The following is a 68,504-nucleotide window of genomic DNA, read 5'->3' on the forward strand; positions in this document are numbered from 1 at the left end:
CATAGGCTACAAGGAGCCAGTGGCAATGTCCCAAGAGCCATCACTTCCATCCAGCAGTATGGACTAAGTAAAAAACTCAATGTGGCATTGCACGGAGGCTGCAGTGTGGCTCTCCTGCACAAGGCCAGGGACCTTCCCTTGCGAGGCATGAAGGCATGAAGCATGAAGGCATGAAGGCATGAAGCCCACCCTCGGGCTTTCCCAGTTGTGCTACAGAAGAAGAGGTACTGTATGGTCACTACTTCCTGGCACTCCCAGGAGTGGAATGTTACGTTGCCATCTCCCACAGCCTGAAATTAGACTAACCCCCACCTATTTTTCAGACACCACATCTACAATGGGTCCTTTTAACAAAGGGCATATGCAGGAGGCTCTTGGGACCAGACTGTTTCTTCTACACCTATGAGTCTGCAAGCACAGCCACAGAACGTCCTCCAAGACCTAAGTGTCCGAGGGGCTCAGGCACATTCATACATGGCTTAGAGCACTCACAGGTTGTCCTCAGGAGTGGGTAATGATGTTAGCTGAGCTCAAGGTGGGAAACAATTGCATTTCTTCATTTGTTTGCAGTAAAGACTTAGGCAAAGAGAAAAACTTCTCACAGCATGCTTAGAATAAACATAGTAATTCTTTATCATACAAAATCACACCTTACACATAAATAATTTGAATGTCTTGTTCTTTCATGGAAAGTAACAGAGAAAAACCTTCAAGGTTGATACATGGGATCTGGCATTACAAATCACATAGGGTCAAACCTAAATCCTGCATCCAAACATGCAGACATTTGGTTCCAAAGCTGACTTATACACCACCTTCCTCCCCTGCCCTGGAAGGAATGGAATCAGGACCCTCCTTGGAAGACCACCCCCATCATCAACCTCTGGTTATGGATCTCAACCCTGCAAACTTGGCCCCATCGCTCAAATCCAGTCCTTTACATTTGCACTGGTATGAAATCCTGCTCGGCAGTTGCAGAAGGAGCCATTATCTTCTCCAAGGTGCGTTATCCATAGGTTTTCAGAGGTGACTGAACTAACTAAGCATACTCAAGCTGGAGCCTGTGCAGCTATTTCTATTTCTTGGCTGACAAGCTGGTTACCAAAGCAGCAAGGTGAAGGATTGCACAGTCTAGCGACATTTGACTACAACTGGGACTGCGGAACAGCAGTGTGGGAACAAATATGGAAGCTAGCAGGGCTGCAATGAGAAATCTGAGCTTTGATCAAGGAGGCAGCAGCATCTGACTCCATCTATCTGAGCTGGCAGGGCGATCCCATCCCAAAGCAAAAGAAAGTAAGCCATTCCTTTCAGCAGATGAAATTCTCCCCAGTGGTTTGTTCCTCCCAGGATCATTTTATGTGATCTCATTGTCTCTAAAGTCTTTTCCCTGAGGAAGCCGATCGTTTAACATAGACTACAGTATGAGCATCCGGTATTAAATCAGTCAGGCTACTCTGAAACGAGGCGAGTGGGCGTCCTGGGAAGGAAATAAAAACCCAAGTTTAATAGAGGACATAGGTTCACCTTGACCCACGCTATTTACTACAAAAGACACAGCAACACACTGCTTGCTCAACAGAGAGCCACTCCACCCTGCAAAGATGAATTTCACACTCCCAGCAAACTCCAGATGCTCACTGAGTGTGCACAGGCAACACACAATCGGGCCCCAGAGGCTTTTCCATCTTGATTTGCTTTACCAAGCTGCCCTAAGAGGGACTAACACGTTCCCACAACTCTCGTTAGTCCAACTGGCAAAGTCAGGCACTCAGCATTTCAGCCCCACACTTTTGGCATCTTTGGCTGCAAAGATGAGCTGTAAAAATGTGGAAGAAAACTGTCAGGAAGGGAAATATGAAGAGACCGCAGGCATGGTGCAGGATGGCAGCGATCAGCATCCGAGCCAGGCGCAGCAGGAAGGGTCTTCTGCTGCTGTTTCTGCATCCCCACTGCTGTTTTAAGGGGGTTCCTTGCAACCAGGCACTGAACACAGCAATTAACAGCTGCCTTGTGAGAAACCAGATGCGATGTGTTGGGCTCAACTCACACAATCCCTTCTTGGTGTGAAACGGGCTCAAAGAGCATTGCATCAATGTAAGTGCCATTATGTCAATAGTTAGCCACATGCCAATTGCACACGAATCCACGGAGAAGCTGTGGTTTTGGTAGTTTTGGGGTTTGGGGTTTTTTTAAAATGTCATGTAAGCCAACAAGACATGATTCTTTGGCACCATTGTGAGTGAAAACACTCATTTACCTCACTTAGTATTTCACTTTATAAGTAACAATTTTGCCAGTGATTGAAGTGTCAGTTAAATGAGGTAATTTATAATAATTCTGAAAACCTGCTAACCATAAGAAGCTATAATCAGAGCTAATAACAGGGACAATTTGGAAATACATTGGTTTCGGGCTTTAGTTTTGATAAAGGGGATAACAACGTGTAAGCTATGATTCTTTTAATTATAACAATAGTAACCACCTTCTTCTACATAGCTTCTTTCATCTATAAAAAACCCACAGCTTTTAGCAAACTACACATACCACAGGAATCGTTTAGCCCAACACCAAAGTGAGGCCATCTCTACATGAAATAAGTAACTGTTTAATAATACCTAGCAGTCTTGTGCAAAATTTGCAGAGGAAAGAAGGTGCAGGAGGAGAATGTCATTTCTCTTGCGTTTCCTTACAAATACTCAGGGGATCCTTGGATTCCCACTGTAGCAGCCATCTGATCTTAAGGAAGGCAGTTTTTATATGCACCCATAGACTCACGGTAGTATGAGAAGGGCAGCAGCATCATCCCCACTCGCGACTGAGGAAGCAGGGGCACCATGTGGCAGGACCCTCTTGCATTTGCCCAAGCTCACCTGTCCATGTCCTCTGCTGAGTGATGATAAAGCTTTGACACTGCGATTGGGAGTTACAAATTGCGGCAGCTTCCTCGGCACTGTGAACGGAGAGCAGGCATCCCAGGTGGCTGTAGGAGGGCCAGCACTTGTAGTCTTCTCCTTCCACCATTCGGAAGCCCTTTAGGGAGATGTAATCTGGGAACAGAAAGAGGGTTTTTAGACAAACTCTTTAACTGCATTTCCATTGACTAGTTACACTATACACTTAGTGTGTTGCACTTCAGTGAAACTCCTAAAGGAATGTGACAGTGATAGGTTGAACTGACCTGCCTAGATAGAGTGGATGGAGCTGCAAAGTTCGAAGAAACCTAAATCCTGATGTTTGGTTCTGCTACAGAGCACAAAACAGCAATTCCTCCACAGATTTGAGAGAGGAGGCAGAGGTCTCAAAGGTGAAGGGGCAGGGCAGCGACCGCAGGGGTGGGTGAGAGGGGAAAGCTGACGTGCAGACCCATAGACTCTCCACTTCTTTTCCAGAGAAGCCAACCCCACAATGGCCTCTCCTACACCCCAGCCCCAACAGCTGAACCGGCTCATCACAGATCCAGCACTGAGCTACGTGGGGCACATGCTGGCCCACCCATAGTTGTGGGAGACTTAAGAACCCCACTGGGGGAAAGGGAGGCCAGCTCCTGCTCCAGTGGGATACAAAAGACCTGACAAGCCTGAGCAGGTGATGTTCAGGCTATTGTTCGTTGACTGCTAAGAGTCTCTCCTCACCTTCCCACACCCCTAGGATGGTGATTGTTTTGGCACGTTGCTACTGGGCAAGTTGTGAAGCCAACAGGTAGGTGTTGCTGGAAAATACTAGTAATTTCTGTTAAAGCTGCTGGTCCTTCAGTGAAAATGACAGGATATCTTTGTTCATAATGGTGCAAATTCCAGGTCTTTCACACATAAAAAGTTTCCTTCTGCAAGCCACCAACGCCACCCCACCATCTCAAGTGAACGCTCAGGAAAATGTAAGCCACAGTAACCACTGGGCTTTTGAAGCCTTCCTTTTGATTAGCCTCATTTCTACCACCAAATGGGTCTCTTCCTCATAAAAGTTCATTTATCTATCCACAGGTCCAATAGGATGGTCTTCAGAAAAAAGGAAATTTAGAGGGCACCAAGGCCCCAGCTCCTCTGCCACACTCATCTCAGTGTTGTCACCCCCCCACTGTACATTGCCCCAGTAACCTGTGCTCAACAGCCAGAAGCTACCAAGTGAAATGGGAAGTTTCAATATCAGCCCGGAAAACTGACCTATTGTTCCATAGGATAAGATGACCCTGAAGAGAGATGGGAAACACTCAGTTTGCCACTCTGGTCTAGTCGCTTAAGCCATCCCAAATATATTTACTTGAAACACTGATGCACATTATGAGAAGAGTATTTAGAAGCAGTACAAGCATACCTCCATATGGAGGCCAGATTGTCTGCACTGCATTTACTTTGCAAAGCAGTGCAATCATGCATAGCTCCCACGAAAAAACAACAAAAGGCTGCTCAAAAAAAAAGATACTTTTGGTGCTTTTCCCAGTGACTACACCCTGCCTGAATGTATGGGAGATCAGAATTTCACCAGTTACCAAGTTCCTCACTCCTTCAGCAGTCATGTTACTTAAAGCATTCAAAATCATGTACCTTTTAAAAGCAGAGGTCTTTTCTGAAGGTAGAGCCCAGACTTGTAGAGATGTAAAACCTTCTCAAAAGCTTTCAGGGTTTCATTTATTCCATATTGTAAATCACCTACATTTAAAGAAAAAGATGACAAAGAGAAGTAATTCCAAGATATAACATTTAGAGAGTTCTAATAAAGAAGTTTATGAATATTAGGTGGTACCTGTTGCGTTCAGAATATCGCTCAAAAAGGGACGCAAAGCCAGTGGTGCAGAGTGTGGCAAAAGATAGGTGAAAAAATACCTGCAAAAATCCCACAGACTGATTAGAATACAGACGCTTCATTTCCATGGTAATTAAGTTGTCTACATTTTCCCGTGACTCCACTATCCATATGCAACTAGTAATTCTACTTGGTTATTGAGTTATGCTTGAGCCCTTCACTGGTATCTCACTGACTGATCCTGCGAGTTGGGCTGAAAGCTTGGTCCTTGCAGCACAGCACGCTGCCAAGCACTGCACGAAATCTACCTTGCAAAGGCTCACACAACAGAGCTTTCTCTCATTCTCAGGACCCATTTTGTTCACTAAGCAACGCATTTCCCACCAAAAAAAAAAAACAAAACCAAAAGAAGACTCATGCAAGACCTTTCCCTTGTCCTGAAAAGGTTTGGCATTCTTATTGTCCCTGGAAAAGCAGGACGACTCATTACCTCAACCTTCCAGAAAACTCCTGTTTGACAAGAGATAAGCTCGTTACTGCAAGGTTGCAATAATCTATGCAAGGATTTGCCTTTTAACACTGAATCCTGCAAATTCAGGCTCCCCTAGTAAGTCCTTCTATGTAAATATCTAACTGTCAAGGCTTGCCCCCATACTTGGCCTGCCAAGCATCAATGGTGAGCGAAGTCCTCACGCTTTCAGCTGGTGGCCTGTATGAAGTGCCGCAGCAGACTCAGCCCCTTGCCCATTACCTGTTTCATTGCTCTTCCACAGGTGCCCATAGTCTCCATAGGGATACTCAGAGTTCAAGGGAAGAGTTAGCCCACTTAGTCCCAGCAATGGGGGCTCAAAGCTGGCAGGCTGTGGCAGGCAGCCCGCTCTGTGTTGCTTCCAGCAAATACAGCCCGCGGAAGTCAAGCGCTAGAGCTTGTTTGGCAAACAATAAACTCACAGGTGCAACCTTTGGGGTAAGTTTCTAGAGGGCATTGGGAAAGGGAGCAGCATAAGAAAGATGCCTTCATTCTCACCAGGCAACAACTACACTGTTTTCCTGCCTTATAAGGAAAATAAATTTGCTTCAAAGCGATCCTTAACTACCCTTTGACAGAGGTGAGGGGGAACCACCGCGTGGAAGAAACGCGAGACGCCAGAGGCTACATGGCAGTGTGTGAGCTCAGTCACCCCAGATCTGCCCCCCATCTCGCTGGACATACCGATATGCATTGAAAAGATTCTTCTTTTCATTTATTCCTTCACATTTCCCAACTGCAGAGCATTTGAGGGGGAAGCTTTTTGTAGGGAAGTCAAGTGTGCAGTCATTATCTTCCTTGCATGACAGTTCCTCAGTGCTGGCATCATCCATGTCTGTCACTTTTAGGTTTCCATCCACCATAACAAACTGCCTCGGCTGGAAATCCAAGAGGACTATTGAACCCAGGGGAGAATGTGCCAAGTAAAACAGCAGTTTCACAAGACTCAGGCAAATCTGAGAAGGAGAAGATGAATATGCATGGGAAAAACAGATGAAAACCGGCTATTAAATTGGAAGTAGAACAAAGAGGAGGGCATTCAATGAAATTAAAGGCAAAAAATGCATATGGCACTTAAAAGGTAATTATATGTATGCTACAAAATTTATTATCAACATTGCCACAGGATTTGACTGGTAAGTAGTTTAGCAACATTTTTTAAAAACGTGCATATACAAAGAGAGACATTTGCAGTTAGAGGAACTAGAGGAGAAAGCTCTGAGGAAAACAATAGCAGCCTTCATGTTTCAGGAGCTATACTGATTTGTTAGCTGAAATCAGAAGGGTTTTTCCCCACTCTGGCATAGAATTAATATATTCCCCTCCCTTCCCCCATGCTGCTCCATACAGACTGAGGCTCCATGGTCATTAATACCAGATTCATGCCTTGCTGCATCGCTCAGCAGTATGAATTTGGGCACACAATTGTGCTTCTGCAGAATTAGCCAAAGCACACAATGTATTTATTGCCAGCTTTTTCACTTCTATGTCATCTTTCTGGCAGCAGGGAAAGGTCAGGCAATATCTGATCCAGCAGAAAGCTTGGTAAATGATTTTTGAACACACTAGAGCTAGACGAGCACATTCCCAGTGCACCTGCACTTTGTTCAAGTAGCTTTTTGCAGCAGTTTTCAGTCAGTATTGGGAGCCCTGGCATCAGACTATCATCAGCGAGGTGTGCCAGGCAGACCCGCGCCACCCCTCGCTGTCTCTGATAGTGATCTGTGCAGGCGCGAGGGTTTGTTCACTTGGAACAGCTTGCAGAATTGCTGGTATCTGATGTGGCTCATCAGAGGGGAATCCCATCCGTTTAGACGCCCTAATTAGGAAACAGGACTAGACAGTACCAGCATAAATTCTGAACCTGTGTCTTTATCACTTAAAAGATTATTAAAGCCTTAATGCCACTGTACCAGACCTTACCACCAGCTAATCCAGCATCATGGGTTTCTAGCTCTACAGTAGACTTTGACACATTTGAGATGAGGTCCTGAGAAAGCTGTATAGAAGCCAGTATGAAATAGTTTGTAAGCAGAAGTGGAACTCCACAGGCCAAGAGAAATGACTCTGGAAGCTCTGACACTATTTTAAGTTGATTAGTGAAGCAATCATAAGAATCCCAGCTTCATGTCCCGCTGCTGAGCGAGCACAGTTGCCACACTCCCCTCTGCCTCGGATGGCAAGGCTCCTCCTCAACATTAAGGACCACATGCAGGCAGGGATTTTATTTTGGGACTTTTGCTGTGTTTTCATTTTGCCTAAAGCATTTCTTACTGACATTAAGGTACTCATGCTTCTATTTGATGCTCTCTTTCCTCCTGGGAACCAACCAAGTAGTAGTGAACCCCCAACTGAGACCTTGAGGCAAACTGTAATACGAGCTATAACCAAAATAAGTGCCATGTCACAAGTCATTTATGTTCCTGGGGAGCTTAAGAGTCGCTATGCAGGATGCTTAGGAGACAAGGCAGATCTCACTAACAGGGATACAATCCTAGCACCTACAGCAGGAGGAAAGCAATTTAGTATTGTTTGTACTACAGTAATGCCTAAAGGGCTACAATCAGGAACGTCAGACATACACATGGTGAGAGACAGGCTGCTCAGCTAGCTGCCTACGACGGGTAGTACACAGAAAGAACAGGCTCAGAGCACGGCGAGGCAGCTTTCCCCAGTCAGACCCATCCTGCTGAGGGGCCTCGCTATGGAAGCCCCTCTGTGGAGTAAGTAAAACATCGAAGCAAAACCAGCAATGTAGTGTAATACCGAGTATCAAACACCACCCCTTTCCTGAGCAAGATTTTGTGTCCATTTCATCCAAGACGTAGCTTTTTTAACATCGCCCTAGAGAGAAGGACTATAACCCTGAGACGCCAGGATAGGGCTGTTTTAATGTGATTTAAGAAGAGTGAAAGCAAACCGATCTAAGGACAATTTGCAGGAGCAAACAGAGTGTCAGCATGACAATCCCGTTTGCCCCAGCAGTCACCACGGGCTCTTCGCATTTACCCAGTTTGCGGTCTAAAAGCGACTGATAAAACTCCCTTTGTCTTGTTTTCTTACTTTAAATCTCTCCTCCCAGGGGGTCTGCAGAAGCTGAATCATCTCCAGGGGGGATCCCAGCTCCAGCATAGCTGTGACCCGTATTTCAGGATCTCCGCTATTATCATAGCATTGACCGTGCAGCTGCGGGGATGGAAGGAGCGATTGTCAGAGGGATGCCGCTGCCAGTGCCAGCGGGTCCGAAGCCCCCCGGGGACAGGGAGGGCAACACGGGCGGATCGACTAAGCCCCAGCACCGAGCCTCCCCCCTCCCATCCCCAAAGGTTTCCGTGCCGCGGGCGCAGCCTCGCCGTACCTGTACGATGCCGGGATGCCGCAGGCGCTGCAGCAGCGTCACCTCCTTCAGCAGCTTGTAGGCGGCCAGGCGGCGGCAGCCGGCCGGCGCCCCGTAGCGCTGCACACACTGCCGCACCTCCCGGCCCGCCCCGTGCACCGACTTGAGGGCCACGGCGCCGCCGCCCGCCAGCGCCGCCCGGGCCACCACCTTGGTGAAGCCCCAGCCCAGCACGCTGACGCCCGTCACCAGGCTCAGGTCGCCGCAGCCCAGCCCGCCCGCCGCCGCCTCGCCGCCGCCCGCCACTGCCTCCAGGCGCCGCAGGTCGCGCCGCCTCTGCCGCAGCTCTTCCCGCAAGCCCGGCGGCAGCGGCAGCGGCGCGGAGCCCAGCTGCCCCACACCGCTGCCACCGCCGCTGCCACTGCCACCGCCACCACCACCGCGGCCGGCCGTCAGCGCCAGCAGCGCCAGCGCCAGCAGCGCCAGCAGCGCGGCCGCGCTCAGCCGGGCGCCCCGCCGTGCCCGCCCCACCGCCGCCGCCGCCGCCATGGGGAGCGGGGCTGCGCCGCAGCGGGCTCCGGCCGCTCTGCCGCCCGCGCTCCGCCGCACTGGCAAAGGCGAGCGCTGCCGAAGGGGCGTGTCGGGCGGGAGCCTCCCCGCGTCCGGAGCCTCCACCCCCGGCCCTGCGGGGCAGCCGCTCCCCGAGGGGCGCCCGCGGGGCTGCGGTGACCGGATCCCCCCGGGGAGGGGAGCTCGCTGCGGCGGCGGAGCCGAAGCGGTTCTGGGAGAGGCGGCTTGCGGTGGGAATCAAAGCCGCCGGGAGCGAGCTGTACGTCCCCGCTGACGCCCGCCCCACCCTCCCGACGGAGGCTGTTTATGGCAAAACCCGCGGATTTTACGGGCGTGAAATCCGTCAGTCCTGCTACAGTTACCGCAGAGTGCAACCGAGGGATGGAAAACGGATTAAAGTTAGTACAAGCTGAGATACCACGTTCCCGTGCCTTTGAAAAGTCCCGAGTTAGGTTCCTAAGAAAGCAGACGCTGGCAGTCTCTCTGATTGGAAGTATAAACCCTATTAAGCTGAAACAGCAAAACGCTGCCTAAAGCATGGAACTGTAATTCTTTTCCAGCAAAAAAGCCACCAAAACCCTCCTCTACCTAAACCAGCCAATACAGGCAGAAAATGCAACTTTGTCATTTATCCGTGAGGACATCGATGAGGCTGGTGGTACACCGCCAGCGCAGAGCTGCCTTCTGCCACACACAGGCTGCCGGGATGGCTGCGAGGAAGCGGAGCGGGATGCTGCCTCCTCTCTGTCCCTGCGTTTATACACCTGCCTGCACTGGGCGCTGCTGTGCAGAAACTCCCTCGGGTTAGCTTAGGCCAAAGGCAAATGCAGTTTTATCTGCTTCTGATGTAGGCAGTATGCCGTTAGCTCTCCTCACCGAGTGGCCTGAAACACTAGCCCAACGGCTTGATTCCCATTTTATTTACCTCTACACTACTGGGTTAGAAATTAAACAATGGTCTGCCTCTCCGCCTGCTTTGCTTCAGTATCTGCTGTAATCTCTTATGGCAGTGGCACAGCTGGTGTAAGGGACCCTCCCCAGAGAGGGAGCAGGGTGACATGTGGCACAGTGAGGCAGCCTCCTCGTGACAGCACTGCTGCCTGCACCAGGAGACCAGCAGGATGTGGTGGGTGAGATTACACAGGGGTTGTCCCGGCTGCGATCAGGCAGTGGGACCACTCAATCCTGCAGTGTTGGCACTGCCCCGGGACACGTCTGCTCCTCCTTGGCTCCCTCAAGGTACAGCAGTGCTGTTGCCGCTCTCCTGACCTGCTCACCACACGGAGCACACGCTGCTCAGGTTGCGTTCTCAAGCCACCGCTGCAAAGGAGCCTCTGTGGAACGACCGTGAGAGTCTTGACTTTAATATCATGGCCCATGGTGATAGAGATTTTCAGAGACTACAGCAAGGCGGCTATCATGACTGGTGACCCTCCAAGACTATTTTAATAGAAACAATGAATGTAAGTGATCACTTATAAATCGCTTCCTTCCCAAAACCCAGCAGAAAGTTCCCTCTCCACTTCCTGTCGGTTCAACTTCACTGGAGCAGCCTATGGGACAGGATACGATCGGGACACTGCAGCAGGGCACAGTTGCTCTGTAAGGCAGCAGGAAAAATGAACTGAGGATTCATCAGGACGTTTCTAGACAACGGAGTTGTGGGTGGGAATGCAGAACCCCCAGTCTGCCAGTGCATAAAATAAAGGAGGAAACCTCACTGCCTGTGCTTATCCACACACATATAGGTTAGAGGCATGATCCCAGCATGGCTCTTACAGTAGCTGAATTTCCTTTGTTGCTTTTTAACCTTAATGGCTCTTTAATTACTGTCCTTATTTCAAATCAAGTATACATCTGTGTCATATTAATTAATATTCATTGTCACCGAAGAGCTATTAAATGCATTTTTACCTGTGTTTCCAAGGGAATAGATGCCAGCTGAGCATAGTATTATCTAATTTAGCCTGTCCTCAGCACTGTAATAATATCAAGACCCATTAGAGAAGACTCACAGATACATACAAATAATAATGATTGATTATTTATTTGCTTTATAGTAGCACTTGAGGATTCCTGCAAAGATCATGGCTCTGCTGTGCAAGGCTTCTTACATACAATGGCTCAAGAGGTGGCCTCACTTTTAGAGCTGTTGCCTTAAATGGGAAACATGGCAAAATGCTGCAGCAAGGATGTAGCAGTGGAGTACGTGGTAATTTGAGTGTCCTTTAGTTGCTTGGAGGGATTGCACAAACAAAAAGGGAGAGGAGTTAACGAGGGAAGAGATGGAAGGTGAGTGTAAGTGAGACAAGGATCAACCCTTACCAGACACGCTTAAGGACCCCACAGAACTGGAGTCTTCCCAGTGCTTGGCACCAGTATCCCCTGCAAGGATCCTCAGGGTGGCTCCAGCATAATCTCTTACTGGATGCTGCTGGTGCCTCAGGCACTGGAGATGCTCCAGCGCCTGCTGGTAGTTTACAGTGCTGTGATCTTCTGAGGAAATGTGCTGAGAGTAAGGCTTAATTAAATAAAGTCCATTTAAAAAGAAGGAAGCAGTTCTTTAATATTGTTACAATAGGTCTATGCCGGAAGAACAATTTCTCCCACACCACTCCAGTGAGGACAGTGGCATGGGTTAAAGAGTGCAAGACCCTCAGCTGGAGCTCAGTGGGGGGGCACTATACAGCAGAAGCGCTATAAGTGGACCAAAGAGGAGAAAGACAACTGGACCATGAGATATCAATGTGATGATGTTTCCAGAGAGAGAGATGTGCGGAAAGCAGCATTGCTGAAAGAAGGGCATAGAGCTGAAGGGGAAGCATGAGAAGCAGAGGTTCAATATTGGAACTAAACAGCCTGCCAGCAAGGTTAGCCAGTACAGACTGTCTCTAAAGATGGACAGGCTTCACACTGTTACAGACTGGAAAAGTTAAAAGTGCCAGGTACATTCCTAGGTCACTGGCACTTGATCTTCTCTGTAGCCACATTGTTAGAGCAGCCCCTGGCCACTATCACTCTCAGCAGATCTGGAGGCCTTTGCTGGCTGAACCAGAAGGCAGCGTTCCCACTGCCTCAGTGGGGAAATGTTATTTCTCATCTGCAAGTGCTGCTTTTGTCTCTAAGTCCAGGAGATGTTGCAATTTGTGTGAAAATTGAGAAGAGGCACAACAGCTCTGCTTGAGCCAGTCCATGCCATGGCATGCCATCCCACCCCATCCCTCTCTTGTAACACAGCAGAAGGAAGATTCTGCCTGACATTATTGCCTTTGCTGGCATGTGAGCTCTGTGTGGAGGAGATGGGTTGTGTTGTGGAGACCTGCTTTGTGACTGTGTTGTCTCAATTGCAGATGTTGCTTACATCCAGGGAAGGCTTCCTGCTATAGCTCTCAGCGTATAACCACACTGAGAGCAAATACAGGTATGGTTAACTTGCATGCTTGCATTAGGAGCCTCAAGTTTTTTGAACATACTGGGATTAAATGCGCCACACACACAGAGCACAGTGCTCTACAGCTTGTGCAGTGAAGAAAGTAACTAGGAGGTGACCATGGCTGGATAGATGAGCCTGAAATATCCTGGTTCTTGCTCTGTATACCTGGCTCCAGCAAGGACAGTATTTTATGCTTTCTTATGTACATTCCTTCCTCCAGAGGCTGTAGATAGAGCGGAAGGCTGTCCACCATCCAGAAAATATCAGGCTGAGCTACAATTTCAGCGAGCGTGATTGAATCCCACACTTCTGAGCTTCTCTTGGCTTCCTGCAAGGGTTAGGATGAGATTCCTCTAATGGAAAATTGTGGATATTTTTCCCACTTTCATCCTGACACTATAGCTGGGGTCCTCTCTGGAGATGTAGGTGAGTCTGTACATAAGGTGTAGATGCAAAATGGGGAGTCTCCTGTGCTCCAGACTAGCTGGGGTGAAAAAGTATTACCTTCTCCCTCACCAGCAGTGAGGGGTTCGCTGCCCTCTGAGAGAGAGGTTCCTTGGGTACGTGTCCCCTAACTGGTTCCCTCCTTCTCAAGAGGTCAAGGCAGCAGCTTTTTCCTCGTGTCTTGTCCATAACGCTGATCTAAATGGGATAAAAACAAGCTCTTGGCTTAGCATAAAAAAGTTGGGAGAAATCCTGGAGGGAAGTCTTCACTCTGAACTCATATATGAAAGTCCTGGGCATAAGTCCAGAAGAGGGAGGCAAAGAGTTTATAGGTCTGGGAGAGGGATCAAAGAAACCTGCATCAGAAACCTGCACCAGCCATCTGTCAGAACAGGATGAAGACTTAGACACCTCTAATAAAGACAGACTCTTGGGAATAAGTGTCACCACCAGTGCCCACACCTTCAGTGAAGGCAGCTGCTTGCCTTGAGTCCTGCCTGCAGAGCTCCTGGCTGCCTCCATCTGCAAGCATGCACATCTGGGCCAGGGTGAAAGCCAGAGGAGCTGTGGAGGGCAGGCTCTTGCCTGCAGGGTGCAGGAGGTGCTCTGAACAGCCTGGTTTTGCCATTCCCTGTTGACCGAGAAACCTTTCTGCCTCCATCCTCCAGGCATGCCACACAGGGCTGCGCTGCGTGGCACCCAAGGAAAAATCACCCCACCAGCCACTCCCAGGTTTTCCTTTGTTTTGCCCAAAAGCCAGGAAAAAGATAAGGGAAAAATTAGCTACAGGTATGATACTTTCCTACAGCCAGCTGGGAATAGCACTGGGTAGACAGACCTTGCTCTGCTTTTTTGCCTTACCAGCCATGATAGAATCATAGAATCATAGAATTGTAAGGGTTGGAAAGGACCTTAAGATCATCTAGTTCCAACCCCCCTGCCATGGGCAGGGACACCTTGCCCTAAACCACGTGGTCCAAGGCTCTGTCCAACCTGGCCTTGAACACCGCCAGGGATGGAGCATCCACAGCCTCCCTGGGCAACCCATCCCAGTGCTTCACCACCCTCACAGTAAAGAACTTCTTCCTTATATCTAATCTAAACTTCCCCTGTTTAAGTTTGAACCCATTACCCCTTGTCCTACCACTACAGTCCCTAACGAAGAGTCCCTCCCCAGCACCCTTGTAGACCCCCTTCAGATACTGGAAGGTTGCTATGGGGTCTCCACTCAGCCTTCTCTTCTCCAGGCTGAACAGCCCCAACTCTCTCAGCCTGTCTTCATATGGGAGGTGCTCCAGCCCTCTTATCATCCTCGTGGCCCTTCTCTGGACTCGCTCCAACAGCTCCATGTCCTTTTTATGTTGAGGACACCAGAACTGCACGCAATACTCCAAGTGAGGTCTCCCGAGAGCAGAGTAGAGGGGCGGGATCACCTCCTTTGACCTGCTGGTCACGCTTCTTTTGATGCAGCCCAGGATGCGGTTGGCTTTCTGGGCTGCAAGTGCACACTGAAGCCGGCTCATGTTAAGCTTCTCATCAACCAACACCCCCAAGGCCTTTTCTGCAGGGCTGCTCTGAATCTCTTCTCTGCCCAACCTGTAGCAGTGCCTGGGATTGCCCCGACCCAGGTGTAGGACCTTACACTTGGCTTGGTTAAACTTCATAAGGTTGGCATCAGCCCACCTCACAAGCGTGTTAAGGTCCCTCTGGATGATTCCTAGCAGAATTCTTGGTGCAGGTAACAGTTGCTTACCCCAGAAGTGAAGTAACACATTTCTCTTCCCCAGAATAAGGAAAATCTGTCCTTTCTTGTGGTGTCTGAGAAAGCTGCAGCCCCCAGGTCTTTTTATAGCCCATGGCAGACACAGCTGTGTCTACCTAGCTACTTCTGGCCTGAAGTTTCTCCACAGCATTTGGCAAACCCTGTACCAGTACCCAGTTGGACACAGGGCACCAGGGAGCAGCTTTCCTGAACATACTTGGGGTTTTTTTCGGCAGACCAGGGATCACCTCCTGGCTGGGAGTGCAGGATGAAGCCATGAGAACACTGTGGGATGTTTGCACACCACCACAGGGCATCATCCTGTGGTAGGATGCCCTGGAGGAACCAGGGCAGCTTGTCTCCTAAGAGAAGGAGCTGTCAATGCTGAAGAGCACTGCTCCTGTTGGGTGCATCGACAATGAGAGCTTGCCATCTGCTGGAAGGCGATCAGCACTGACAGGCGACAATAGGAACAGCTTTTGGCTGTAGGAACAGGAGAAAGGCCCATGTCAGCTTTCCCTGGAGAGCTGGATGGCATTTGGGCTTGCAGAGAGAACAGGAAGAGCATCCAAGGAGGAGGGTAAGTAGTAAGCAGGCAGAAAGCTCTGGTCTAAGGCAGATGAGGTCTGACAAAATTTGCTGCAAGACTTTAACGTCCTACCACCCCCCTTAAGCTCTCCTTGGAGATGCCCATCACCATTGCAGGGGTAGCAGAAGGCAATACACGTTTGTGCAACTAAGGCATCTCAACTCATTCATTAATAGGGCAGACCAGAGAACTGGCATGGTTGTGCCTCACATTTCCATGGCACAATTCACCAGCATGTCTACCAAGCTGTGTGCGCTATTCACAGCATACACTGCTCCCCACACCACTGAAATCCTTCCCTCCCTTTGACATATTCTCACAATTCATCCGTTTGTTACACCACTAACCCATGTAGCCCAAGGGCATTGAGCATCCTGCTCCTGATCATATCAGCTCACAGGAACACACATCCAGCAAGGAAGTCCTCAGGTTTTCGAGTAAGTTTTTTATTAATGTCTGGGAGGATACAAGAATATATCCAGCACAAGGACTTGAAGAGCTGGTCTACTGACAGATGGGCTAAGCCTTCCCTAGCAATACAGCTATTGGTACCTCAGGGTATAAGTCATATTAGTACATTGTATGACATTGCTTGTATTATCAAAAGCTGCATCAACCTTCTTGGCCATCTATCCCACTGCTGCACTGAATGAGATGGTGTACAACAGGAGCAGAGCCAGGGAAAGCTCTTGGAGGTTACGCTCCTGGTATGGAAATTTGACAGCGTACAAACTGTGTTCTTGCCCTTTTAATTCAAAAAGGTAAGAAATAACAGTGGCAGCACCAAATGCCTTGAATTTCCTGTATTTCACGATAGATGAGGCCCAAACTCTTGTATTAGGGATCCACATATTTCTGGAAGGTGATGATTTCACATGATAGTTTTTTTCCCTAGCAGAACCAGGCTGCAAACCTACATGCAGTGAGCAATTCTGGCACACTGGCAGAAGGGGATGCAGGACCTTTTCCTGCCTCTGGCTCAAGTTACAGACATACTTCCCCAGCAGCAATATCACTTTAAGCAGCATTTGGCTACAGGCACTTACCGCCAACCCTGCTGTACCTACTAGGCTATCTGGTCCAAGTGCTGGTGTAGCTTCATGGTAAACCAGACAGGGAAAATGATCCAGGTTAAAATACACCCAGCAAGATTCCCCCCAAAAGGAACAGTATCTCATGAGAATGAGAACAGGCTGTGGAGAGGAAGCAGAAGAGCACTTTTCTGTAGCATGGACTGGGAATCTACGCTCTGAATGATACTGGAAAAAAGGTAGGAGAGACTGAATAAAAATGAGGCAGTAGCAACAGGGAAAAGTAGTTCCCTCAGTTTCTGGTTTTTGTTTCAGATTGTTCCTATTAATTGTTCTTCTCATTTAGAGTAGGGATGGGAAAATTGCTTTGACCAAGAGAATATCTCAAAACTTTTCTTCCCAAGTTCAGCCCAAATCTTGTGCTCTACAAAGTTCTGATTTCATTGTGCAAGCAGGAAACTCTCCCAACAAGGGCTTACTTAGACCATATTGTACCATAAGTAAACTTAGTGGAAACTATCAGTTGGGATTTGAGTGCAGGTTTGTGTGGAGCTCGAGGGATACTCCATTGAAAGGATGTTCTTTTCCAGACCTGGTCAGAACCAAATAGTCACCCAGGGAAATTAACTGGCTTTGCAGTTCAATTGAAGATGCTTTGATTGAAGATGCTCACTAGAGTGATTCTCCTAAGTTTTTCTTCAGTAGATTATGAGGAAGGCTAGGAAAAAATTCAGTCTAGTAACCCTCTAAGGGGGCCTGCAAAATCTAATCTTTGATTAGTGTGAAGATCTTCAAAATTAGAACAAATGCTACCACTACCATGTCATGCTCCCCTCCCTGAGTAGTCACTCCTGGCAGCTTCTTGCAACGCTCCTTGGCTTTAATTTACACATTACTCCATCTAGTGGCCTCAAGGTTCCAGCATCCAGGAGTTTAAAACTCTGCCCTGGTACCAGCTCGAATTCAAACCTCTGCAGCAGTTTTGCCATCACCACTTTCGCCTCCATCTGTTAAGAAGAAAAGCAAACTCATTATCAGTGACAGCAAATACAGCTTGGACTGCAGCTTCTTAAAGTCAGTGTATTATGTCATGCTGCTCTGTCAACACAGAGATTTAAAAGTTAAATGTTACTCTGTTAATGCAGCTGGCTGAATTTGAGCAGGAAGAAGAGTTGCCTGGGGCTTCCTGGGTTTGAGGAGCGCTGACAGGCACTGAGATCGGTCCTTGTGTTTATGTGTTAACCCCGTTTTGGAAATCAGAGTGTAAAACTAAGCACTTTAACCTGAACATCTTGAGCACAACAGCACAGACCCAAAGAGCCGGCCTCCTACTGTCCTTCTGAAGTGCTCCTTGCCATGCTCATTACTTCATTAAGTTGTTCCTCCCATGCAAGCAGCCCCCTCCTCACCTCCTCAGTGCTTATGCCTTTCTGCCAGCTAATGTTTTCCCTGCCTTGACTCTGCCAGCTGCACCCATGGGATGGCCTCTAAGCCCTTGCACAACCCCAGCATGTCTGACCTTGGCTGGCAAAGGGATGTTGACAGCAATTCCCATCAAGGGGGTTGGATTCCAGCAGGGTGACCCAGGACAGTTCAGAGCCCTCTGCTGCCCTCTTCCCTCTAGACACTTTGGACTAATGCGTGCAGGAGTGACAAGGGACCAGTCTGGTATGTGTATGCCTGATAGCGTTTGAGAGACATGCCCGGTCATGGGCATGGTGGTGATCTTCTGCCTAGAGGAAAGAAGGCCAGTGCACCATCAGTGTGGCCTTTGTCCCCGCCCCCCCAACCACAGTCAGCACACCCTGAGCTGACCCAGTGCTCACTAATGAAGTGTCATTCCAGGCCTTTGCTTACCTGTGCAAATGCCTGCCCGATGCAGGACCGGGGTCCCAGAGAGAATGGAAAATAGCAATAATATGGCCTGCAAAGAAAAATGTTCAAAACTGTCACCTCGACAGTTTGGTTGTAAAGCAACAAGTGAATATTTGATCACAGCAGCAAGGAAATGGTCTAAATACCACCTCGCCTAGCTGGCTTAAGAAAATCCCCAAATTCTCATGATTTTGCTTCAGAGCAGCAATACAGCTCTGCAATGAGTTTCCTTGTCATCTCCATGGCTCAGCTTCCAAAGCTGTTTTGATACGTGCAAACCTTATTTCAAAGCTGAATGTCAAGCATACTCTAAATGCTCTCCAGCCTACCATGAGAACATAATGATCCACCCAATTACTGCTCCTTTGGGCAGCGCTGAACCATGTGAGTAAGGGGGCATTTGGTTCAGGAGACCAGACTGACTCTAAGCTGAAGTAAAACTCATGAAGTAGCTAGATGCAGGGATCAGCACCATCTGTTCAGGTCACTGGTCCCTCCTATTGCACTCCTGACTACTGATTAGGCTTAGGCTGCCTGTCCTCTGTGGTTGAACAGCACCTTCGTCCCTCTTCTGTCAGCCTCTTGTCCCCTCTCTAATGCGGAGACACTTCAAATATCCTGGAGCCAGGGCTACCACACATTAAATGTTTGTATTGCACTAAGACAAATATTCAACCTGGTACTGGTCCAAAGCTTTGACCTCAATATAAACATTAAATAACATTAGTATTGGTCTTTTTTTGTAGGGCATCATGTGGTCTAAAGAACTTCTGAACAAAAGCTGCACATTACTGCTCTCTACCTGCATTTGGATAACTATGGAAAGACAGTTTTATTCCTCTCCCCCTCTCCCTTGAAATCTCTTCCTGTAATGGTTCCTTATTACATATTTAATAACCTGGGAGTAAAAAGAAACTCACTTAGGTGCATCTTTGCTAAATCGGTCTGGATTGAAAGTGAGTGGATCCTTGAAATGCTTTTCCATCCTTCCCATTATGTAAGTGCTGAACTGTCAAGAAAGAGTTTATTTGTGTTAGTCAGGAGCAGCACACTGAAAATGCCTTTTCACTGTCATGGGCACAAAATCATAACTTCTGCGCCCCAGGCAAAACCAACCCAAATTCATACCCCAGTTTGGGCCAAAATTTTAGAGAGGCCAGTAGAAATATGCTCAGGGAGGATTTTTGCCCTCTGATACACAGATCCATCACATTTGGATCAACTACAGCTGCTAAAAGCTGCTGATGGTGGATGGAACTCACAACGAGCGTTGTTTTTGCAGGAATTCTGATGCCACTGACGACATGCTCCTTGTCTATCCAGCGCAGCGTCCCCGGGACGGGTGGGTACAGCCGCAGCGATTCCTTCAAAACCTGCATCAATGAAAAGCACAAAAGGCCAGTTAGTTAATACAGTGTAGGAAGCAGAAATAAAATTACTTACTTCCCTATGGTCTTTCACTTTGGCTAAATGGGAGTTTTGGCTTGTGGAATAGATGCTGATGTACCTGCCTTGGACTCCTGTGGGCAAAATATATGGCTAAGTGAGCTCTTTCAGGCCTGGTTCTTTCTTACGACTGGTAAAATATAGAGAAAAAAAGGTAGAACCACAAGAGATCCCATGCACTGAACTGATCTAACACCTCAAGTCAAGTCAACAGCTAAGTGAAAAAGCACTGGGAAGCAAAATCCAAGAAACTATCTGAGAGTGAAGTCTCATGCCCCTGATGAGCTGTTCCCGGTGCTGGCTGCCATGAAGATGACTGGTTGTTCCCACTCTCAGCACTGTTCTCCTGCCTTTGTCCTGCTTCTGCTGCTCGGGGAGCTGAGCCAGGTCAGAGCATCAAAATGACAAAAAGCAACTTGGCAAAGGAAAATGAATAGGGAATAGCAAGTTAAAAAAAATGGAGCGAGACCATTTCTTTTGGTGGCAGTGAGCTGTAAGAATGGCTTATTTCATCAAAGTGAAACCTAATTAACAGCACACATTAGCATCACGCTGCAAATGCAATTAACAGTGTGTATGCACAAGTGGATTAATGAAAAAGAAGCGTGGACAAAAGGATTCAGAATTGCCTGAGCGGCAGGAGAGGAGTCCCATGGTCTCTGATACTTCAGTGATGGACTGGCTCTGACCAAGGGTGACTGTGATGTTGGTTGTATAGATCCAAGCTTGTTCATTAAATAATCTGCTTTGAGAGGCTGTCATATGAGCTGTCTTAAAACTGAAAGGCTTAGATACCTCATCCTAATTGGAGTGGTATAATTGTGATGGTGTTCAGAGAAGACTCGGGAAACCTGTTGCGTTCTGTAATCACACAGAGATGCCTTTTCCTTAGGAGAAATACACCTTTGAAATCTACCCACCGTGAAAGCACAGTGATTTGTGGGATGAGATATGGCAAATGGTAAAACAGCATCATGCCCCCTTGGCAGGGCAGTTTAAGGGAAAAGTGATCATACCACACTACTAAAAATCACATGGAAATTTAAGCAGAAGAATAGCTGGCACGGCTGCAATTCAGCCTCTCCTGAGGGCTATTGGTATCCCACTTCTTGTAAAAAAGGATATGCAACACAAACACTGGCGAGTAGCCAAGACCTAGCTTTGCAGTTCATTACCAACTAGCATTTCTATACACAAGACCTCTTTCTCAGGACCAAACTCTCTTTTATTCAATGCCCCAACCCCCCAGGTGACTGAAGAGGGTTTCAAGACTGAATAATAAAAAATCGGAATTACAAAAACTAGCCTCTATTTTTGGACATCCTCAAATCCCACTGAGTTTATGGTGCATGGTGAGATCATAGCTGGAAATGCTTTAACAATAATCAAACAAAAGTAGAGCTGTGAGTTCGGGAAGTGCATGGGATTCACACACAGGTTGGGCTCAGAGTTGCAAACCCTTCTTAGAATATGGCTCCTGGTTTCAGCTTAAACAGGTAGGGATTAAGCAACTCCACTCTAGCTCCCAGCTTGCTAATAATTAAGGAAAGCGGTGAAGGAGTTGTGTGGGATTTTGGAAAACAATTTGAGGAGCATCCTTCCCAACAAGGCTGGGCTGCTGCAAATGGCTCACAGTACCTGCTTGCTGACTCTCTGGGGACAAACGCCATCAGGATCAAATTTGACATTGTTCCTAAAATGTTAAAAGTGTGGGGCTCCTCCACGACACGGCAGAGGTGCTACCAAACAGCTCCGACTGGTATTTTACCTCACTCCTGCAGTACCTGCGATAAGTAGGTGAGTTTGCCAAGATCCTCATAGTCAAGGTCTCTCTTAGCACCAAGAACATCATCCACTTCGGCCTGAAGCCTGCAGTTCAATTAAAAACGGTTAGCTGCAGACGCCCATTTCTTGCTAGGCAAGTTGACAAATTACATTTCTAATTTCCCAGACACTGAGTTGGACTTTGACTCCCACCCTCAGGCTAAATGCCTACTGATTCCCAGGCAGCCTGCCTGAACTTGTGCCTCGTATCAGCAATGGGCGTACAGCCAAATCAGGTAGGATTCAGGACCAGTATGTATAAAGGCTTTGAAATAAAAAAGCCCACCACCTAGATGGAAAGGAAATAACTCACCTTAAGCTTTTTTTAAATTTTAGATATACTGGAACAATGAAACTATTTATTTCGGAAGGGAGGCTAGAATTTATTGGGAATTTATCCTAGCTTTTTAATAATTCTTACAATTAAGTTCACCTTGAAATTAATAAGAAGCTGGGTTTGCAAACTGGAGCACACATACCTTTCCAGTATTTCAGGATGCTGAGCGAGTGCCATTACGGTAAATGACAACTGATTGGCAGTGGTTTCATGACCTAATAACACCAAAAATCGATTTCAAGGTTAGTATGAAATAATATGATACAAAGATGGTCTGCTAGTGTGATTTGTGAACAGGAAACTTTAAATGTCAGGCCCCAGATGTTTTATTTCAAGTATGCTAGAAATTACAGGAAACACTAAAAAGGTTATAAATTTTACAGAAGGAGCTTCCAGGAACGACAAGAACAAGACATAGCTGGTAAAGATACGAGCCATCTTGCTCAACTCAGTGGCTGCATATGGCACCTACTGGTTATGAGCTCTCTAACAGATGGGCCAGTGAGGTTCAATATTTGCCCTGTCATATCATGGGACACACCATTCTGTTGAGAAGCAAGGATTTACTGGTTTTGAGGGAAAACTGAGTTCTAACCATCTTTCCTTGAAATGTCTGCTTTATGAGGATAGTTTTCATTTCTTCATGGATAGGCATATGTATTATTTTAAAACATTACAGAAAACAGACTTCTACAAAGATGTATTTGTTGCAATAATGTCTTTCTTGCAGAAGAATGGTGTATGGACCTCACCTTCTTAGGAACCTAAAACCTACTTACTTGTAAGACTGATCTTTCCACGTTGTTTACCTCATGTATTCACCTCAGCCCCTGCTTTTTCTGACAGGCCTGACAGTGCCCTCTCCTACCAAGCGTTGACTAATGCTTTTAAGGCAAGAACTGTGTTTAATGGTGTGCGTGAGGCGACATGAAGATGTGTGGCATATGTTAAAGATGCTTTCAGTGGGGTTTAGCAGGATCTGGGAGGAAGGGCAGAACCCCATAAGGAACAGCCCTGCACCCCAGGACGCAGTGCTGCCCTCTGCACTGCAGGCTGGAAACCACTGGCCTGGCATTATTTGCTGTGTTGATATGACTGAAGGAGGATAACATTGCATTTGCCTATGAGAAACTGAGTTCTCTTGAGACCTCATCCTGCTAGTCCTATGCCAGTTTAATACTGCTATCTGCCAATCAAGTGACTCCTTGTTACAGCAGCATCACACGGAGTATGTTAATCATGACCCTGTAGAGAGCCCCAAAATGCGTACAGATGCCCACATGACATATCTAAGCATTAAAATAGCTACCAACCTGCAACAAAGAAAGTGATAAAGTTATCCAGAATATTTTCATCATCTCTAGTTTCCTCCAGAGCTGTCAAGAGAGAAAAGCAAACAAGATTAGAAAACACCCCCATGCCCCAGCTGGAACAGCCAGACTGCTCTGCCCCATTTTGCACATTTTGTCTGAAGTGGCACTGGGAGGGGATGCTGAACAGGCAACCAATATTTGATCCAACACAAAGAAACAGGGAAGTTTCAAAACAACTCTCACCATCTTCAAAGTGAAAAAGACATTAAAGGAGTGCCAAAGTTCAGACACCCAAAACAATCCTCCCCGAATGTCATGGCAAATCATAACACACAGAAATTCACTCAAACAGCAACGTTTTCCCTACCATCTCCTTTCAGTATCTGCGTAAGAATATCCAGCGTGTCTTCCTTCCCGCTCCGGATGGCCTCTCTCCTCTGCTCAAGGCATTCCCTCCCCACACGCCGCAGCAGCCTCGCGCTTTCCTGGACCTCCTTTACCAGCTTCTGCTTCCCTGGCATGTACTGAATACAGAATTTCTTCAGTCATTTTATTTCTTTTGCTGGTAAAATATATTGCCAGTGTTATTTTTCAAGCGAGCACCTTGTTTTCTGCTAAGCAACATTTGTCACAAACACATCTGCTCTCCACAGAACAAACTGAACATCCCCAAGGTAGAGGGTTTGGGCTGATGTGAGGAATATTTCCATCAGTGCATGTTGACGTCCTGCTTTGTCAGAGCTGATGTTTTGGGCACAGTACGCAAAACTCCTCACCTCTCCATTGAAAGAAACTGCAGCATGCAATGCAGAATCTCACCTCTGGACCCAAAAGGGAAAACAGGAGCTCTAAAAGCCTGAACTACAGTTTTCATGAGAAACTGGAGTGATTTTCAACTTTAATATTTCATATTACTTCCATTATTTCCTAGTATATGAAATTAGGTCAAAAATATGAATTTTTCATTGTAAGAATGTTCAGATTTCTTCCACTCTGAGCGATGGTGACCATCCTTCTTGGACAAATGGCAGAAACCACAATTTTTGTAGTGAAGGGTGTGAAAGTATAAAACCGTATGAGATGATGACACATGCATGGGGGAGAGAAGGCAGAAAGGAAGCATTAAATGTTAATTTTGCAAGTGTTGTAAAGCATTACTGAATTTTATCTTGATGCACATTGGAGGGGAAGAAATACTGATAACTTTCCCCACTGTATATGGGCCTTGCACAGCTCCAGCCCACTAACTCATGCAGGAGCAGAGGTTCCATGTGGACACAAGGAGGGAGGACTGAAGTGAGGAGTGTACAGACCTGCAAGAAGGGGATACGCATCTGGGTCATTCCCTCCAAAACCATAGTCACAGCATGCGGGAAAGGCGTCTGGTCATCACTCAGTGCATTTAATTCCAAGCCAAAGGCTACCTGAGGAGTGGGAGAGATAAAGGCAACTTGCTGCATCCTCCTGGCTCCCTGGGGCTGGGGTGAAAGAGCAGGACTGCCTCACCCCACTGCCTTTTCCCCCAAAAGTACCTCAGACTAGATCCTGCCTTGCAGGAGGCTGCAAGGGAAGGGTAGTATCTACATTATGCTTCCTCCTTATTTGGAAGGATTAATAATTTACTATTACTCTCCATTCATCCAAACTGTTTTGCATACAGAAGGGAAAAGCCAGTGTAAGGCAGACTTCATGCTGACGTATAATGGCAATAATACAACATCCACACATGAATGAGCACTAGTGTGCCCCTTTTGGCACAGAGGGATGTGAGGTATGAGGCTGTAAGGGCTTTTGCAAAAGGTCCCTGTCCTGCAGGCCACGCCTAGGCTGTGCAGTCCCTTCCCTAACTGTTCCTTCTATGGGTCAGCCCAAAATGAAGTGACAGTGATAGGACAAGAGGAAACAGCCTCAAGCTGCGCATGGGGAGGCTTAGACTGGGTATTAGGAAAAATTTCTTCACCTAAAGGGTTGTCAAGCATTGGAACAGGCTTCCCAGGGAAGTGGTGGAATCACTGTCCCTAGAAGTGTTCAAAACCCATCTAGATGAGACTCTTAGCGACATGGTTTAGTGGTGGAGCTGGCAGTCCTGGGGTAACAGTTGGACTTGATGATCTTAAAGGTTTTTTCCAACTTAGCTGATTCTATGACACAATTAGTCCTTCAGTTCTTCTAGCACTGCTGGATAAAGGTCTTGTTCCCTGGCTCCAGCTCCTAACCCTGTCCTGCTGCTGGTACTCATTACTTCTGCATCTTCCTGCCAGTTGCAGAGGAAACAAGAAAGCAGACAGCTGGTACCTTTGCAATGACATCCATAGTCACCCGGTTCATCATCGTCAGCATGCTAAACTCTTTTTTTCCATCTGCCTTTTCCTCTAGCTTCTCCATCAGCTCCTCTGCTTTTTCATTAAAAGTTTCCATCAGACCCATCAGGTAGCTGAACAATCAATAAAAATGAGTGATGGGGGCTCTGGAGAGGACATCTTTGCTCAGGCAAAATTATCTTCATTATTTTCCATAGAAAATAATAAAGATATTATTATTAATATTAATAATAATAATAAAAATTATTATTAATAATAATAACTTTGCCTTAATACTTTGAAAAGTGAACAGATAAAATTAGTTTAATTCTTCTTTCAGCAGCCCTGCTCCACCATGCCATGTAAACGACAGCTGTCATGGCAAAGAGCTTTGGCCTGTGCATGCCAAAGCAAATGGACTTTATCTTCAGACCCTAAACACAACACAACAAACAAACAAACCAGAACAATCCCCTGCTTATCAATTAGGTGAATGATAAGACCCTGATGTCTGTTTTCTGACAGGATAAAGCAGCCATCACCACACTCTTGAATACACAAGCCTGGGATCTTTCTGCCATCACTGAGTTTATATGGGTGCCACCACCCCATGGGAAGTCTCGTCACATTACACTAGTCATGGAAATCGCGCATTGGACTCTAAGTAAAAGGTGATTTTAGCACTAGATGGTTTTTGGTTGGGTTTTTTTTTCCCCTCTTTCTAAATATCAAATAGTGGATCAATGATGGAGAGAATCATGAAAATACAGTAGAAATTACAGCTAGATCATCTCAGAGATATTTGCCTTACGTTCGGCTGAATGCTGGATCCATTATCTTCCGCTGCTTGTGCCAATGCTCATGGTTGCAAACAGTTACCAAGCCATTCCCTAGGAACCTAGAATTTAAGTAAACAAGGACGGGAACAGTCTTCATGAACAGAGCCAGCCAAACCCCATGTAGTTACAAAGATAAGTCTTCCACATCTACTTTCTTGTAGTCCTCCCACATGTAGGGAGCACTGTGCTGCTCTGAGTACACAGTCACTGCATCACTGTGGACAATGACTAAACTGCAGATATGTTTTGCCTGGTAGGTGTGAACTGCTGAATCCAAAAAGATGCTGGTTCATTACAATTGCTATGCAAATAATTAATGTAATGACCAGATTATTATACTTTTAAAAGCTTCAGGATAAGAGAAAATCCCCTTTTTTGTCTTTGGACTTAGGAGCTGGAAACTCCCATGTATTAAGGAATAATTCAGTGCTCTAAAACTTAAGTGAGAAGTTTGATGATGGTCTTCAGCTAACTGTTCTGAGAGTAACTGAACATCCACAGGTGGAAAAAAAAAAGTATGATCAAGGTAAAAGAAATCCAACCTAACCTCCTCGCTGCCTAGGAAGACATATGACTTAGCTCATAATTAAATAGGTACATGCTCTTACATATGTCTGGGATTAGTCATCCCCATAAAGGTAAATGGTCTGAGTCAAAAGAAGTGTCATGCCTGTGACTCTATTAATCTTACAATTTTCAGATCACTATGGCTTCAGATGGGTTTCACCTACCTCTCACCAAATATGTTGTAGATACGACCGTACACAAAGCGATCCTTTGGGTACTGTGGTGACATCAAGAACTCCTAAAATCAAATCTCAAGTCAGTGAATACTGAGTGCGATCCATTTCCCAGACAAAACATAAAAAGCCACTCACATGTTCACTCTTTTTCTCCTGTAGCAATAGGCTGAAGACTAGATGAATTATTTGGTGTGCCCTGATTTCCCAGTGACTGTGCTACTAGCTTGTTTAGCATGCCTCTAGAACTTTTTGCCCAATGACCCAAAATCTCACTCTGTGATTATTGCGAAGATTTAGAGGAAGAAATTCAGTCCCTTGTGCCTTGCTCATTTGAGATATTAAGCTCTTGCAGAGAGTCTGCTTTTCAGAAATGGTGGATGCTTGCTCTGTCTGGTGTTTAAATAAAGGTAACAAAGTAAATCAACTGACTGAGGAAGAAACTAAATCATAGCAGCCTGGAGAACAGAGCATCTCATACTCCTAACCCAGGCAGAGCTGCCCTCTCTGCAGGGACAGACTGGCTGCACTGTGCTGCCCTGAACAGCAGGCACCACCTCTCTCTTTCTGGAGGGACAGGCCAATCCTCACTGTTGATTCAGGTTTATTTTGCAGTACCTTCACTCCTTCAGGACTCAGAACCATTATTGAGACTCTGTGAAAGGCATTAAGCCGTACAACAGGTCCATATTTCTCTGCCCTACAAGAAGAGAAGGAGAGAAAAAGACAAAAAAAAAAAAAAAAAGGGAGAGAGAGAATTATGGTACAAACCACCAACACACAGCAGTTCAGAACTAATAACCTCAAAGGACCAAGCAGCACATACTGGGAACCACTGCAGCCTTCAGCACATAAAGCCATTGAGAGAAAGATCAATGCGCTTTCTCTAGCTCCTCTACTGACCTTCTGAATGATGCTAAATATGTAATTCAGGGCCTCTGCGCCTTGATTTCCCAATTTGTGCTACAGGGCTACTCCATTCGACGTCGTTGATGTGTCAACTTACCACTGCAGGAAGAGATCATGCACAAACTCCTGTTTCCCCAGCATTCCCCAAAAGATTGGCAGATGACCAAGAAAAAAGCTGCAAAAAATGAAGGTTGAGTGTCACGAGAATGCAAACACAGGGTTTTGTGTGTATTGCAACCTTTGTGCTCAGTGATGCAATGCAAGCGTTCCTCATGGTTTCCTCCTTGTAAGGAAAAAGGAAAGTAACACCTAGCTGTGCCAACGCCCAGCCCTCACGTGAATAAGCAGGGAACTGGGCTCAGGCTGCTGCACTCGTGAAGTCAGGAAGACCAGTGCAGAGATGCAGGACAAGGTGGGTTTTGCTGCTGTATTAAAGGATAATCACTGGTCAATATTCAGTTGCAAAACTGAATAAAAAAGGTTAACTCTTCAAATTCAACAGCTGTATTAGAAAGTTAGAGATCAATTCCTTTCTTCTGCTGCGAGTGGCAAGTTCCTACCAGCTTTACATACCTCTGAAGGAAAATTTGGCCAAACTCCTCTCTTACATGAAGCAAGCTACGCTCGAGATCTGTTTTTCGTTTGAGACAACTAGCCACACTATCATCCTTTTCAGTATAAACAAGCTATAGGGGAAGAACAGGCTCTTATTTTAAAATATACTAAGGGTTTAAAATAGCAAACACTCAAGTTCCCCAACATCTACAGAAACTTTTAATCCTCCACTTGTTTGACTCCTCCATTGTAACTGGACTCCAAAAAGACGTGAAAGCCCTAAATATGAGTCCTTCATTAGCTAAAGCTCCAAAACCCACTCCATCTGCAGCACATGAAGCAACGTCCCACTCATGGCTCCTCTCATGCAACACATGAATCCTCAGATATTTTTCATCCCCTGTCCCATCACCACCCAATTAAGTCAGGTGTTACAACAGGCCTAAAACATTAATCTGCTAATGAGAAGTCCCAATTACTTACTGCATGCCATGAGAAAAAAAAACTAAGCAAGGGCTTTGTTTGGGATATGTAACTATGTGACACTAGCAACTGAAAATACATATTTGCAAAGAATTCCTTTTGCCCATTTCTTGCTATTAAATTTTCAATATGAAGCAAACCTTTGAAGAGATGACCTCCTGTCTTCACAGGTGAGACATTCATGGGGACAAACTACACAAACCCACCAGGACTCACTTTGCCAGCCTGTCCTGCACAGGTCTCCTTTAGAGATGTGCTGTGTTAGTTTCAATAAAATAAATCAGCCCAGGAAATCAAGGGCATTAACACTATGTTGTTATCATGCAGTCGTAAGACTTTAGGCAAAGTCTGAGGTTTTGATAAGATTCTGTTGTACTTCACCCTAAAATAAGACTTTCTTAAGCTTTTATCAAAGGGCAAGTCATGCATCTGGGACAGAGTAACACCTTGAAAGGGTACAGGCTGTGGACTGGCTGGCTGGGGAGCAGGTCTGCTGACCACAACCTGGTGCCAGTGGTCAGCAACTTAGACACAAGCCAGCCTTTGCTTCTGGTGCTGCTCTTCTCCAGTTTACCAGATACAGTCTCATCTGAGAAGTGTTTGGATTTGGATTAATCCCATTTCAGAGTAATTTGGGTTGGCAAGAACCTCTGGCGGCAACCGGTCCAGTCCCCTGCTCCAGGCCACTCAACATCAGAGCTGTGGCACATGTGGTACGTGACTCAGGGCTTCGCCCTCATGGTGAAGGTGTTTTGCCTTACATGCAACTGGGATTACCCTTGAGACAACTTGTGCCTATTGCCCTTTGTCCTTCATTTCACAACTCCAAAGAGAGCCGGGCTCCATACTCTCATAAGCACCCACTAGGTAGCTGAAAATGGCCAGTAATCCCCTCTGCCCTTCGGCAGCTGCTTCTCCACCCAAAGCAAGCCGAGCTCTCAGCCTCCTGGGCATCCTGGCTGCACTCCACTGGACTTACACATTTGTCGATGTTTGTCTTGTAATGCAGGGAAGGGATGCCATCCAGAGGGACCTTAACACGCTTGTGAGGTGGGCCGATGCCAACCTTATGAAGTTTAACCAAGACAAGTGCAAGGTCCCACACCTGGGCCAGGGCAATCGCAGGCACAGCTACAGGTTGGGCGGAAAAGAGATTCAGAGCAGCCCTGCAGAGAAGGACTTGGGGGTGTTGGTTGATGAGAACACGAGCCGGCTTCAGTGCGTGCTTGCAGCCCAGAAAGCCAACCGTATCCTGGGCTGCATTAAAAGAAGTGTGACCAGCAGGTCAAAGGAGGTGATCCTGCCCCTCTACTCTGCTCTCAGGAGACCTCACTTGGAGTATTGCATACAGTTCTGGTGTCCTCAACATAAAAAGGACATGGAGCTGTTGGAGCAAGTCCAGAGGAGGGCCACAAGGATGATAAGAGGGCTGGAGCACCTCCCATATGAAGACAGGCTGAGAAAGTTGGGGCTGTTCAGCCTGGAGAAGAGAAGACTGCGTGGAGACCTCATAGCAGCCTTCCAGTATCTGAAGGGGGCCTATAAGGATGCTGGAGAGGGACTCTTCGTTAGGGACTGTAGTGACAGGACAAGGGGTAATGGCTTCAAACTTAAACAGGGGAAGTTCAGGTTGGATGTAAGGAAGAACTTCTTTACTGTGAGGGTGGTGAGGCACTGGAATGGGTTGCCCCTCCTGTGTGGCTGGTGCTGCTTGTTGGGCCCCTATTTGGTCTCATCAGCAAATGCACAGCTGAGACAGGCAACTAAGCCACTCGCTTCACGCCACTGCCAGCGAGGAGATGTAGGTCAGCACATCCCACCACGCCAGCCCAAGCCAACCAAGCAGCGCTGCAGGAGTCCCTGGCGATGCCTGACGGCGCCAGCCCTTCCCGCGAAGGGGGCACCAGCGTGACCTCCGAGCCGTTGCCCTTGCCCACATCAGCAAGGCCCGGCCCGGCAGACACCCCGCAGGACACAGGCTGGAGCGCTTATATTCTGCGCTGACAGTGTCTCATGGCGCCGGCCCCGGTGACATGTCTGCCGCTGTGAGCGGCCACGGGGACGGCCGCCGGCGCTGACGCCAGTGGAGGGACTCGCCCTGCAGGCCCCTGAAGAGCCCGCCCCAGGCCGCATGTCCTGCCCGCTGCTTACCTCGCCCGCGGGGCGCCGGGGATGTGGTCGTACTTGGCGTGGATGTATTTCACATAGCAGCAGTAGAGGCAGAAGGCCAGCAGGCAGAGCGCCAGCAGGAGCCCCGCCGCCGCCCCCAGCGCCTCCATAGCCTGCGGGTAGCCGGATGACAGCGCCCTCCCGTCCGTCCGTCTGCCCGTGCGTCCCCGGGCAACGGGCGGCCTGCGTGGAGCCGCGGGGCGGGCGGAAGAGACCTCGGCTGCGGGCGGGGCCGGCCCCGCTTAAAGAGACCGGCGGCGGCGCTGGGCTGCGCCGATAGCCCTGGGTTACAGATGCACGGGGAACTGCCTGCGGCGGGGGTGTGTATGTGTATATGCATATATATACACCTATATATATGTATGTATATGTACGCGTGTATATGGATGCATGCTTTCCTGGGTGGAGGTGTGCTTTGCACAAGCGCATGGGCAGGTCAGGAAGGATGCTGAACCCTCACATGTTTGTTTAAAGAAGCATTTTAAATAAGTGTCACCCCTGAAGGCTTAGACAAACTAAGCCAATTCAGGACAAAGAAGGCAAAGGCTCTTTGTCGACTTTTAACTGTTTAAAATAGAATAGGTGAAGGGAATATATTATTGATTCCTGTAGGAATCAATAGATGAAGACTTTCAGAGCAGTTTGCTTTGTGCCCCGTGTTATACAATGTGCTCACTTATCATCCAGGCACAGGAATGAGAGATTGTGTACTTCTATTCAAAACAGGTGATCTAAAGCTGACTGCCACAAATTGCATAAGGATTGCAGGACACAAGGGACCAAGCCATAAAATGGAGGAAATTCATTTCTGGTAAATGAAAAGTAAAGCACAGGCAAAAATAATGTATCTACATCCAAACCAGTTATATGTATTCGGTGGTTGCACCCATTCAGGAAATGTCAGCTTAATGCTCACTACAGATGAAAGAAGCAAGCAGAGCATTGGCAGTGATCAGAAATAGGAGAGTAAGTGAAACAAGATGCCTGAGTGTATCAGTATACAGATGACTCTATAAAGCTAGAGCACGCCCATTGCATATGAATACTATACATGCTCTTCCTCCCAGCTCAGCAGAGGTGTAGAAATAGAGACAGAACAGATTAGGCCTCCAAACTGGAAAAAGGATGAGGGAGGAAGGTTGTGGTAGGGGTCTGGAAAACCATCAGAGTTTTGGAGATAAATAGGGACAAACTGATCATTACTTTGTATCATTCAAGAACAAGGAGGCAGTCACTGATATGATAGCAGCAGAAAAGAGGAAGATATTTTTCACAAAAAACTGTTAAATGGAGGAACTCATGGTGACAAGCTGTTGTGGAGGCTAAATGAATAAATTGGCTCACAAGGAGCCAGGGAAAGTGACAGGGGATGGATCCAGGTGTTGTCACTGGCCTCAGCAGAAGCTTTGCTCTCTGGAGATTTCTGGTAAGGAACAGCAAGACCCCAAATGCCTAAGAAGATGAAAAGGGTACACAAACCATCCACTGTATCCTCCTGTCTTCTCATCCTGCCCTCAGCCCAGCAGCCCTTTCAATCCCTGCAACAATCTCCACAGTCTCCTATAAACCTTCTCATTCTTCCTCCTCTGGGACCTGCTGCTTACACCTTCCCCATGCTGCAGCATGCTGTGGCACTCCATCCCTTCGAAGGCTGCCCACATTGCATGCAGAGTGGCATGCAATGCCACTCTCCTCTCCAGCATTCGCATGGCTCTGATTGCAGCAGGGGAAGGAAAGCAGGATACTCTGCTGCCCCGCCATGCCCTGTAGAGAAACGCAGGCGCACCACCTGCTATCAGACTTTCACAGGACCACCCCATTCACACACTCTTTCTCTGCACAAGCTGTACTCAACTGGGTGGACACAGGATACTAAGCTACCTGGGTTTTTATCAACGTCTATTTGCCCCCTGTGGGTCTCTGTCTTGTTTTGCAGCACCATATAAGGCTGCTGAAGTTTTTATCTGCCATTTCCAATGGGATGACTTTTCCCTGCTCCCCTCCATGGCAGCTCCCATATGGCCATGCCTCTCCGCAGCAGGAGGAAGAGGATGTAACTAACGGCACCCCCTGATTTTGTCCATCTGATGCAGCGATCATCTGCCAGGCACCTCCAAGAGTCAGATTGCTTCAGTTTCCAAATGGAAGCAATGGCTGTGCTAAAGGCCACAATCTGCAGGTTTTCTTTGGTTGTCTTGTGTTGTTTCTGCTTGTGTTTGAGACTAGCAGATCACTGACTCTTGGTAATGGTCAAATGGTGCAAAATGCTGGAAACCAGTCTCCAGCTGTCAGTACACAATGGAGCATTTATGGTTGTATTTATTTTAAACATTGTTTGGCTTTCTGTTACATTTAATCTTAACACTGATTATTTTTGAGCTGCTAGTTCCTTCTTTTGCTCAAAATAATTGCAACAACCCTGAAATTATTTTCCCCTGTGGTTAGGGTACACATACGTTCACACAGATATTTTTCTTTTTTTAATCTGGAAATTACATCGTTGATATATTCTCAAAGACCAAAAGTATTATCTAAATATTGCTTCTATTTATCTTATTTGAAACTAGGGTTTTGGGGCTTTTGGGGGCTTGGGGTTTTTTTGCCTGTTAAGGCTAGGGTTTTACAACCTCTTGTTTTCAGAAAAAAAGCTGTCATTACTCCGCATTGGTCAGGCAGTATATATCATGATATCACGATATCACGATATGAATACCCATCACTAGGAAATACAGCTAATCACAGAAATAGCATCACCCAGAGGAAGTGCTTAAAAAGTAAAGCTAATGTTACCACTTTTTTAAAGCCACTCAATTATCTTCCTGATGAAACACTGATTTTCTGAGTTTCATCAGTGTTATTTTCAGCATAATTCAAGGATAGATCATAACTATTTATAAGGTGTTCTTTCATTTGAAATCACTCTCAGAATAATTCCTGTGGAAAATTCCTGCTTGTGCCTTGTTTGTCAGCAGCTCACAGGGTGGTGATAAAATATTTGGCATTTTTTATATTTTGATGGGATGGAGAGGCTGTGTGATATAGTTCTGATCCCTGAGTGGATCAGACAAGCTCTCAGAATAATTCTTCTCATGCAAATATAATTATCAGCTGATAACTCCCCTTCCCTAAGTATTCAGCCTGAATAGGCTACAGAAATTACCTTATATTTCAGGCCTTAAAGATAAGATTTAATAAACCCTTTTGTTTGTGTTCTAACGAGCTTTAATACAACCTTTTGTTTGTATTCTAACATGCTTCTAGACCCTTGAGTGAAGGACACGGTACCAAGGGACTGTCACGTTTATCTGCATGGGAGCCACACGCTGCACGAAGGAGTGCAGCTTGAGCAGGCTGAACTTCCCCGTCTGTCACCTCTCTGCTGAGGACTGAACTGCCATCGCGTGGACACTTTCCCAACCTGCACATTCCCATAAACAGGAGGAGCAAGGGAGACTTGGGAGCCGAACAGAAGAGCAGAGCACTGGGAACCATTAACTGCTGTGAAGTTACAAGGTGATTTGATAAACTGATGGGACGTAGGGTTAGTCCAAACTCCCGCTCTCTTTCGATTGTCTTTTCACAGCTGTTTAGGTTTGAAAACATTTACTGCTCTCGCTCGAGGCCCAGCATTGTATAGACTGTGAGGACAGCAAGGAGAAGGCACAGCACAGGCATCCCTTGTGCTGGGAAATGCCTTCAGCAGCACAGAGTTAGCCAGAGGGCTGGGTATCCTGGAGGACTCCGAATTTACCAATAAAATACATTTCTAAATAAAGAGTTTTTAATTTTACTGTTAAATGTCTCCATCTGTTGTGTGCTACCGGTTAAGTGCAGATGGTGATTAAATTAGTACCTCTCCTGGAGAACTTACAGTCTAAAACCTCACCCCCTGCCTAAAGGTCCATATGGAACTAGTGGGGGTCTGGGACATGAGCACTGCATTTCATCCATCTCCAGCAGAAATGCAAACTTTACTATGCGTCTCCTTCTTTCCTAGGCAAAAACACTGTCCAGGTGGAATCCAAGGACCAACCACTGTTCAGGGATTTCGGTCCTTCTGTCCGGTGCTAGCAGCTCTGCAATCCCATGGGCAATCCTGCAAGAAGCATTGTCCCTCACATGTTCACTGTGTTTGTGCACAGTGTGCCTCAACCTTCCTCTCCTCGATCATCTCCTGTAGTTGCTACATTGTGGCAAATAATAATTTGGTTTTAATAGTGCAAAAGATAAAGTTCTCTGCTCCAAGGATTGGAAAGTTCAAGACAGAAAATGTATATTCTCAAGCTTTCTTGCTGCATGACTGCAGCTCAGCTTACTATTGAATTTACTCCTGAGAGTTCAGATAAATTCCTATTTTGCATATCTTTGAACCCAGGATATGAATGCTGCAATGCCAGTAGACTGTTGTCTTGCTCAGAGCAACACTGCCAGAGGAATATAACCAGATTTCAAAATAGTCATTGAAGTACACCTCCAAAACCTACCTTGTTGTCCTGACAGCCAGGTAATAGCATCTGCCTGGTTTTTACTACTATTATGACAGCCAATGTGAAAAGTAGTGTGGCAGATGAACTTATTTAAAGTAAGACCATACAGAATTTTTTACCAATTTTTTTACCAAATAAATACATTAGAGACATTTACCTTAACTTTCCTCCCCTTAAACAGTCAGTGACTGCTTCTCTGTTACTAGTCATTTGCAAGGTATCATTTGGGAAGATATTTGCTGCTGTGTGCTTATGGTTACATACCAGATCTTTTGCCACAGATTAAACTACGCTAGATATAGGAGTCAACCATACCTTTTCCAAACAAAATCTACAGTGGGCTTAGATGTTACTTACCCAACACTGCTAAATACAGACCTTTGCAGTGATTTTCACACTGAGTTTGTTGTCATCCAGCTCATGTACACTGAGGTCCTGATCTTTCTCAGTCAATAAGATTTTCCAGCATGGAGTGGGCAAGTAATTGGCAAGATGGTTAATAATTATGAAAACAGTCGAAGGGTTTAGTCATTGCCAATAGCTAATGCCCCTGAGGGTCAAGCTACTTGATGTCAGTGCTTACAGCTGGCTGAACACTAGAGCCTTATTTTTTTCTTTAAAAACAGCATTCCTATTTACCACATTATTGTTAAGGAATGATTGCTGCTCCCATCGTAGCTGCTTTTCTGATGACATTAAAACATTGCTCAAAGCAGTTCTATCGCTGAACTTGTGCCCCAGGGTAAAGTCTAGACATGAAAACCTTGGGAAAGACATGCACAAGGCAGCAAGGTACAGACACACATCAAATGGGTTTGAGGTCTTGTGAGTTCTTAAAACTTAAATTTGGAATGCAGTTATTAGTTATCAGATGAGTCTTACATCTCTTTTCCTATAGAAAAATGTGTATTTATGTATGGAAGTATCTAAGGGGGCCAACACATCTCACATGCTGAGCTGACCTTTTAAAGAGGTCTATTGGCATCTTTCCAAGAGGAAAAGCAGGCTTGGATACTGATATGTTGTGACTGGTTTTCTCCTCTGCGCTTCTGAATTTCTATGTTCATCATAACCAAACAGTGCTGGGCTGAGCTAATGCACAGCGGGATGGATTTGTACTGGGGACCTCCCACCCCATACAACCATATCAGCACTAACAGGTTAAAGAAAAGGCAGGCTTTGCTCAGTGTGTTCCTGGAAGTGTTTTGGTTTGGGCTATGGGGCAGTGGTACACGAGCTGCTGTTCTCCCTTGGCCATGCTGAGGCCCAGCATGAAGGGATGACTGGTGAGAGGTGGAGGAGAGGCTGATAGGAGATGAAGGCAGGAGAAACACCCTGGCAGCATGAGAAGTTGGGCCCCCACACTCATGTCTGCTCCTGGCGCCAGTGTCGCCCACAGTGCCACAGCTGAGCTTTCTGAACTGTAGTCATGGCTTCAGTGTCATTTAATTGCAGGCTGCTATGCTTAGTAATGTGATACATGTGCCTCGTGCTATTCATACCCTGCAATCTGACACAAGGAAGCTGGGCAGAGCCCAAGCTCCCCGGCATGGGGGATGTCCTCACGGCTTGCTCCATCCAGGGCTCAGCACCCAGAAGGGTTTTGCCAGTATTTGAATGAGCACCCCCACTGCATCACCCTACTTATTTCACTATCTCTCCATTGCTTTGACAGCAAGATATAAAGGTTTTTGTTTTTTTTTACCAGATACATGTGGGAGGATCTGTCTTTTGGATGACTTGGAAAGAACATGGTTAAATTCAAATTATTTTTGCCTGAAGGTAATGTCTATACCACAGACTGCAAGACAGCGTGGTGGTGCTTGGGCTGGCTGCCGGGTACCAGAAGCAATGTAAGTGAAAAAAACCCCTGAGCTCTGCACAGAGCTACTCTGCCTTGGAGGTAGAGAAAAAGAGGTAGCAAGGCTGGGTCTACGCTGTTCCCTTAGAGATATGCTTGGTCCTCTATGTGATGTACCTGTGCTAACAGAAGGAAAGGAAAACTGTGTAAGGAAAAATGCAGATGCTCCAGTCTCAGTCACAGAAGTGAATCAGGAGAGAAGGCAATAAACCATATTGCTACTGGACAAAAGCCTGGGACTGCCACATAACACATGCAGAAGGGCAGCTGCACTGTGGTAACCAGCATTATTTTGGGCTATTTTAAGACCTTTACTCTGAAACAGCATACAGGCAGTAAGTTCAAATGTAACAGCAGGGTTTATTAATTTATCTAAAGCTTAATTTGTGCAACATCCTGGTATATAAGTGCATTTTAAAACAAAGAAACAAGCTATCAATAAGAATCCTATTAAACAGCAGATTATATATCAGGTATTGAAATGCACATGTATTTCTGTGCTTTGAATAGTACAGGCTCATTATTTAAATACCAAGGAACTAGACTGACAAATACCAGGATTAGAACGGATATATTTTGAGCTTGGAAGGGACCATCATGGTCAGAAATATCTTCCCAGCATCATAGCAGCATACTGAGCTGGCAGGCACAGACACACACACATCCACACGTACTGAGCTGGCATGCTCCTGCTTGAATGCTTTCCCCACTCAGTGTAGACTGGGAGAAAGGATGAGAAAGAAAAAAACCCAACTTATTTACAAGTCTTGTCTCTTTCTATGCTGGTAAGTGCTTCCCCTGTGGAACACCGTCAGCAAACACAGGGGTGTATGACTCCGTGTTTGCTGTCAGCCAAGCCACAGCATAGCTCACTCTTGCCAATGGCTGCTCCCTGCGGGCTGGTTTCCATATGCCTTTCGTTGTCACCCGAGGCTGTGTGCCACTGAGTGACTGCCAGCCGGGGGTCGGTGGCAGGCACCACCAGCAGCATGCAAGATATAGGAGGCCTCTGCTTACGCTCGTGAGGTTCAAATGGGCCAAAGCAGCTGTAGGGTAACTAATAGTTAAATTAGAAAAAGAATACTTAAGTACCTGGAAAATGATGGTGAAACTCCTGTCTAATTGGTCTATGGCAGGCATCCTTGAATCATCTCAATTCCTTAAGAGAAACTTTTGTTGTGCAGGCCTTTTTTCTACCCAGAAGTTTTTAAGCATAACTATGACCAAGATTCTCCTTAAAGCCTCACAGCTAGAGCTAGATGAAATCTGGCGAAGGACCCAAAAGAAGTGGAAGAGGAATCTGGAAGAAGAAAGATTGTATCTCTGCTTTTCATTTTCTTCCAGCCCTCGAGTCCCATCAGCTCATCAGGTGCCAGCTCTTTTAACAGAAGAATTTACAAAGCACTCTCCTGTTCCCTGAACGTTTTGATGTGCCTGAAGTGAATTTCTGCAGTTTAAACAAATGCATTTGCACGTTCATTGCAATGGGAAAAGCCTAACGACAGTCTGGTGCCTGATGGCATTTGTAGGTTTTCCAATGAAATGAGTAGAATCTTGCAAAAGGCACTTTATATGTTTGTTCTCCCCTTTATACTTCATAAGAAGTAGGCAGACAGTGCTATTTTTCTGACTGACTGGTTTTGTACAGTGAAGGTGTTCTTTAATATCAAAATATATTTAATGGGTATATCAGAAAGTTCAGAAAAAAATATCTAAACCAAATTAATTTACTCTATACATCAATGTTTTAGGCTGAAGAGGACAGTCAAATCTAATATCCACAGTAAGAGCTTTAGATACTCGGTTTTGCTTGTGAACTTTTCTGGATGCGCTAGTCATTTTACATTTGTTTCATTTTATCTTTCTCGTGTTCATGTGTAAGCAGCAAGATAAAACCTATCCTGATTACATCAGGGGAAAAAATAACTAGGCAAAATGCTATCAAATGCAGAGACCACAAGAGGAGAACATGTGTCTCCAATCACCACTCAGGTGAAAAACACATTTCAGACAAAATGACTTTTGTGTTGCATTTTTATACATTTTTTAAAAAGGGGTAAATGTTACCAGATTATTACCCCAGCACTACTCTACTCTAGTTATTCACACCTGTGAAAACTGAATGCAAAAACATGTGGCTTCACAATGTTTGGGGAAGCGGAGAAACATACACAACTATCTTCAGGGTTAAACTGGATAATGATCCTGTTCGTGTAACAAACGCCAGATATTCTTTTCACTTAGGCTAGTGTAAACTGCAGAAATATTTTCCAGGCAGAACACTATGACTTTTTCTAATTTATCTGATTTTGCTTGGACATAGTCAACTTTGATGACCAACAGGCTTATACCAATAAAAAGCATTACAGGGGAGTCATTTTCCTTTAAACTAGTGCATGGAAAATTAAAAAAAAAAAAATAAATCAACTTTTGTATTCTGTAAAGAAAGGCACAGATTTACGCATAGTTAGAAACCACCACTCAGAGCTGCAGGTGGCAAAGCAAGCCAAACAACACAAACACTTCCAGAAGAGTGATACAGGGTCATTTGGGAATCTGTTTTTTTGGCAAAATATTGGGAAGCACAGCTGGGGAATGCTGTATTTTGAAAAGGGAAAGGGCAATAGGGTGCATCTCTTCTAATCAATAAAGGCTGATGTTTGGGGCAGAAATGCAGTGCCTGCCCACATCGTACTCAAGCCACTGCTTCGTTTTACTTTTTCTTTCCCTCCAAGGCAGATGCACAGGGATAAACATGAAGAAAACCACAAGATTACTTCAAACACATGCAGCATCCTCAAGGCAAGGCACACCCTCCTCAGTACTGATGCTGGTTTAGGGTGCTGGGCAAGAAAGTGACACGCTCCAAGTCCCTCAGCTGCCTTCCCCAGCTCCTCTGTCATCAGTCTGCCACCTCCTCCTGGCTGCACACCACACCGGCATCCTCCTCATGGGAGCAGTTGTGTGTGCCAATGTCGGCGTGGGCACACTCCAGCAGTGTCTTCTCCTGCCCAGAGCACTGGACATCATCCAGGAGAATGCGAAGGGAGGTCCCTTCCCCAAATTCTGCCTTCTTGCTCGCCCGCACCACGTAGGGGAAGCCCAGCTGCCGGCACACCACAGCAGCGCCGAGTGAGCTCCAGCCATCGTCACAGACCGTGCCCCATTCACCGTCAATATAAACCTCCACCCGGCCCCAGCTCTGGCCGCGGTTCTGCTGCTCCATCAGCCGTACGGCACCATTCTGCAGTGGCGGGGCCGTGCTGGGGGGCTTCTTCTTCCTGCGCTGTCCTCTCCTCTCAGCTCCCTTCCTGGGCTTGGAGGCTCTGCCGCCCGGCGCTGGTGTGGTGGATGTCCTGCTTCGGTTCCCTGGCGGCGGTGGGACTTGTGCCACCCAGTCCCCACCTGGCGTGCGGGGGGTTCCAGGGTCCTGCCTGCCTCCCTGTGGGACCTCGGCCATGGCCTTCAGCCGGGGACGTGGTGTCGGTGTCTTCATAATCAGCTCTGTTGGGGATAAAAAACAGGAAACCATGAGTCTGTCCCCCTATCGACAACACTTACGGACAACTACATAAAACCAGCACTGATTTTTGACTTACTTGTTTCTTGGAATTTGCTTCCTTGATACTGTTGAGAACTGACAGTGCTCCTGGTGAACCAGTATTTCCTGAGCAAAAATGTCGGCTGCTTTCAGTTAGCAGGCAGGACTGCAGGGCTTAATGCCAACAAGCAAGCCTCTTTCAAGAAGGAAACTCCAAGCAGTTTATTGGCAAAGCCTCGGCCTGGCTGTTAAAGGGTAGGCACTGGAGTTTCACGATCAGAAGAGGAGTTCCCCACCATACCCTTCTCCTCTGCTGAAAGCATTTTGAAGACAGGCACTATTTCTGCTCTTCTCTTCATTACTAATGATTGGATCATTACCAGACAAGAGTGCCGGCCTCCCCACTGGGCCAGATGCTTTATTCAGAGGAGCTGAAATCAGGAACATTCAAAATCAATTCTCTCTGGCAACTGGAATGTGCAAAAGGAACGGAGTTGCCAGGACAACACATAAAACAGGATTTGGGGTTGGGTTTTTTTCTTTCTTATTTAAAAAAAAAATAAAAGAGTCTTGAACTCTGAAGAGCTGAAAATTCTTTGCTGTCACAGTTTCCAAGCATTACTGGACTTGCTTATTTGCATGCGCTCTATTTTTAGCATAAAAATAAGTTTTTCCTTGTCAGAAAGAAGCAATTCAGAATTGCTCAGAATAACAATCAACTGAGCTGGGACAGTGTTAGAGACATTTGCAAAGACATTACAACTTTTTGAATTATATCCTAGATTCACCCATTCTCATTCATCATGTGCTTCGTAGTACTGAGACAAGGAAAAAATATGACTGTCTTATTTGTGCTTAACATCCAATGTCCCAAAAGACAAACCCTTGCTGTGGTCCAGATTTTCCAAATAACACTCTTTGGAGAGAAATTGTATTTGTGGCAAAAAAGATTTCCCTTCTTTGAAGCTGAGGTTCTGAAGGCAAGAAATAGATATGAAAGCCTTACCTGTGTACACCTCAGTTGCTGGAGCCTGATCTGGCAAAGCAGTTTAAAATCCTGGAAGCCATATGATGATATGTAGGACTGCATGAAAGCTAATAGTCACCTGGGAGTGCTTTTCACTGCACTGAATCAAGTTGTTATTATATATTACTCTTCATTAAGCTATTTATTAAATATACTTCCAACAAATGCACTTATCCAGCTAATGCAAGCCACATGCCTTGGCAATTCTGTTACATTCATACTAAACACTAACCAAAACAGCAAAATATTTACAGCTACACATCCTTGTTTGCATGCTTCTGAATCAAATTCTTCATGCTGCTTTTTCACCTGAAAGTGAATTTAGTTCTTGAGACTCTTAGCAGAATTTCCTCCACTGTTTCTAAGTTTTACTTTATGATGAAAACTATCTTGCAAACAAACCCAGAAGATTTAGTTATATGTATAGTTTAAAAATCTGAACTTAGGACTTGCATGTAGAACAATGCATAAGCAGAGACAAAAATTGTTGAACACAATCCAAGTTACTAATGTTTGGAAACTGCACGCACAGCTTGTAAAGGAGAATGTTTCTGAAGATGTGATGAGTGCTCAGACACATCAACAGTCAATAATTAGCCTTAGATCTTGTTCCACCTTAAAGACTTAATCTTGCAAGGTGCTGAGTGCCATAATTCCTATCTGAAGTCAAAGCTGTAGGAACTGTCAATGACTCAAATGCAGCGTAAGGTGATGAATGTTATTAAAAATTAAATCACGTATTCTGACATTAGAGTTCCTACAGCAATATGAATTTCATGACAAAGTTGTTAGAGTACTTCCTAAGTACTTACATGTGTAAACAAAATGCACAGGGGAAAAGAAAGATGATGCTGCCTAATCTTATTTTGAGATACTAATAGCGTATTTAAGTTTTTGCACTTAATATAAATAGTACTTGGCTTGCTGCAGATTCAGCGACATCGCTGACTGCTCCAGCTTTAGCAGTAAAATACTTCATTCAGTATGAAGCAAGCAAAAAGCCCTGGAGGGTTTGGATAAGCCAAAAATTCACCTGAATGGCTGATCTCTTCAATTCTTTCAGGAGTGTTTTCTCATCCCATATTCTCTCACTTACAACTAAGAATGACTCAGCCCTCATCTTGCTCAATGAGCTATTTTCCAACACTTTAGCCATCACATCCTTCAGCTCCTGAAGTGCTCCTCACTACCTGAAGGCACAGCAAAAAAATCACTTATCACTTATCATTGAGCACAGTCAGTATCTCACTATGGAAACAATTACAGGGAAACCAAGTTGGTGGGTAATGAAACAGGTATGATGTAGCATGAAAAAGGGAAAATGCACAGAGGCAGAAACTACAGAGAAGATTTCACACAGCCAGGAGAGGGGAAACACATTATGCCTTATTTGAACCAACTCTTCTGATCCAAAAACAGCTGGTAAGAATTAATTTTGAGGATACTCTGAAGAGTGAAGTTCTGTGTGGTCTCTGTGCACACAGAGATAGTAGGAGCCTGGAGTTTGTATTTACTGCCAGCTAACATGCACCAATAATAAACAGCAACAGTGACACTCACTCTCCTTTGGCACAAACTGGATGCGCTTGCTTTTTACTTTCACTGGCGATGGCTCAACTCGGCATTTTCCTGGTGGTGCTCTCCTGTGAGAAAAGGGACACATAGAGTGCACAATTAATTCCTTTCTCCTGGCATCGTGAGTCTTTGCTTCCCATTGTTTTTCTGCAAATGTAATGCTCTTGGGAAAAAAAATCATGTCTGTTTAAATGATCCAAGTAATCTCTTACAGTAGAAAACATAATTAAACAATCACATATCTGCACTGATCAAAGTCCAAATATTCATAAGGGAGTGGAGTCCTCTGGCTGTGTTTTCACCTGCCACTGCTGAACCCATTAAGGAAATAAAACATTGGCAGGTTCAAGCATTACAGGAAGATTAATCAAACTGAGAATAAAAATTACAAACCTAGACAGTATATGTTGAACATCTGACATAAAGGTCACATGTGCACAGGTGTGCAAGTTTTCAGGCTCTCTTCAGAGAAGCAAAATAACATGCTATTATTCATACATAAAGCCCAGACAAAAGACTAGCTACTATAAAAGTAGTACCAAAAATGCATTAGTTTCACACAAGAGCTCTGTCTCCTACAGAAGCTCCCTCTTAGTATGGTGCATTATTTTGGCACAAATTTTGTTTGCCATGGAGGTATATCTCACTTCTGAGAAGTTACATCCAGTTCATCATCACTTTTCCCTACAGTGGCTGTCTTGTTAATCCACAGATTTCTTCAGTCTTCAGATGTTTTCAAACTGGTTCAAAAATGCATGATGTTTGCATTTGGAGAGTGTAACTAACTCCTTTGTAATCAGGATTGTTTGCCTTTGTGTTTCTGTGGAAGACAAGAGCTTCTCTCTCTTCTACTGACATATGGATGTTCCCTACTTTTATGAATTTTCCTGTGAATTTTTTCTGTACTCTGCACAGGAAAGAGGCTTCTTTTTAAGCTTAGGACTTGTTTTTGACTTCTGCTTTGTTTATTTTTGCAAAGCTTGCGTAATACCGGCCTCTTAATACACAGTTTACAGGAACTCTTCCACTGTGTTATTTAATGGAAAATGCTCCTGACAGGGAAGAGTCAGAGGAAAACATGCAGCAGCTCTGGAGGTTGCTTAACTTTGAAGCCTGGTTCTGACATAAAACCAGACAAGTGGTTTGGTTCAAAGTGCTCAGATAGCTAAAGCTATAAATGTAATCCGTTAAAAAAAACCCCCAACATAAAAACTACAAAAGTCTCACTCTCCGCGTCTGGCTGAAAGTAGTTTGGTGTTTAGCCAATAATAGTAACGCTTAAAAACAGGAAGATGGAAAAAACAGCTATAAGTTTTCCCATAAAACACAGCTATTCCCTGCCGTGCCCAGTCTCAGATATACACACACAGGATCCAGAAGGCATAAAATGGTCTTCTTTCCTTGTCCAAGCCATTTTCCTCTTTGAAACACAAAAAATAATATGTACTTTTTGACATTAAGTTCTGGTTTGTGCAAGAAAGCACTGCAGGTCATGCTGCAGGTCAGCTTCAGCTGCAGCTGCCTGTGCACAGGGCTCTTACAGGAGATGCAGCTGGCTACAAGGGATGGAGAGGAACTGAGAATAAACACCTTGAGAAAAACTGCCTCCTTTGGGGCAGGAATCTAGAGAAACTTTGCCAGAGAAAGACAAACCACCCATAAAATCCTCCTTTAGCCTTCAGGAACAAATTTTGCAACCCATATTAACAACAAGAGGCCCCAAAACAAGTGTAGACTCCCACAGCTGCAGGAGCAAAGCAGACCCACAATGGGTTGGCTCCAGCCATACCTTGATCAAGCTCCACAGAAGGGCCCAGCATGGGAGGAGAGCTACTTACTCAGACAGCATCATTCATCACATCCACACCCGGACACACTGCACCACACTTAGGCTTTGCAACAAGAGCATCTCATACCTAGAGGTGTCCACCACTTTGTACACCACTCCATGGGGTGCCGTGGCACTTGGTACACCAGTGGACAGGAAGTAAAGCTCCCCTGGGGAAAAAGATAAAAAACAAACAGCCATGAAAACTCTCCAAAGACCTTTTGTCCCTGTCAGCACAAAGGCATTAACTCTGCATCATGGGTCAGAGAGCATCAGGAAGCGTGGGACCAATGTGGAGATCTGTCTACCGGAGGAAACTAGACAGGTTTGTGTTTGGATTTGTAATGAGAGTTCAGCTGCAGCCAGTGGCATAAAATACTCTTAGTGAGTGGGAGCGTTTACATATTGTCATGAAATATTATTCGGACAAATTCCCACTGTGGGTTCAGCTGCCCACACTTTAGCTGTCATCTCAGTCTGATCTTTAACTTCTCTAATGCAGAACAGTCAAACCCTGAATTCCCTTCCTCAAAATGAAGTGAAAGGAAATTAAGAGTGTTCACACTGTCTTCTGCTTTTTTGGATGAAGTGCTCCTTCGGGGTGAATTACAGGAGAACAAGATTTTGCTTTTGCTTTCTCTAGCACACTCACAAAATGACATGTATCTCACAGAAAGGCATTTGGTTCATCACAGCTCTGTCAGGCCACATGGGTAGGGCTCGACCTTCATCCAAACAATATCCACCACCATTTATTTAACTTATTTTCTCTTAACTGCATTTCTATCCTTCTGCTCCCGTCGTGCAGGTGACACCAGGATAAGCAGTCCCTCTGGCAATCTCCTTTCTTTCTGCCAGCTCAAGTTCTTGAGCAGTGCAATGAAAAAGATTGGAGAGAAAAAATACACTTCCAATATTTATTTTTTTTTTTAAGGGAAAAAAAGAAGAAAAAGAGGTAATGGAAACCTGCTTAGTAAGGCAGATTTCTTTGGGCATCCTATGGATACCCCAATGGGAAGAGGGGAAGGAACAGAGAGGTCAGAGTGGGCAAAAGAACATGCGGACAGTTGGTAGCAGCTGGTGCTGGCTGCTGAGCCTTCCTCCTCCTCCCGCTCTCCTGTGTTGCCCTGGGCTGAGCTCCTCTGGATGCTCCCAGCCACCCCTGGCTAGTTTCTTCCTTTTTGTGGTGAGCTCCATTAACCACAGGCCACAGGCAGCCTTGATGCAAACAGGGGTGGGAAACACTTGTCACCGCATCTTGCGGTGCAGTGACGGGTGGTTTACATCCCACTCCTCTTTCCTGGACATTATCAGGCAGAAATATGGATGCTCAGGTTATCACACATGTGCCCCACAGACATAGCACAGTGCTTGGGGTGTCCCCGGCATGTTCAGCTGCCAGGGGATGGGGCTGCTGGCTTTATACTGGCTGTGCAGCAAGCCAAAAATATAGGTGTCCTCACCACATAAACACATCCAGACCACCAGCCACATTAACATTCATCAAAGCAACAACCCAAAAAAACAAACACTTCTGTGAAGAAAAGCTTGTTAAAATAAACTTGTAAATGACAAGCTGTGTAAAACCCGAGATTCCCAGCACACCAAAAAGGTGCAAGATAAGACTCTTCACTGCAGATAAAGCAACCTCCCTATTCTGTTAACAACAGATTTTTTTCCATTATAATAAAGCAAACAAAAGGCAAATAACTACCTCTGCAAACAGACTCCTGCCCCAATTTCCACTCAGCTCTACTGTACTTGTACAAATCACGCATGGAAAGCACAGGACAGAAGAAGGTTAGCAGGGTATCAGCCTCCCTTTGCACAGACACTGCCCATGGGTGCAGGACAAAGGAGATGTGCTCACCACGTGCATGAGGAAGAGCTGCAATTAACTGCTTGAAAGTGCACTTAGCAGCCCTCTGAATTGGCGTAAAGCCGATTTAAGCTAAGTTATTCTGATTTTAGGGTAAGACAGCCTTCTCGCCACAGCACTGTGAAACAGCTCTCCAAAAAAAGATGATAAAATTCTGAAGTCAAACTTTTGAGCTAATATTTAATTTGGATGATTTGCATTTACATGATAACATTTGCATTTATATGGCGTGCCACAGATGTTGTGTTTGTGCATCATCCGCACCTAATGCTATCTGCAGGAAAAACAGATGTTAAGAAACAGGGGCATTCTGGAAGCAGGTGCTTGTGACCACGAGCCAGGACCTCCCCATAGCAGGGCAGAACATCAACTCCTGCATTGCCAAGTCACACACGAGGCTACTTAGCAATAGGGCTAAACACTGCGGGGCTCATCCTCCCCCCATCCCCAGCTGGGGGCTGCACACTCTGCCTGCCTCACTGCAGGGCTAAGCAATTAGCCATACCCTTGTATAAACAAAGGGAAGGGTCACCAGCTTTCTGTCCACCCAGGACACTTTATTTCCTCCTTTTCAAATCACAGCATCTCCCTTCTAGAGAGCAAAATGTCTCCAGTCTTAAAAAATACCACTATGCAAAGCTCCATTGAGACTGCATCCTTCAGTCCTATGCAAGGCAAAATCCCAGCTGGCACTAATAAAATATGGAGTTAAGCAGCCTTTTGCAGATGCATCACTCGAGACGTAACATAGGGTTTTCATTCTGCTTCTCCTCAAGAGGTACAAATATTCCAGGCCCGGGTGAGCAGGTTCATAATTACTGTTCATTACATCTGCTTCCCTGTATCCATTAAAAACACCAACAGCCTTCTTGACTAGCCAAGAGCATAGACTTGCTCTCTCTTGGGTATCAGCTTCTCAGGGCCTGCATTCCCCACGGCATGGCACCGTGAAGAATGAGGTTTCTTTTCTAAGCTGTGCTTTTTTGTATTTGCTCCGCTGCTCCCAGTCCTCCCAGAGGGTAGGTGTGCGGGCAGCAGCACACCCAGCCGCAGTCCCGACGGATGTACCTCTCCAGTTCCCCCTGCAGGCACTGCCTGGCACACTGGTCTCAAAATTAGGACTGTAATTTCGGTTTGATGTTTGGGAGATGCTGGGAATTTTAAAGACTGACAGGCTCATGCTCTGCCTCCCCACCACCCGCTGCCCCCCAGGAGCCCTCTCTGATCCCTTCTCTGGTGTTTTGCTCTGAAGAGAAGCCACAAGCATACCATTCAGTGTGACAAAGTTAGAAGATTACCTGCTTCATCTTCAGCAAAGGAGATGATGTATTGGTAATAGTTATTGATAAGCCCAGGGAACATGCACGTCTGTCCTGTCCCCATGCAGATTTCACTGTACTGCCACTCTCCGGTAGCATGATCCTCCTTCAAAGACATCAGGCGTCTGCAAGGTAAAAGAACACTTCCACAACACAACCAAGAATATGATTTATGAACACTAATGAGGACAGCTGGAAGGATCTTTATTGCTTCCTACCCACATTAGCTGCAACAGGAACTGCAGCTCCTCAAAAACAAAGGATTGTTAATATTAAAACAAATACATGCCCACACAACACCTTGTCTCTCAAGGGCAACACAAGCACATGAAAAAACAATAGGGGAGGGTTTAAGGGATATCAGACTATTGGGGAGGAGGTGGATGCTGCTGGATACACACAGCGCCCGGCCTCGCTGCAGATCTGTGACCTCTCTCCCCCCCAGGACTAGTGCATCATCTGGGGCAGGCGGCAAGGGTACTGCAGGCAAGAGGCCTGGAGTTGCAGATACGGCAAAGGCAGGGGAGCTGGGGGGAAAGAGGGCAGTCTCATGCCTGCTTCACCACAGGTTTGCATCAGACTCACTGCCAGACAATGTAGTTTTTTCTTTCTATTTCTTCAGTATCTGCAAACATTGCATCAGAGTGTTTGGGGTTTTTTAGGATGTATTCAAATGCTTTTTTACACCACTTCCAGGACTTTAAATGAACATTATATCATTGCCCCTTTATTTGTACTGGCACAATGTGAACCAGCGACATCAAGGGCTGCTAGAATGCACAGCACCATGGAATAAAGGTTATGTAAAACATGACACGTGAACCTCCTGTAATGAGCACTCAGGCTTTGCATGGTGCTTCCAGCCAGCAAGTAGCAGCATGACCTCAGTTGTTAGACTGCATGTGCACCCACAGACAGGTGTAGTATCACTGGAGGAGTTTGGCTGGGAGTAGAGCTTAGTGAGTGTCTGAAGTATTTACTTACCCACTCATAAAATCACCAAATATGTACAGGCCGTTCAGGTTCGGAGACTCACAACCCCGATAGACATAGCCTCCCGTAACCGATTTCCCCATTTTGTGTGGGTATGCATAAATTGGAAGCACATCATCTGCAGGAGAGAAAAGATCTGTGACTTACCTTGTTTTACATATGATGCAGAATAGCTGTTTACCTAGACAGGTGTGAGACTAGCATGATACAATCAAGTTCACTTGAGCATCTCGTAATTAAATGTAGTGCCGATGGAGTTTTATTTAGCTTGATTTTCACCTTTTCAGAACCACATTTGATAGCTCTGCCCAGCTGGCTGTGCTAATCATGGTCAAGCTAGCTAAGTAAGACTGGTCAGTGTTCCATTTACAATAGAAGCTGAATCCCTGACAAGCCCAAGTGCTCCCTATTACCCAGACACCTCACTGTCTTCCTGATCCCTTCTCCTCCCCCTACAACCCAGCTCTGTTAGTGCAGCTTCTGTCCCATTTCTACACAGGCTGGCTGGTTTTCCTATGAATTCGCAGGTTATTCTTAGAGTCACTGCACCCATACGGGAGATGTTTGCCCAATGCAGCTTTGTTTTAGGGGTGAAAGGGCAAAATAGAGATGGGTAACTCCAGACTGCAGGCACTGGTGAAAAGATATGTCAGATGTCAGTGAGAATAGCTTCTGTTTCTCTGACACAGAGGAGCTTAACCTGAAAGGACCATCAAATATTTATAGCATGGTGCAGGCAAGATGTAGTACTGGTATATTCATTGTAAAATATAAGTTAAAACACAAGACAGAGGCAAAACAGAGGGAGATGCCCTGATTTTGATGGTCTCCATTAGATGCTTCCTCCCCTTTCTTTTGAAGCTCCTGGTATCTCCTCGTGGTACCCACCCCTCCACATCCTCACAGCCTTCTCCCTGCCCGCATAGCAGATGCCTCAAGTAGGAAACACAGCAGCTCTGCCAGAGAGGAACCTGCACCAGGGGCATTTCCTCTAAAGCAGCTGTTTTCTGTGCTTCAGCTGCACTCATCATTTTAAAGGGGCTGTGGCATTTTGCTGTTCTAACAAAAGTGTCTCTAAAGGCATAAGAAATTGTTCTGAATCCCTGGAGACCCCAGTAAAGTGCCTGCCATGAATGCTCACTCAGGCGCTGTCACACAGGAGGCCACTAAACGGGCTCTCTGACAACTGCTTCAGCAAAGGCAGTGCAAAAAATCTGCTTCCTGCACTCCCATTTTTATAAAGAACAATCACTACCACTGTACTTGTAGCTAAGTTAATAAAAGGAAGGAAGTTAAACTAAGTTAATAAAAGGAAGTCAAACAATACCACATAGCACATAGAAGAGAAAAAAATCAGAATCTCAGCTAGTGCGCATCAGTGCCAGCCTACTGCCCCCTGCATCTCAAGGGAGATGCTCCAGCACAAGATGTGGTCACATCAGATCTTGCAACACAATACACTCTGACTTCACACGTGCACTGGAATTTAGCCAGCCAGCAAGCACCCTGAATCCAGGTTTCAAAAGTTAAAAATAAAAAAGCAATAAGGTTTTCCTTTTTCGCATGGCTAAAAGAAACAAAGAGACACTGTACAGTCAGTTACCTGCAAAGCAGGCAGTGCGTATACTGTTTGACCAGCTTACACAATATGTTTCTTTCTTTTTTTAAAAATAAGGACACTACTTGTAAGTCATGGAGAAAAATATGATTGCTCCAAATTTTTCTCACTTCTGCAGAAAAGCTTATTTTATGTAGGAAACATTAATTTTTCCCCCTAAATCACAGAATCACCAAGCAATTTGACTAACAACCCAGATCACCTAGAAAAACAACAGCCAGCGTGTTTCCTTTTCCTCCTAACTCAAAAATGGTAACATTTGGACTTTCAATATTTATCCCAAGTCAGTTTCCTTCTAGACTGAGACAGTAGAGGTTTACATCTCAAAAAAAGTATGTTTTCCATCAGGCAGCCAGGCTTTGAAGGCAGGAATTAAAAATGACAGTGCAGAAAACTGCACAGTGGGAGGTGCAGTTAGAGAACACATCTATTTACCCATTGAAGAGTTGGTGCAAAGTTTTTTATCGTAACAGCTGAACCCTTCCCTCGCCCTCCAGCCATAATTTTTCCCTTTCTCCACAATGTCGATTTCCTCGTATTTATTCTGCCCCACATCCCCGCAGAAGAGCCGTCCTTTCCCTTCCTTGGTGCGAGGATCGCCCCGATCAAAAGAGCAGCGCCACATGTTTCTCACTCCGTACGCATAGATTTCAGGGCGAGCCTTGGGGTCATTAAGAAAAGGGTTGTCAGGAGGGATTCGGTACAGAGGCCCGCGGTCGTTGTTGTTCACATTGATCCGCAGCACTTTGCCCAGCAGAGTTGATCTATGTTGTGAGAATAAAGGAAAGTAAAAAATAAAGACATAAAACTAGACCTCGGTTAAACATCAGAGATGGGTTTTGGGGACGTTTAGGGTTTCATTCTTCTTGTTTTGGAAAAGACAAGTCTTTCAACATCTCTGGAAAAACAACCATCTCAAGACTATCATTTCATTTGCATCGGGCCACTGTGCAGCCTTCAAGCAGCACTGAATTCCCACGACCAACTGCACTGCAGCCGCACGCTGGTGGCATGGAGCTGCCATAGGGATGGGTCCACTCTTACTTGTTCTGGGCATTTCCAAAGGTCCCAAAAGGATCTCCAGCCATGCCTCCATCTCCAGTAAATATATAGAGATACCCATCATCTCCAAAAAGCAGCTCTCCTCCGTTATGGTTGGAAGCTGGTTCTTCTATTTCCAGGATTATCCTAAACGAAAACAGGGAGGAGGCTTTACCTACTGCAAAAGCCCTAAACAAAAGGCAGAGCAACTCCAATGTTGACACATCAGGAACAGATTTGTTTTGATGGAAACTCCTCCATATCCATGTTTCTGCACTTTGCTTAGGCATAGCTGATTTTCTAACCTTAAATAATTCCAACATACTTTCCAGATTACAGAAATACCAAATTGTGCAATAAGGAAAATCTGGGAAGTCACGTGACAGAAGATATTTTTAATTAATCATACTTTTCCTCTTATTCTTCCTTCCCCCTTATTAAACCTTTTTTTTTTTTTTTTTTTTTTTTAAGAAAAGGCATCTCAGCTTAAATCCAATTGTAAACTGCAACAGAAAGGACTCTGGTCCATCTGTGCAGCATTTGGCACCATCCTGACAGGCTCTTTCAAGGCGAACCTAAAACTTTTCAAACATTGAGCAATAGTTAAATTCTTACAGAAAGAAGAATCCTTAAATGACAATTAGACAGAACTTCATGAATTTAAAGAGTGGTTAAAAGCAGCCCCGCCAACAAATTAACATTTTGACAAAGGTTATTCAAAGCAGTACCAACAACCTTTACCTTAATTTTAAATCCAAACTGTCTCCTGCTTTTATGTTTATTTTATGCACCTGGCACTCCTTTCATAGTAAGAAAAGGGTGAAATACATAAAGTATAACTTTATAGAAAGGTAAAGCCACAAATACACGCAGTGGAGGCTCCCAGGTATAATAATTGAAGTTTATTTTACTCCAGCTTCTATAAAAGTCCGGATTTCATGCTGGCAGTGCCTCTTAATAGCTGAAAAACCTAATTGGAATAATCACTTATACCACCTCATTTTTAGTCAGGTTTTTTCCCTTCTGAAAGTACTGATAGCTACAATCATGATCAGATTGCAAATTGTGGGAAGGAACCCAACTATGTAATTACTGTCTCCTGCTGTTAAATGTCACCACCTCTCAGATGAGGCAACTGTGCACAAGCGCACAGACTCCAGCTGCAGGAGCAGGGAGGATCCTATACGGACACAAAGATGAATCCTTCTCAACCTCCCAAAGAAGACAGAAAAAACCAAAACACATCGAGCGGAAACCTGCAGACACACAGACACACGCCTTGCTGCTCAGGCAATGCACACCACGTGTCGGCCTGAGCTCTCTCTTGGGCAGTATCTCAGGATGAAGTCAGTGGGACCTCTGCCTACACAAGCACAACAGGACCATAATTTTGTTTTCTTAAGCTCTTGCCGTACTAACCACTGGCTAAACAAGCAGAGAAAATGTTACAAATGGACAGCCTGAGTATTTTCTTAATAAGACAGCTCATGGGCCCTGACTCTGCAGGTTTAAGCTCTGGACTTGCTTTCCTGAGGACCGTGTTTCAATTCCCCTTACCTGTCATCCACAGTGCTGCTTACACTGTAATTGCTTTATAAATCAGCATCCTCTTTTCATCATTAGGCTACATGCATTTCTGAGCTAGAACCATCCACTGCTGAGTATTTGGAAAGCCCTTAATATAACCCATGTAACAAAGCAAAAATCTTAACATAATATTCAAGGGTCTCTAAAAGAATGGTTCTATTATGCAGTTATAAATCTACAGAGTGACTTCATAAACAAACCTCTCATTATTTGTGCATATTAATGTGGATCAACTGCAGGACCAGACTCAAACAAATGAAATTTCCAATCAAAATGCATTCAGTAACAGCATAGTGGTTTGCATTTTATTTAATTTGATATTAAATTAGTAATATCACAGTGTTGAGCTGTCATTCAGCTAAAGAAATATGGGCCTAAATCCATCTTTGGTCCAGTATCACTGAGTTCGTTTATACTGATTTTAGAAACCTTTGGAATGAATTTCACTCATGCTCTGCAGAAGTCCGTTTTAAAGGGTAATCATCACAATAGCAAAAAAACACCAACCAAAAATCAAATCCCGAAATACTAACTGTAACCAATGTTTAAACAATGTTCCGTTAAATCTTCTGACACAGCAGAAGTGAGAGATGTAAATGTTTTATCCCTGAGCACTTGCAGTTCTTTCACGGAAGACATGAATATTCTCTGTCTCAATATGCTAGAGACAGACTTGAACTAATGCGCTAACGCACTGGAATGCAAGAACAATATTAACCTAAATAAGCCTCATTCATTAATAGCCTTTAAAAATGCACAAGCTGCCCTCTGAGATCTTAAATACATTTGCCAGAGAAACGTGTGTACAATACCTTTCAGAACCATGGTCCAAAGCATTCATGTCAGCAGGAGAAATTCTGAACTCACTGATTCGGATTCTCTCTTCATAATGAACTTCAACTGAATAGTAGACATACACTTTACCATTAAATTTGAATTTAGGATGGAAGACAATACCTAGAAAACCTCTCTCATCTCCTTCCCAAGGTGAGGTAAGTACGGCTTCGCTGATGTTCAGAAATGGCTTTTCAAGCCTGGATCGATCGGGGAGGTAGGTCCACACCAGGCCAACCTGCTCCGCAATGAAGAACCTGTGGGTGCCATCATTGGCATGCACCATCGCAACAGGATTGCGCAGCCCGTTGGCAACCTCCGTGAGGCAGAGCTGGAGACAGCCCTCTGCATCAGCAGTCACTAGCCCCAGGTTTTGGTTAAGGTTCTGGTTTGCCAGCAGGTGTGGAAAGCAGTAGTCTGTGTCCTCCAAGGACAGGTAGCGGCAGAATTTTGCCACGTTGTTCTCCAGTGCAATTAACTCTTGGTCTGCAGAGAGATAGTGAAAAATGGAGCGGCATTTTTGCCACACTTGCAGGCAATAGTCTTGGCAAAGTCCTGGTATCGTCCGCACAGGGGTGGAGGGATCCTCGGCATCGTACAAGTGAGCTGCGTATGGAGAGCATTCCTAGGGGGAGAGAGAAAAAGCCTCAGGCGATTTCTTGGACCAGATCTGAAACAGCTGAGCATCAATACTAATTGGAGAAATTTCACCTTAATTACAACATACTTTGTCGTTTATTTTGAAGAGAAATTAACACAGGAAGAGATCATAGAAAAGGGGTTTATCTCAGCATTCACGGAAATGATCTTCAATATTACTGGTGAAAGCTGGCTTCCTCATGCTGTTACTCATTTATTCCAAACATTGCACTAACTCAAGAAAACCAGCAATGACACATATCTTGCTACATCACTCCAGTGGACTGTACTGGGGAAAACCAGACTTTTCTCTTGGATGCTCTGACTTCATCTGTGAAATAATGAGGCGATTGATCACAGCACAGAAGCAAAACCTAAGAGTTAGATGAGAAGATTCAGGTCCTGCATCTTCAGGATGAGGAGGGAATGGGGAAGGTCTGCAGGGCCAAAACCTACAACTTTCATACCTCCTCATCTGATAATCCAGACATGCACCTCAAACACAGATGTGATTTGCAGGTTGGAAGCAGCAGGATGAGAAAGTGTAGGAAGAGAGGAGAAGGACACCCATCCTTTGTACTGCACAGTGCACCCAGCCTGGGATGCTATCACTGCACACACCATCCTCGCTGGGTGCAGCTGCCTTTGCTGGTGGATCTTTGCCTACAGACAGTTACATACCTGACTAGAAGTAGTGAAATGTATCTTATAATCATGACACTGGTCACCAAGTTCTGCAGGGAGTGCTCAGGCTACAGGATTTCAGACAGTGAACACCAAAAGGCTGTAGTTCAGGCAAGGTCCACTGGCAGCAACTGCAGCTCAATCCTCATTTATGGACGTGCAGCCTTGGAAATATACCCAAAGACTGGATCAAGTTCACATAGTTCGCTGTATTCTCCCCTATGAGAACTCCTACAGGCATATTTTCCTTATGTAAAAAGCTGCAGTCTAGTTAAACTGTCTGCAAATTACAAACTGGACAAAAGAACTCAGTTCTGCCTTGGAAGGGCTTTTCCTTGTAATAAGCACACAATATTTCCCAGTTGCAATGCATCTTCCCAACAAGCATCTCAGAAGTGCTCTTCAAACAATGTAATATGACTCTGTGTTATTTTCACAGGGATAGATAAATAACTGAGTTAAGAAAGGTAGGAAGAGAAGCTATCCTTCTTGAATAAATTCTGCATTTTTAATTCCTAGCTGGCATTTCACCCAAGCAAAACCAGCTCAGTTAAAAGAAAGAATAACAAAAAACCAGGGACCTGTTTCTAAATCTATAGGGAGCTATTTCTTAATGCAGATTACAGTACTATTCAATAGCTGAAAAGATACAACATCTGAGATACTGAAGTATTTAAATTAGCTGATAAGTACACACAACATTTAATTTTTATTTTATTTTCCATTACATACCATAATAAACTGAGAGGCCATATAACAGATCATTAGTGCACAATAAGCTTTCCTCCTGGAATGTCAAGCCATTCATTGCAAAATGAAGGTTATTATGCCTTCAAATGAGCAGCAATTAATGTAGTAAAAAGGAGATTGAGTGTGACACAAAACACTGAAATTACACGGGCAGATTGGGTAACGGCACTCGGCTCAGTTACACGAGGTGTGCCAGGGACAGAAAGAGCCGGAGCATTTGCCAGTGCAGTTGTTATGACTGAAAAATTGGCCTCACAACACAAATCGAAACAAGACAGAAAGGGCTTTTGGAAAGGCAGGGCTGGATGGGAGCTCAGTCTGTTGCTGCCTAAGGAGGTTTCACATTCCGAGAGAGGAAGCCCCCTGCTTGAGTACTGGAGTGCACTTGGTTCTCTGAAAGCCTCCAACAAAGCAAGCAGTGAGCTCATGCATTATAAAGCAATGTCCTGGCTTCAGCACTGGAATTAAAAACAGCACAGAGGTATGCCTTCCCTGTCTCCTTACTGCCGTGGGCTGTTCAGCCCAGCCTCAGGTGTGTCCGAACAACAGCTGTGGATAACTTCTTCACCCCTTACCACGTTCCTGGTGGTATACGGCTGTTTACAGCCCCATTATGCCAGCAGTGACGTTCAGAGATCCATCACTAGCCACAGTACCCAAGCATGTGCCTGGAGTATTTTCCAGTCATAAGTGGGGTATTTTCCAACTTTTACTCCACAAGAGGTGGAGCCTGGCGCCTGATTCTGAATTTCTCTGCTTCTGAAGCAAATGTTGTGATCCTTCACCCTTCACATTATCTTGTCAGTTCACTAACTCAAAACACCAAGAAACTCTACACTCAGTCACAGCCCAGCATCACTAATGGATCTAAAACCTCATTTCTAAATGGCATGGTCTATTCATTCATTTTAATCTATGATAATCAAGGAAACTGATGGGCAGATGTTCAGTAACTTCGGTAGGGCTGGAACTTTCGGTAGGATGAAAATAACTCATCAGAAAATAAAACAAGTGACATGAAGACAAGTTAGCCAAATCCATCCTAACTGTTCCAGTAATTCAGAAGCAGCTACTGATCTGAGGAACTGCAGTATGAATCTGGACAAACGCCCACATCAATGGCTTATCTACTGCTGCTATCAGCCCAGAGGAAGCAATGGGACCCCTCAGCGTCTGACTTTTACGTAATCCCTGACATTCCCTGTCCACTCCCATCTGGAAACTCAAGCCTTTAGGCAAGCTGTTCCCCGAGAAGCAGAACAAGGCATCTGCTCTCCTGCAGTTTGGTGTCCTGTATCCCACTGCACAATAATCCACATCCACACACGTTCTGTGAGACCTGCTGCCCCCATCAAACCACCCCTGGGTGCCAAGGCCATGGGGCAGGCAGAGGGACGTCCCACTGCAGCCTTCCTCTCCCCCATGGCCAAAAGCATCCTCTCAGCTTGATTCTGGGTGGGGGGATTTTGGGGCTGGGGGATCACAGGCAGCACTGAGCAAAGGATGTTTCTGGTCTTCCACTTGCCCTTCCACATGGAACTGAAACAGCACCATGTAGCAAATCACAGTGTAAGACAAGGCAGGAATCCTCATCACAAGTACACGCCAAGACACTTGTCAAAATAATTTGATCACATTTGAGAGAAATCACAAATTATGAGCTGAAAGAGACAGAAGTGTGATGAATAAGTCACAGAAACCCACTTATTAATTCAGGTCTAGGATATAAATTGTATATATAATGAATGAATGAATGGAAGCAGAGTGTTCTGGAGTGCTTGCAATGCCTGAACTTCCATTTCGTGCTTGCTTGGCCAGAGGTGGTGGTTTGCAGCTGCGTCTGGGCTGGTGATGCACTGAGCTCCTCAGAACATCACAGTGAATCATTTTCCCACATTGAAATGTTTCACTGCTTCTGAACAAATTTTCAATGGTCAGGTTTCTGATATACATATGAAACTTACTTACTGCTTCCAGAGGCAGGAGGAGTGCTTAGCATGCACTGGTAACTGGTTTCCTATCTGCAAATGGACTTTTGGACGCCTCTTGTTTTGGGAATATATTCAAAGGTTATTGGTTCCAAACCAATGTGAGATGAAATAGAAGTCAAATCTCTGGAAGCAGATGTGGAAAGGGGTTGCTTTTCTCTTCATGCTTTCGGAAACACAAGAGGTACCCTGCAAAATGCTAAGAACAGGATTTCTGAAAAGCCACTTCGATCCCAACTGAGCACAGCAGATGAGACTCCACTGTCTGGATGAATTTAAGATTTACACTTGCACAGCACAGAGCTGCCACTGCTCTGTCTCAGGGGCATTTTCATACACACGAGGCCACCGCTGATGATAGGGTCAGATGCTTTGCTCTGTGCAGACTGTGATCATCCTGTTATCATATCTGAACACGGAACATCAACCCTGAGTGGTAATTTCCTTGTGTAGGATGGCCACCACAGACGTTTCTAGGCCACAGAATTTTTCAGGCATTACTCTGCACCCACCATCAGGACTGTAAGCAACTGGCACATGCTTAAAAGCAACTCAGGATGCTGGAACCCAGTAAAAAACCCAAAACACCTGATCCCGTGAGTTGGGCATAACAAGGAGCATGTTTTGTGCAGGCAGGTCCCCTCCTGGATGTCTTCATCAGGTCCTGTGATACAGCTTCGGGAGGGTGAGGCGTGTCTGAAAATTGTAACTGCCCACATATCCATCTCAGAACGCTGCTGCTCATGAACTAAGGCAGAGCAAGATCCCCATTCCTGCAAAAGGACAAGAAGTCCACTGGGACACCTGATGATGGACAGTCACTCTTGACGGTGCCTGGGAGCATATGCCTAGGCTGCTGCACTGATCCCTGATGTACTCATATGTGTGCCAATGGACCCGTGCCTGTGCCCATGCCAGGCACTCATGCCATGGCTGATGCGCCAGCGGGGTGGTCCATATAGCCCTGCCTGGGCCTGGGAACTAACGGCACGGCTCACCCGCCGCGTGCTCTGCAAAGCCCCCCGCAGCAGCAGCCCCGCCTCACCTGGCAGAGCAGGTCCTGCAGGTGCCCGGCGCAGGCGGCGTACGTGGGCCCGTCGAGGCGGGCGCTCAGGCGGTAGAAGCGCTGGAGCAGGGCGCGGTCCCGCCGCGAGTCGCAGCAGCCGAACTCGGCGTAGTGGCGGCAGAAGGCGAGGCCCCGCGGCGGCCGGAACGGCGGCTTGAAGTCCAGGCACTGCGGGTGCGGCCGCGCCGGCCACAGCGCCGCCGCCAGCAGCAGCGCCAGCGCCGCGCCGCGCACACCCCGCATGGCACCGCGCAGCGCTGCGCCTCGGGCGAGCCCGCGGCCGAACGGCGGGGAGGGTCCGGGGCGGGGGGGTTAGTGCCTGCTGCCCGGCCCGGCTGCGCAGAGGCTTGGCTGGCCCCGCCGCCCCGCTCCCCCCGCGGCGGAAGGGGCGCGGAGAGCGGCCGCCGCGACGCGCCCGCCTCGAGGTCCCCCCGATACCGCCGGTGAGGTCAGCGCCGTGGACACAAGAGCTGTGGGCGCCGGCCCGGCAGCGCTGAGCTTTTGGAGACGTTCACCGCACGCTTACGTTGCGGTGATGGCTTTGGAAAGGCACTTTTACTTGACTGCACCCAGACCGCAAGCTGGCAGGTATTTGGCTGTGCAGTGCGCACAGCGTGCGGTGCGGGGGTCTGTGACCCTCCAATGTGGCACACTGGAAACGAGTTCCTTGGACTGACTCCTCAGGTGTTGGCTGCTGGACTCGGTTGTGCTCTTGAATCTTTTTTATGACCAAAATATGACAGATAATGGCACTTGGAGTTTACACGGATGATGGACATATTTAAAACCAAGAAACTTGGCTTCAGTACAGCTAGTGCTTCTACACCCCTTGGCATCCTTTGGCAATCTCATCCTGGGATGATGTTCTGGTTAGATTCATCTTTGAGGCTGGAAAGGAGAGATCTGGTGTAGTCTTTACGCTGTGTGGCCCCAGATAGCCTGTGAAACATATTCTCCTTTAGAAAGATACTCCTCCCATGCAGAATGGTGCTCCCTCCATGTTTCCTCCAGTCCAGGTATCCCTGCCGAAACAAAATAAAATTACTGATGATCCTTACTTTAAAGTGCTTCGTGGCATACCCTGGGAAAATACTTACTACTGGGGGTTTTTGCATATCATATATTGTATCATATGTGACATTATCAGCTATTAAGTTCGAGTCCCATGTAGCTGTCTTGTCTTTTTGCTGTTAAACACAGCTAGCCACAGTCGTGTTTTGCATTTCAATATTAACATGCAGACTGCCCATAAAAGACAAAGAATGTGGGGTTCATGCTGATATGCTATTTTTGACTCCTGTTTTGAGACCAAAGAACTGCTGTACAGTGCATATGGACTGTAAAATCACTGCACGGCTTGGAACATCCTGTCAGGAAGACCATATGTGTTGCAGCATTTAATATGAGTTTGTTTTGCTCTCTATATGCTTATGTAACTGCTGCTAAGGTCACTAAAACTTTGCATATGTGCAGGCAACCAGAATACCTGATGATCTCACTTGAGAATTCCCTGCCCTTTTATTTTAGGTCATTTAAACGCACTTTTTCATGGACAACCTTGGTAAGCGCATTGGAAAGCACATGATCTAGTCACTGCCCCTGAAGACTCTGCATGCTATGCAGAAAAACCCCGAGTATGTGGTTGTGCAACCCCATATTTGTGTAAAAACAATTGATGTAAAGGCATCTCCCTCTTTACACCATTTAATCTTTTTTTTCCTGTGGTTAACACTGTTTGTTGTCTCAGCGTTTGTAATGATTTTTAGGCATTGGTAATTAACATCGCAAGAATGCTTAATATGCAAAGAATGGATTGCAGTAACCAAACATTTTCTGTGATAATGAGATTTATCCTATAGCCTCTTGATTTGCTATTACAGCTCTTGATTAGTTTGGCATCCATGCAACATTTCAGAAATGAAAGGAAAACTCAATGCTCTGCATAGTTAGCAGTGAACTGCAGAACAGGAACTATAGATTTGATCTGCTCATCATGGCAAAACAGCATTAAATACCTTTAGGAAGCCCTCTGTGTGCATTTACAATACATGCCCCCATGCCAGCACTCCCCGTGTTTTGTTCATTCAGCAGGGCAATTTTTTGGTTACCCTTCAGGGGATTGAACGGCAATTCATTGCAAGGCTCTGCTGAGAGACTGTGGCTGCCTCGGCGTCACTAACAAGCTAGTTCTGTCAAGGACAGCTTGTTTCACATCTTGCTGTGAGCTCTATTTAGAGGCTTTCCAGGCCACAGGTAGGAGCTCCTGGGCTGTGTTTGAGGGATCTGTGCTGTGGTGGGTAGGAGCACACTGCTCTTGGCTTGTCTTTCCAGCGCTGCCCTAAAGACTTAACTCGCTTGATTCCCAAGTTACTATCTTTCTGCCTGGATCCTCCCATTCACAAAATGAGGATAGCCTATGCTCACCCACCCCATGTCAGCCTTTCAAGGTGTAGTTTACTGATATTTTTAATCACTGTTTTTTCTTCTTTATGAGCTCTCTGCCAAGCCATTGCTAGAGACTAAGCTCAGAGGGGAACTGTTGCCCTTGACCTGACATGCTGAATTAGAAGTTGCCCTTGTTGCTACCCGAGGACAATAATATGCATCTGTGGAGAAATTGCAGAATGGGGATGAGGTTTGATTTAGGCAGTATTCACCAAGATCACATAGTACCTTGAGAACTTGCCACTCAGAAGGTTTCATATTAAAATTACTCATTTTTAATTTGGATCATTTCAACACTTGTGCTTAACGTTCTGCATCAATCAATTGAATATTTTGTGCTGTATATCAGCTATTGAAAACGTGGTTTATTTGTTTGGGGGTTTTGTTTATTTAGGGGTTTTGTTTGTTTGGTTGTTTTTTTGTTTGGTTGGTTTGGGGGTTTTTTTGTTAAGATTGCTCCTATTCCCACTGACGTCCATAGGAGTTTTACTAGTTGACTTCAGTTAATTCTCAGAATCAGCATTTGTACTGATGGATGAAATTGAAGAAGCCAGGTGTGAAAATGCAGTATTTGCTTGAAAACAACATGATATTAAGGGACCAAAGGCCTACATTTAAAAAATGTTTATTTTTGGGGGTTATCAAACCTGAAGTCCTTAGAGACAATTATAGCAACTGATAGTTGTAGATATTCCACAGCTCAAAAGGACAGTCTTATATACCTCAAGCTGAGCTCCTTGAATGTAACATCCAGACTTCTTCACTCTTTCTCCATCCATTGGAATTTGTTAGTACACACGGGACAGAGGGAATGTGGGCATGTTGCTTAGAAATGTAATCAAATCACATTTGATCAAATGACCAGTGTTTCACCCAGTATCTGGAACTCCATCCTTGAGAGGAATTCAGTGCTCTAAGCTTCAATAGCTGAAGGACACACTGCTCATACAAAAGCCAACTGTGAACACCATCCCTAAAAACATAACAGTCAGGAATTAAACACAGGGCTATAACTCCTTGTAGAGGAAATAACAACTCTTTGCTTTCTCGTTACACATCTGATTGCAAAACCCTTCTGTTCCTCATTTGTCTTCCAAAGTGTTTTATTTTCCTTACTGGTGGAGATACTGAGAACAGACTATTATTATGAGAACACAAGAAAGAAGATGTGTGTGTGCACGTACATAGCATGTACACACAAACCCACAGATATGAGCAAGGTAACGCCTGCTTTTCAGCAAACAGAATCCACGCTAGGCAGCGTGGAAGTGACCCGCTGACATGGAGACTGCTCATTCACACAGCTTTTAGTATTCTACGTGAACAATAGAAAAAATGTATTAAGGCTTTGGAAAGATGCAAGAACAGTTTTACAGCACAGTCAAGAACAAATGGACACCTTCTCACTTAATGTGATTTGTCAAGCAACACACGTATGTGCTGAGTGGTAGCTGAAGTCATGCAGGCTGTGATAGGCCTACCCGCACTTTTTGATATTAAAACGAAGCATTTAATGCAGGAAACCTGAGGAGCCAGCCCAGAGCCAGCAATACCACATGCTATATCAAGAATACTGTCAGAGGATTTGATAAGCAGAAGTCCTGCTGCCTCTAGACATGCTGGGATGACTTAGATGTGGAATGAAATGTACCGCTGCAGCATCGAAGACCTAATTTCTCCTGGTAATGGAACCATGTGGGTCCCTCATATCTTTTAATCCTGTTGTGAAAAAGAACCTTCTCCTGCTTCAGCAATACCCTCTGGTGCACATTCCAGGGCTCTGTGTCATGTCACAGCAAATGTTTGTACAGAACACTGGGGCAGCCCCTCAGATGGTGTAAATCAGCAGAGCTCAGCCATAGCATGTGATATCCAGAATTTCCATATAGGTGGCACACTGATAAATGCTTTTCCTCTCCTTCTTATGCTCATTTTATACACAGGAAGAATGTGAACGTCACAGTTTTACAGCAATCAGAGAACTCCCTCGCTTCTTTTGCTTCACAACTTGCTACCATAGGAATTCTAATGCAAGAGCCCTAAAGAGACCATATGGGCAGTAAGCACTCCTTATGTGTTGTACATACAAAAAGAACGTATTTTCTTATCAACTCACACAAAAACAGATCACGCAGAAATGATTTTTTAAAAATTACTACTATTTTCCCTGCAGTAACAGCAACAGAACAATAAGTAACAACACTTGAATGGGTTCTATTTTACAACGCATGGAATTTTTCCGCTTTTTGGTCACAAGAGAAATAATAAAGGCATTAAAATGTACGTTTCTTTTCAGAAAGTGTTGTATTGATTTTATGTAACATCTGAATCCTTTGTGTTGTAAATTACATACAGCCATATAATTTGTCTGTGACAAGAAATAGACCAAAAGAGTTGCTCAGTGAATTGTACATATGAGCCTTTTCTCATCAGTGATCCAAGGCGAAATAAAATACCCTGATTTTTCAGTTCCCTCTGAGAGGTGGGAAAGCTCAGTTACAGAAGCAAGTATGTTCCAGTGAAAGAAAAAGTGATTAATCATAGCTTGAGCCCATACTGAAAAGAAAAAATCCAGCTGGATCCATGCGTCTGCCCCAGAATCATTTAGCCTCGTCTCTTGTTTGGAGAGAATAAGCTTTTTTTTTATTAGCAACCACAAAAATGTTACTTTTTTGGAATGAAGCTAGCAGCAGCCAATGCTGCCATTACTCCACTTCTATTGAAGGCTAAGGAGCTAGTAAATAGGTTGTTCTCTGTTTTCTAATAGTTGAAATTACAAGTCATAGGCAATAAAAGCAAGCTGTAACTTGAAAAATTCTTCCCCAAAGTAATCGGGTCTTGCAGCAAGATAGAATAGATCTTGGTCTAGAGACAGAGATTGCAAATTTAATATTTCTGAAGTGTTTTTGGCTGGGAAACAAGGTGCATAATACTGGCAGATCTGTCAAGCCCTCAGACATGTGTTTTATAAAAGACATAATCAGGAGACCAAACAATCTTTCAGGAAGGACAAAACAGGAAGGAAAAGAGAAGTTACACAAGTCCACATAGACAACCTATCAGGCTCTCTTCTGCAGGGACAGAGACCATGAAAATGCGGACTGCATACAGCATAGGACCCCTGGAGAATCCTGACCCAAATCAGCAGCTCTTGGGTAGTTACATCCCCTGCATAACTGCCCCAGTACTAGCAGGCAGCTGGTAACCCCTCTGCCACTGGTTTCCAATCAAATCAAGCATCTTCATGAAATATGCAAGGAACGACATTTTCTGCTACAGGAATATGTAAATTTTCAGTTTATTTAGAGTAGCGTGGCATTTAAAGACAGCCAAGGAGATCATGCTCTTCCATCCACTGATTTGGTGCCTTTTCTTTCACATTTTCTGGGAAAGTAGAGAAGAAACATGTGATCTCTTCCCTCCCCAAGGCCAAGGAGAGCTTTGACCCCAGAACCGCTAGCTGCCACCATGGGGTATCATCAAGCATCTCTCCCAGTATAGCAAGTGTCACAGTGGTCTGGGGTTATTGCAGAGCTGGACTGGCTGGCTTCAGAGGGTCTCATAGCCTCAGGCAAAACCTGCTTTATGTGAAATAAATGGAAACTTGAGGGAAGTTCTGAACAAGTTCAGATTACTTTCCTTTCTGTCAACTGTTCTGCCCACAGAAACAGCTGTAATGGTGAACAGTAGTATAGACTGTTAAATTCTCTCATAGCCTAACTCTGGTGGAAATTTACGATGAAAAGCCTTTTACAGCGAATCCCAAGTAGTTAGGTGCCTGCCTTCCATTGGTGTCCACATGGGCTCAGTGTCTGATGTGCTTTGGCATCTTTGGCATTCCTACTGTCCATACGTGCCTCTACACCTTTGCAAATCCAGCTCTAAACTCTTACTGACTTAAATCATAGGATTAAACCCTCAGTTTTAGAACAATGGCATTTTCAGGCACTTGGAGTTATTTTGCCATAATTGAAAAGTCTCATATTCTGTATATCAGTTATGATTTATGAGTCAACCTGACCACTCAAAATGCTGAAGCATATGTGGCACTTACAAAGCCTTGCAGCAACGTAGCAGTGAAAGCCAAAAAGGCACGACTGCATCAACAGTCCAAGGCTCAGGTACAAACTCTAGGTGTTGCATAGAATTTTTATTTTTGCAGAGTTTTCCAAGATCTGTTGGAAATAACTATAAATTGAGAGCTATAGTTATTTGATGTCTAATTCATGAGCAACAATACCAGTTGCTGTAGGAGTACGTGTGTTTCAAGTAGTTTCTACCCTTGGCTCTTCCCTGGCCTCTCCCTTGGCTGCATCACTTTCAGTGGGGGCCTGACATTTGTCAGGGGTTGGCAACTTTGGCCATTGCAAGCAGGAGGGACCAAAGCTCAGGAGCAAAGGGATTTTCCCTGGCAGTGACATGCCACCAGCCCTGAACAGGTCATATCTGGGAAGCAATAGTCTGATCACCTCCCACAGCCCCAGCGGCCAAGCAAGGAGGAGGTCAGGTAAGGAGGTCTTGAGCTAACTACAGCTAATACATGTCAAAATTAACAACCTGAATGACACGCAGAGATAACCGGGAGGTCACTGGAGATCACACAGCATTGCTATTTCTGGATGCCCTTGGGGCATGTTGCAGTAACCCAAGCTAGATTGAGCAGAGTCTGGTTCACTCTACCATCAAGTGGGTCAGGAGCAGAAGGAAATCTCTCTGAGCAAGCATCAGCAGTGAAAAAGGCACCACTGCTCCTGGTGCTTTGGCTATTCATCAGCTGCAGAGGATCTTGTGCCATTTCTAAATGTTAACCCTGTTTTATGCAATGCTCTGTGAAATAACCACCTTTATCCCCTGACTGAGAATAGATTCTCAGTGGCCCTCAGTTCTTTACTACTCCCAAATGCTCTTGTTTGAGGAGTGGAGAAGTTGGCCTTGCAGAGTCACTGCAAGCCCAGGGCAGGCCCTGGAGTGCTCCAGGATGGGTTGTCTCCAGACTCCACTGAAGGAGATAGCTGACCTGTTGGAATAATGCAAATCTTGTAGCTTTCATGCATCAAGTTCTGCCAGGGTACAACCACTTCTGTCAGCAGATTCTCAGCCAGGTTGTGGAGATGCCCAACAACGCACAGCCTGTTACCATGTGGATATTTTCTGTATCTGACGTGGCAGAGCTAAAGGGATGGATCTGGATCAAGTATTAGTGCTTTTCTTTTTCTGTTCCTTATGCAACATGTGTACAGTGTTTTGGTCTCTGGTGGATCTAAATCCAGGTTTCACCTCAGAGCCTTTGCCTCAAATCTAGTTCCGTAACACCTAAGAGCTGTTACCATACAAATAGCTGCTACGTGAGCTGTATCCAGTGGTATCTTTATTAGCCTGTATTCTAGCTTGCTGCAGGTGGGAAACTGGCTTGCCTACAACACTGACTTCACAAGGGAGCACCCACAGTTAGTCTTCTCCCCCTCCATGCCTCTTCATTCAAGCGTAAAGCAGGGCCAGCTTTCTTCTCTGGAAGCTCTGAGAGAAGATTTCCTGAATATCCCAACTAAAGATCTTGTCTACGAGGCAAAATGTTGTGTGCATCTATACTTCATGTGGCATGACTCCATCTCCTGGCAACCAGGGGTAAATAAAGCCAGCTGCTATTTGAGATTCTCAGGATCACTTTTGAGCTTTTCCTCTTACATGGAGCATGTGTGTCCCCTGGCTGTGCCGGTGACATCTTGGGGATGTAAATGGGAGCTCACCACAGGGCTTGGATGCCTCCAGTGTGAGACCCTCCCATGGTTAGGCCAGCCTGACATGGCCAAACCTCTCTCAATTGCAAATTTGCTGGACACAAATTAGGGGTATTTACCCCATATCTGCCCAGAGTTCACCTTTGATGCCTTAAAGAAGATTGAGTCCAGCAAGTGGTGAAGGGGTAAGCTGGACATTGAAGATTTGAATTCAATTGCCTTGTAATGAGACGACCATGTATTAAAGGTGCTTGTGACATGCAAGGCAGGAGATTGGAGTACACAGGCGAATTTCAGTGTTTAGTCTCTTCTTGCCTGTTTCCATCAGTAAAAAGGGGAAACAGTCCTTCCCTGCTTCACAGCACTAATATTGAAC

The 68,504-nt window shown here is 45.5% G+C and overlaps 3 protein-coding genes across 4 annotated transcripts; all 3 read right to left on the reverse strand.

The window, feature by feature from the left end:
* Positions 1–662: 662 nt before the first annotated feature.
* On the reverse strand, positions 663–9,249 carry LOC115606188 (extracellular tyrosine-protein kinase PKDCC-like). The gene is made up of 7 exons (XM_030481668.1): positions 8,631–9,249; positions 8,336–8,458; positions 5,957–6,228; positions 4,744–4,823; positions 4,545–4,649; positions 2,874–3,050; positions 663–1,480 (listed from the first exon to the last, which is right to left on the reverse strand). The coding sequence occupies exons 1-7, from the start codon at positions 9,156–9,158 to the stop codon at positions 1,377–1,379; spliced, it is 1,389 nt and encodes a 462-aa protein (XP_030337528.1). The 5' UTR covers positions 9,159–9,249; the 3' UTR covers positions 663–1,376.
* A 6,583-nt stretch (positions 9,250–15,832) lies between these two features.
* On the reverse strand, positions 15,833–31,417 carry LOC115607219 (cholesterol 24-hydroxylase). 2 transcript variants are annotated; one of them, XM_030484230.1, is made up of 15 exons: positions 31,211–31,417; positions 28,119–28,196; positions 27,731–27,812; positions 27,104–27,177; positions 26,345–26,431; positions 25,529–25,667; positions 24,547–24,657; positions 23,601–23,757; positions 23,234–23,296; positions 22,063–22,135; positions 21,544–21,628; positions 19,576–19,686; positions 19,234–19,322; positions 18,296–18,362; positions 15,833–17,445 (listed from the first exon to the last, which is right to left on the reverse strand). In XM_030484230.1, exons 1-15 carry the CDS (start codon positions 31,336–31,338, stop codon positions 17,284–17,286), a joined length of 1,506 nt encoding a protein of 501 aa, XP_030340090.1. In that variant the 5' UTR covers positions 31,339–31,417; the 3' UTR covers positions 15,833–17,283. The 2 variants fall into 2 exon arrangements, with proteins under 2 accessions (XP_030340090.1, XP_030340092.1); XM_030484232.1 differs by lacking the exons at positions 27,731–27,812; positions 31,211–31,417 and having other exon boundaries at positions 17,117–17,445; positions 28,119–28,198.
* Positions 31,418–37,911: 6,494 nt separating this feature from the next.
* On the reverse strand, positions 37,912–60,188 carry HHIPL1 (HHIP like 1). Its single transcript, XM_030482704.1, has 9 exons — positions 59,925–60,188; positions 54,797–55,443; positions 52,401–52,544; positions 51,792–52,120; positions 49,730–49,856; positions 48,725–48,870; positions 45,636–45,717; positions 43,705–43,787; positions 37,912–41,080 (listed from the first exon to the last, which is right to left on the reverse strand). The coding sequence occupies exons 1-9, from the start codon at positions 60,186–60,188 to the stop codon at positions 40,479–40,481; spliced, it is 2,424 nt and encodes an 807-aa protein (XP_030338564.1). The 3' UTR covers positions 37,912–40,478.
* Positions 60,189–68,504: the final 8,316 nt, after the last annotated feature.

This window comes from Strigops habroptila, chromosome 4 (genome assembly GCF_004027225.2).
Source record: "Strigops habroptila isolate Jane chromosome 4, bStrHab1.2.pri, whole genome shotgun sequence".
In the NCBI taxonomy this organism is placed as follows: Eukaryota; Metazoa; Chordata; class Aves; order Psittaciformes; family Psittacidae; genus Strigops; species Strigops habroptila.

Coding starts and splice junctions, on each gene's coding strand:
- LOC115606188 (XM_030481668.1), bottom strand. CDS start 9,158: ATGGCGGCGGCGGCGGCGGTGGGGCGGGCACGGCGGGGCGCCCGGCTG. Junction 6,229..8,335: donor CCTGGGAGGAGAGATTTAAA/GTAAGAAAACAA, acceptor TCTCCTTCTCAG/ATTTGCCTGAGTCTTGTGAA. Junction 1,481..2,873: donor TCAGCAGAGGACATGGACAG/GTGAGCTTGGGC, acceptor TTTCCTTCCCAG/GACGCCCACTCGCCTCGTTT.
- LOC115607219 (XM_030484230.1), bottom strand. CDS start 31,338: ATGGAGGCGCTGGGGGCGGCGGCGGGGCTCCTGCTGGCGCTCTGCCTG. Junction 27,813..28,118: donor CATGATCTCTTCCTGCAGTG/GTAAGTTGACAC, acceptor CTCTTCTTGTAG/GGCAGAGAAATATGGACCTG. Junction 19,687..21,543: donor AACTCACCTACTTATCGCAG/GTACTGCAGGAG, acceptor TCATTGATGCAG/GTTTTGAAGGAATCGCTGCG.
- HHIPL1 (XM_030482704.1), bottom strand. CDS start 60,188: ATGCGGGGTGTGCGCGGCGCGGCGCTGGCGCTGCTGCTGGCGGCGGCG. Junction 55,444..59,924: donor TGCAGGACCTGCTCTGCCAG/GTGAGGCGGGGC, acceptor CTCTCCCCCTAG/GAATGCTCTCCATACGCAGC. Junction 45,718..48,724: donor CTTTGCTGAAGATGAAGCAG/GTAATCTTCTAA, acceptor CTTTTTCCCCAG/GGGAGCTTTACTTCCTGTCC.